At 36.0% G+C, this 72089-nt stretch overlaps 1 protein-coding gene and 3 pseudogenes across 1 annotated transcript; 1 reads left to right on the top strand and 3 right to left on the bottom strand.

Annotated features, from left to right (window-relative positions):
* The first annotated feature begins 6164 nt into the window (after window positions 1-6164).
* Window positions 6165-20212, top strand: LOC142616537 (protein STRUBBELIG-RECEPTOR FAMILY 1-like; annotated as a pseudogene).
* A 24186-nt stretch (window positions 20213-44398) lies between these two features.
* On the bottom strand, window positions 44399-49906 carry LOC142617631 (E3 ubiquitin-protein ligase NLA-like; annotated as a pseudogene).
* A 7164-nt stretch (window positions 49907-57070) lies between these two features.
* LOC142616538 (uncharacterized) lies at window positions 57071-58171 on the bottom strand. The gene is made up of 2 exons (XM_075789366.1): window positions 58100-58171; window positions 57071-57511 (listed from the first exon to the last, which is right to left on the bottom strand). Exons 1-2 carry the CDS (start codon window positions 58169-58171, stop codon window positions 57071-57073), a joined length of 513 nt encoding a protein of 170 aa, XP_075645481.1.
* Window positions 58172-67774: 9603 nt separating this feature from the next.
* LOC142616540 (SH3 domain-containing protein PJ696.02-like) lies at window positions 67775-70304 on the bottom strand (annotated as a pseudogene).
* Between the last annotated feature and the right edge of the window lie 1785 nt (window positions 70305-72089).

Consider the following 72089-nt stretch of genomic DNA (forward strand, 5'->3'; position numbering starts at 1 on the left):
CATGAGGCGACATATACTCCGTACGAGTTTCTTGGTCAAGGACTTCCTCAAGTCATGATCGGTTGGAAGACCTACTTTAAAAGTATTGATCGCCACCTCGTCAAAATCACCGTCTATCTCGTTAAATATCTCCCAGTACCTGTCGGAGTATGCTTTCAACGTCTCGCCCTTCTTCATAGCCATAGACAACAGCAAGTCTAACAGTCGAGGAACTCTGCTGCATGTAACAAACCGTGACGCGAATGCTCTAGTCAGTTCCCCGAATGAACCTACAGACCTAGATTTAAGACCGTTGAACCACCTCATAGCAACAGGTCCCAAGCTAGAAGGGAAGACTTTGCACATCAGGGTCTCATTGTGAGAAAGCACTGTCATTCTCTGGTTAAAGTGGCTCACATGTTCCACCAGGTCAGTCCGGCCGTTATAGATGGTGAAGGTGGGCTGGGTGAACCTTCTAGGGAGTCTTCCATTCTCAATCTTACGTGAGAATGGTGATTTGGAGAGTTGGTGCAACGCCCGGCTCATTGCATCGTTCCCCAAGCCCCTGAAGGGGAGCTTCCTGTGCCTATGACCTGGTGGGCCATCCTCTTCACAAGAGGATGTTTTGCTGGGGGGCGACCATGACCTTGAACTGTAACTACTTCCCCGGGATCTCCTTGAAGAAGGACTAGATAAGGATGGCAAATACCTCCGTCTGACGCGGCATAGCTTTCTCTTAAGATGATTAATCTCCTTCTGCATGGCTTGGGCACCATCTTCATGGGTGGTACTGTCTCCTCCACCGTGAGTATGACTCGCTCTAGGATACTTGGTGTGAACGCTGCCCTCTCGATCCCTCCGGCACTCAAGACGCTCGAAAAGATCCTCAGGTTGCGATCCCTGAGATTCCGCACGGTGTGAGCCTAAGCCTGCCATGGTGTTCCAGTTCCTTTAACACTAGATCCCCATAGACGGCGCCAATTGTAAGTGCACAATTGCAACTGGACCCAAAAACACACGTGGGCTCAGGCCCAATGAACCTTAAACAATTAAATTTGTAGAGTGTGGATTCACAATCTAGTTTAGTGATGTTCGAAGCTTGATGAACAGGCTGAAATGTTACAGTATTTACAAATAATAGACAAATAGGACAAAATGAACCTCCTCGGACGTAAGCCGAGGACAATTTATATATTATTTCCCTTTCTTCTTTCAATGGTTACCGTTCTTAATATTTGTCTAGCCACACCCTTTTTCTTTACTCTCTTCCCTCCTTAAATACTTCTTCTTCTTCCCTCTTTATCCACGTGTAATGCAAATCACCCTATTAGACACCTGTCCCATCCACCACCCTCTGGAAGTCTTCAAACGATAGCAAGAAGGCTGACTTCTACTATTCAGGGGTCATTTCCCCATTAATGCGGCCAGGAAGGTAGATGCAGGGTCTTTAATGTGAAAGTAGCAGCCTTTTTCTAAGATATTTCTTTCACCCCGTGGTGTCTAGAGGGTATTTAGATCCCCCTTTTAACCAACAGTTCGTCCAGAACACTGCCTTGATCTTTTTGGCGAATCCCAGAGTCATCGCGGGTCTGTCCGAGGAGAGATTCGTCCTCGGACGAATCCTCGGACTCTCGACTCATGAGCCGACTTAGGTCCTTTTAGTCCTCACACCAGCTAAATTGCTATAGTAGATTTTTGTATATAGATGATATCCCTTACTGTCTAAATATGAAAATTTCATGTTTTTGAATGGTCTATTCTCATTTGCAAGTCTTTGAATAGTTTTTTATATGAAATTTTCGTATGTATATGAAACTTAAAATCAAATAAGGTGGTCCTGCAATATGGACGACTTGGATTTCATCTTCTTCTTTTTCTTTTTTTATGAATTGATGGGATTTGCTCTTCTTACACTCTAGAAGCAAGAATTGGATTAGTCATAAAAATAAACTAATTAAGAAATTCAAAAATCAAAGTAGAAGTGGAAAAATTATTAAGCAATTGGAATCCTACAAAGGAATTGAAGGTTATTGGTAGGGGATTTGGGAAGCTCATGCTGATTTTTTTCCCAACAGTCCTCTTTGATCTTTCGTGTTTGCGTTTGAGAAGAAAAAAAAAACACAATTTTTATAAACTCCATTATGCAAGAGCTTGGAAAACCCATCAAAAATAAAAAATAAAATTTTGCCCAGACTCCTTTCATACCCAACAAAAGCTAACACACACAGAAGCCTTGGAATAACATTGCTCTCTAAGAAGCTTGGCTCACTCCATTGGACCCTAATCATGTGCAACAACCCCGCCATCAAATCACAATGAAATTTTTTAGTACCTTCAGCCTTAGAATAACGTTGCTCTCTAAGAAACTCTTAGGGTTTTGTTCTTCTCTTCCTAAAAGTAGGATTATAAGTCAGAGATAAAGTAAGAGGTTGCAAGAGATCCGCTGAATTAGTAAAGGCAATTTCTATTCCTATTATACAGAATGGAATAGAATCTGAGTGTCATTTTTTAATTATTTTATTCTTTTTTTTTATATTTTATTCTAGAAAAGTAAATGGATTAAAAAAAAAAAAAGAATAGAACCATATATTCTTGCACAATTTATGTTATGGCATACGCCTTTTTTTTTATCGAGATGTATCCATCTCATTTAAATAACTAAAAAAACGTGAAGATTGGAGAGTGGAGTCGAGATGGAGCCAGGGAGAAGAGAATGAGTCGGGTATAAATTTTTTTTTTTTTTCAGAGAATTTAGTAAGCTATAAAATAAAAATAAATAAATCAAATTAAAAAAAAATAATGATGTGGTAAGCTTTGGAGAGGTTAACAAAAAGTTAAAGGCTTCAGTTTATATATATATATATATGACTTAATATCTTCTAATATATAATTGCTCATACAATTGACTTGATAATTATATGGCTAATGTAGCTTTAAGTCAAAAAACAAATTAGAATCTAGTAAATATAGTTTTAGTTGCTTTTGAGACCAACTTTTTAACTTTTTTTATAAATGAAAACTTAAATCTAGGTAGTTTCTAGCTCAATGTCTTTTTAACATGTAAAGAAAGAATAAAAAAATAATGAATAAATAATATTTAAATGAGATAGATAAATGATAGAAAGTTTGTTGGAAATGATATTTAAAAAAGTAGTTACGTAAAAGTTAAATACAACTGTCCACTCTCCAATAATATAAAAAATTGAAGAAACTATTGGAGATACTCTCAATGTTTTTGAGTACTTCTCTTTGTATCAGCTTAGATTCATCCGTATGAAGAAGGAAAATGGGCTATGAAGCCTAATTCATACTAAAGCCCATTTTATGAAGTAAAATAATTTGCTGGACCAATTTTAAGTTGAATGGACCCGGGCCTACTTGATCAAAGTGGATTGTATGGGCTTCTTTGATAGCCCAATGAAGACCTCCTAAGAGGAAAAAAAAATTCTATCCATTTTACTTGAAATAGGTTGAGTCTAATTTACTATTTAAAATTTATTTTTTGAATTTAATATTGTATAAAAAACTATTTCAATTAAAATTTTGAATAAAATCACAGTAGAAACATCTTAAAATTTTTAATATTAATTTAAAACTTTTTGTTTGATAATTAGCACATGAAAACAAGCTTCCACTAATATAACGGTTATATTCATATTATCCTTAACAAAGCTAGAAATATTATTATGGAAAGTTATGAAAACTTTTAGAATTGATACTCTTATTTAATTACTTATTTGAATAGTAATTCATCTTTGACCATTCATGTTTTATTGACGAGTCAATAAAAGTTACAAATTAATTAATAAATATATAGTTTTTTTTTCTTTGTTGAGAAACAAACACACAAACTTAAGGAAGAGAGAAAATGGGTCTAACGTAAAGGCACATTACAATCTCCTTTCAAAAGTCAGGATAACTTTTAAGGGAGGGTGTGTCAAGTTATATTATACACAACACATTTTTTAAGTAGGGACCATTTTTTTAGAAATTAACAAACACACATCCACACACAAGAGATAGGGAAATGTGTTTTGACAAAAAAAAAAAAAAACCACAAACTCTATTCAAAAACCATGTTAGCTTTTAAGGGAGGGTGGAATAAAGGTTGAGTTAATATGTGTAATTCACTATATCGATAGACTATCAAGTTACGAGAAATTTAAGCAATAGTTTCATTCATTTACAAAATTTTAAGAAACTTTTAGTCTTGTTTAAATGATAAAAAAGATTTTTAAAGGTACTTGAACATAATGTTTGTAACTATAGCATTATAATTAAGTGATTCTATATTTGTAAATTGATAAGTCATATGTTATACATGTAATAACATAATATGGATTTATAATCCCAAATGAAAATGGCTTCGCTACTAATTATCCTAGTACAACTTAAAATAGAGGGAAATGTAAAAAGAAAAAGTAGTATTAAAATTTAAAATATCAATACAGCATATAAGATATTGAGACACAAAAATTAAAGCGATTTTTTTTTTTTGGCTAAATGATAATATCATTGAGAAGAAAACTACACAAACAAGTAAACCAACCCTTTTAATTTTTTAAAACATAAGAACATAGATTCTTAAATGAATTATTTTCATTACTTTCTAAAAGAAAATTAAATGGTTCTTCCATCAATTGGTATTTTGAAAGCACAAATAAAAATAGGGTGAAAAAAAGAGCACTGATTTTTTATTCACCAAAAAATATTTGAAAATCAATATTTTTTTTTTTAAGAAAGAAAAATCAGTATTTGTTTTTTTTGAAAACCAGCATTTCATTTTAGGTTTATATCAAAGAAAGTCACACGTGCAACGGCTAGTAATTATAATTTATAAAACGGCTAGTCTTTTCAATTTCTCTCTCTCACTTTCCTTTCTTCACTTTTCTCTCTGAAAAAATTCTCTCACTTTTTTCTCACCCTTTCCCATCTTCAAAAGCAGAAAATTTTCCCTCATGAAAAGAAAGTGGGTTTCCTTACAATTCAAGAAACGGGTCCCATTGCCTCCGTTCGTCTCTGCCGTGACATTTCGTCCCAAAAGTCCCGCCGTTACCCTCTGTTTTTTTTGTTGTTGTGTAGTGTGTGTATGCATGTTTCTTTTTCTGCTTCTTGCTTTATTTTTGGGGTTTTCTTGGTGAATGATGAAATCGGTTTGTCGTGGTTTTCTTGTTTCTCAAATGGGTTTTTAATTTTAATTTCCAAGAAAACATTTTTCTTGGAAATTCAAGAAAAGGGTTTGAAGATTTTCTCTGGTGAGGGGGTTTCCCATGCCGCCGCTGGCACGGAAGTGGAGGCCTATGTCAGAGAGGAAGACTAATGGGTTTTTTTTTTTTTTTTTTTTTTTGTGGATTCTGATTTGTTTGAATTGAGTTGCAAGTTCCTGTTGATTTGGTTCTTGTTTGTAATGAAAAACTTCTTTTTGGATTTTCTTTGGTCTCTTGCTTTTTGGAATTTCCTGGTTCTTGAATGTTATTGATTTTTATTAACTAGACTTTTGAATTTTGTATAATTTTGAATGCCTTTCTTGGTTTTTTATTTTATTTTATTCTAATTGGTGTGGAATATCCTTTCAAATGTATACGGACTTGAATTAAATTTCATGTTCCAGTTGTTTTAAAAGATTTTTCATTTATTTTCTATGTTTCTCCTCTGAAATTTTATAATTATATCCCCAACAGTGACTTCACTGTTGGGGATCTTGCCTTTTATGAGGGAATCAATTGTGTTGTTGGTGGAGATGATCTATGGGTTTAAATTGGTAGTGATGAAGATAGGTTCTAGATTTTGATATTAACATGTGGCAGTGGTAGGTCAATCCTGAAAGTATAGGGTTCTCTTCTCCCCATTATTCTTAGAGTTCCTCACTGCATATTTAACAAAGGGAAGAGGAATGGAGGTTGAAAAAAAGAAAAAGGAAGTCATATCCAAACTCCAATCCTTTCATGCACCAGACATTGAAAAGGATATATTATGTCCCTCAATATGACATCTAATTTGTCAAAAGGGGATTTGATGTATGTTGTTTTAAATTTTTCCTGAATTCACTGTATGTTATGGATTTCTCTTAAATGGTACATGTACACAGGTAAAGTTACAATCAGTCTAGAAAGCATTTGATTCTAATGCTTTTATTCTTAAGTATTGGACTTACTGGCTCATTTGTGCATTCAAATGACATTAATATGCACACATTTGAGCTGGAGGTTCTGGAGGTATGTGTGTACTTTTCCAGGGGCTGCCGTAATGCTTGCAGAGTTGGCTGTAGAGGCTGGTTTGCCTAATGGTGTCTTAAATAGAGTTCATGGCAGCAATGCAAGGCTTCTAATAATTGTTTATCAGATTTTTTCACTCCATTAATACCTTCCTTGAGCATGGGTATATGCAATTGATCTTTACATTAAAGCCATCAGTTTTTCCAATTGAATACTTTACAAAATTGTGTACTTCTCTTTGGTCTATCATATGCCTTTTGAGGAACATGGTTTTATCTTCATGGTCAACCAAACTTGTTTGATTTTGATGCTTTTATGATGCTATCTGCCTTATCACAAATAGATTTCTTTTTTTCTTTTTCTATCATCTTTTAGCTTTTCACTTTCTTGACTTGGGACAGGAAATTGTTAATGCTATTTGTGATGATGATGATGTTAAAGCTATCTCATTTGTTGGTCTGAATGTGGTAAGTTATTCCTTAGTGTTGACAATGATACAAGTTGCAATTTATCACTTCTATTTGGAGTTTTTTGTTCTTTCTTCATTGATAAAACACTATGTCATTTGATTTATGCACATCTGACAATGAGCAACATAGGTCTTTTACTTCAGATTGTTGATCAGTTATTTATTTATTGTTCAAAGGTGGGCACTTACATATATGCAAGAGCATCAGCAAAAGGGAAGCATATCCAGGTACTATTCATGCATATGCTTTGGTAACGAGCCTAAAGTTTCTCGAGCATTGTGGTTGCTGTTTTATTAATGCAGTAGTTGAAGTCAATGAAAATTGGCTGGCTGACTGTTGTCTTCAGTCCAATGTTGGAGCAAAAAATAATGCAGTTGTCATGCCTGATGCAAGCGTGGATGCTACTTTAAATGCACTAGTTGCTGCTGGTTTCAGTGCTGCAGGACAAAAGTGCATGGCACTTAGCACAGTTGTTTTAAGAAAATGTATCTGAACTGTGCTGATCATATAGATTTTAGAGATCAAAACCTTTCTTTGATAGTTTTCATGTTTGAAGATTACCCATCTGGAATTTTTGTTATATTCCATTCTGTATTGATTATATATATTATTAAATGTTTGTTTCTCCAACTGCAGTTGATAGACAAGGATCCAAGCAAGCAAGGCAATTTCCCTGTTCTGGTCTGCCATAAATGCAACTGTGATGAAATGATTGGATTAATCTGATGAGGCAATTGAGGCTATCAAATCTTTTCGTCTTCTCTGCCCTTACGATTCTCAGGAATCTCTTTGCAATATGTTAGTTAAACTCTACAAGGTAATACTAAAACCAGTTTTATCCAATAAATAGTTTCTTATATTTTACTTGCCATTCTTTGTCATTTGCCGTTTAGCTAGTTACTTATATTTCATCACCTTAGAAAGGTTAGTTGGGGGAATTGCTTGTATCAACTATTAAGGTTTAGGGATAAGATACTAGATCTTGTTGGTGTAGAGATGGGGAACATATGATTCATAACATGACGTGATTGCATGTAATTAAGCTTACTGGAAATTATAAGTTGACACCTATTTATCTCTTTTATTAAAAAAAAGTTGACACCAATTTATATAATGCTTACTATTGTTGTAACCTTTTTGGTCTTGATGATTTGTTAAAAGTAAGCAATGAATAACAAAAAATTTGAATCTTGTAGTCATTATTACTAAAAAAGAATACCAAAAATGAAAATTCCAACTGACTATGATTGTTGAACTTTATTTTATTTTTCACTTTTAATTTCAGAATTGGATACCTTAATGTCTATTGTTGGGAGTGGAATTGATCTTTAAGGCTGTGATTGGATGAAGAATTTGCGAAATTTTTAGAATTTCCAAATTGAAGGGATTTAAATTGATGGGAATTTTAATCCTGTTGATCTAAATTTCTATTGTTTAGATAAGTATAATTAAGAATTTAGAAATTAGAGTAGTATAATCTTTTCAATGATGATGTAGCCAGTGATTTGGTGATGATGGTAGTATGGTGGAGGATATTATGGCAAATGGCGGAGGTAGCAACAAGTGATGGTGGGGGCATTGGTGGTGGTGGTAGCATTGACTGTGGTGGTGATGGTATGGCATTAGCAACGGCAGTGGTAATGATGTGAAAGGCAATGGTGGGTTGTTTAAGATAATTATGGTGGTAGAAATTTGAACAATGACAGCTTCTTCCACAATTTTTTCATTTGGGGCTTTGTACATTCCTACATGGAATTTGAACTTGGGCTATGGATATTTGAAAACCAAGTTCACTCTATTGTTAAAGCAAACAAGGGAAAACAATGTTGGAAATTCCAAAATTGCAACCGAGTAAAATCCTACATAAAAATCTCTCATTATTGACATTCCAACTCTGAAAGTAACTAGACCTAAAAGAACAACCTTCAACACCACCACCATTGTTACATGTTTCAACTCACCATAGTACTATCAGCCATACCACTCTGGCCCTACTGCCTTTATCATATGTCTGTACACCACCTCTTAACTGCCACATCGATTCCCTTTTGCCACCACCTTTTAGCAGCCCAATTAGATTAGTTATGTGAATTAATTGAGTTTTAGCTAAAAATGTCTTCTCAGTCCTCACTGAAAAAAATGTCCATGTCATGGCAACAAGGGGAGCAATTTCTAGTTATATGGGCAATTCCTCAGCTTCATGATATTGATGAATTAGCAAAGAAGGTTGATCCCTCAATAAAAGGAGCATGTCCTATGAAGTTGTTATTACGTTTTGCTTATATTATTTCCTCATGTGTACAGGGGAGGTATTTCTGCACATTTAGTATACAGGGTGTTTCTGGAATTTTTATAAGTTCTATATGATGAACTATTTGGTGTGCTGTCTGTACTTTCTTCTAGCCTTCGAATTCTCCGCTGTTGTTTTTGTCTAGGAGAAACAGATAATTTTTTTTTTGGCATGAAAATTGCAATTCCCTCTAGGTGAACAAGTTAAATCAAACCCGTTCATCATAAATGTTTCTCACCTTGAGTTCCTAATAAATATTTTGCATTTAATTTAGCTGTAAATTAAAAACTTCTTTGTTTGCCTAGAGCTATGTCACCTAATATCCATTCTTTTGCAGCGAGAGCCAGAATTCAGGCCATCCATGTCTGAAATTGTCCAAAAACTCTTATGAATGATTTAGATGGAACCTTTCAAATGAGGAATTATCTTAATTAGGAAATGAGTACAACTACGATAGGTATCAGCTAAAGAGGAGCACGCAGTGGTTGCAAATTTGTTCTTGTAGTTGCTCTCTAGAGGGAAGTATCTACATAACTGAAGCCTCTTAACGTAATTTACAACTCATTACTTCTTATCGGCATGAAGTGCTAATGCAATTGTTTTATGACTATTTTGTGAATACTGCTTAGCTAGTAATTATTTATTGTGTAGAAATGTTTACGACTCAATTTTGTGTTCAATTTTATATATTATATATCTATCTGTTTGACTTTGTCCATGTTAAGCTGGCTTGAGCTATATGGCTTGTGTTCAATTTGGTGTTGATGACCAATTTGAGCTATCTGGCTTGCTTGGCTGTAATTGATAGGAATGCGCGCTAAACAATTCTGGTTTTTAAGTCCTTTGAAAGGTTTAAATGAGCTAATTTGAATGCTCCTATGAAGTTGTTATCATGTTTTGCTGATATTTTTTCCTTATGTGTACAGGTATGGTATTTCTGCACATACGGGAATGGTTCTGGATTTTTTAAAGTTATGTATGACCTATTTGGCATGCTCTGTACTTTTTCCTGGCCTTTGAATTCTCCACTATTGTTTTTTTCTAGGAGAAACAGATATATATATATATATATATGTATGTATGTATGTATGTATGTATAATTTTTTTTTGCCTCCCTCTTGGTGCACAAGTAGCATTTTTTTGTCCCATTAGATTAGATTCGCTAATGAAGAAGCATGGTTTAAAGTCAAAGCAATTGTAAAATCTTTTTCTTAAGTTGGAACTACTCTTATCTTTTTTCTTCTTTAAGGTTGTCAAATATCTTTACTTGAATTAAACCCCACTCTTGAATGTTATTGGTTCACAGTTTAATATTTCTTTATGATGCTCTAACCTATTAGATTTTATGTTTTGTTAGCCCTCTGTTGATGTTCAGTTGAGACTGGTGGAAATAACAAAGATTTCTCATTATTTATACATATGTCCACTTGCTTTGATGGTTGTCATGTTCCTAATTAGCTGTTGATTAATATTCATGCATATATATATTTATATCCTTTTTTATTTAATTTTTACATAATAGTATAATTAAGATTGATTTACACATGAAACCATTTATCCTTTTAAAATTTTTATGATGCTTTTGAGTCTAGTGTATGACAGGACTTGAAATAAATTGAAATTGTAGTGTTTATGAAAATATATTGAAACAATGCCTTAGATGGTCATTATGTTCTGAATTAGTTGTCAAATCTAATTAGTTGATTCAGATTCATGCAATGCATATTTATATTCTATCGATTCCATTTTAAATGATAGTATAGTTAAGATTGATTTACACATGATATCATTTCTCCTTTTTAAATTTATATAATCCTTATGACCTTTTCGATTCATGTGTGCATCTAATCTGCATTATGGATGACAGAATTGGTTGTTGAGACAAGATGCTGTGTGAAGTAAATGTCCACTAGGTATTGGGTTGGCACATTCTTTTGACCATAGCTGGTTTTGGTTTTGTACTTTTATTTTCACTTTCCCTTTCATTAAGAGAATTAAGATAATAATTGATCTACGGAAAATCCCAGTAAGGCAATCAGCTGTTGATATCTGTGGATGCAGTGGTTCATTTGAAGCTCACCCTTCTGTTTTAGTTTGTTGCTAGTATATATTTGGTTCTTGTACCTGCCACTTAAGCCACCGCCAGATGTCCAAGGGTTTGCTGCTCTTTGACAATAACCCTCTAATTTTAGTTTCTGAATTTTATTTGGGAATTAAGTAAAAGTTTATAAATGATGAATTTTTTTTCTTAATGAATGGGATTTTGTGGAATGATGCAGATAAGAAAGTTAATTATGCTGTGAAGGTCCATGGTATTGAGGTATCACCTTTAACATCTTGGCCTTAACTTGCAATTTCTTCTATCTTTGGTCTTTTTTTTTTTTTTTTTTTGGGTGTTATTGGCATAATTTTCTTTCTATTGGGGTGATCTTGATATAAGTAAGATTGGATTATGTAACTTTATAATGTAACACTTGTTTTGATTTGAACAATGCTCCAAAGGTGACATTATAAATCTAATGTATGACATCTAATGCCAGAACAATGCTCCATCTCAGACTCAACCGGAAATTTCTTCACTCTTTGGTCTCTTTTTTGTGTGTGAGTGTGTGTTATTGGCATAACTTTCTTTCCATTGCTCATGTTTTCTTTTAGGAAATTACTTGACTTGGGTGATTTTGATATAAGTAAGCTTGGATTATGTAACTTTATAATGTAACACTTGTTTTGATTTGAACAATGCTCCAAAGAAGGCATTATAAATCTAATGTACAATATCTAATGCCAGAAAATGCCTCTTGTTACATGTTTTGATGTTCTGAATATGATCAAACCACAGAGTTTATTTGTCCCTTTTGCCTACTGGATGTTTTGTATTTGCTGAACATTAACTAATGTATGTGCCATTTGACATATATTTTGCCATTTTTAGTGAGGTGACCTTACCCTTTGTCTTTCTTTCAGGTAAAGCCATCTCTAGTGGGAAGGCTGTCATTGAGGTTTCTTAATTTGGGGTGCATGCCCATGCAGAATAGCATGATCTTTATGAGGAGATAACTTGTCCTATTTTAGTAGGAAAGTTTGTGCTCTCTCACACCCAAACTTTACCTGGATATACATCACCTGTGAGTCTCATTTTACTAGATTTGGACTCTTTCTCAATGTATTGATATTCAAGGGGTGAACTGTTTAAACATTCTCACTGTGTGTATGCCGTCTTATACAGTGACTCGAACAATGGGTTAATAAATTTCCTATTATTTTAGGAAAGATGATAGTGGCCTGCAGGCATAAAGCTATCATACTGATAGTGGCCTCCCTGTTTAACCATATCTCCAGCAAAAAATCACCTGCATTATAGGGTTCTGAAATTCTAAATGTAGCTCAGACTTGTCTTACTGTCCCATGCGATGCATCCTGCCACTTACCTCTTTTTGTGGCAGTTTATTATTATTATTTTTTTTTGGGGGAGGGGGAGTTATTTTGATGCTCATTAATTTGTTTGCTTTGTAGTTTTTATTGAAGATATGAAAACATGGTTTTGCATGATACAGGATAAAATGCAGGCTTCTTGGAGGTACAAATGCTCAAGAAGTTAGAGCAAATGGTTCTTGATATGCAAGCAAGGTTGTTGCTGGATATGCTAGGGAGATGAATTGAATTAGCTTTGATAAATCCTTCGTCTTTAGTATCTGAGCCATGGCAGGCATCTGGTGAGATAAAATCTGGCATTGATCCTGAAATAATAAAATTATGAACTATTTTTTTCAACTTAATTTGCGTTACCTAATAAAAGAATATGATCTTTTTTTTTTTTTTTTTCAATTTATTTATAAATGTGCAGGATTAGAAGGGAACTCCTTACAAATTTGAAATAACTGGGAATGCAGTTATTCTGTCTATATTGCCACTGTGTAAACTGTTTGTTCAATCTCTGAAGGAAGCTAGAAGCTTAAGTGGTTCATTTACCATCTGAGCTACGCAGTTAGCATGAGATTTGACAAATTTTATTTTTTGGTTTCTGTTTCCTTTATTTATGAATTTCTTTACTAGTTATTTGGTTTTTTTTTTTTTAATCTTCACAGTTTTACACTTTCACTTAGCATAGAGTAACTTTTATTTTTAGAGTACTTTTCTACGACTCTAAAACCATAAAACAAATTGACACGCTTAAGCTGTGGTATGGGCCTTGTTGTACTTTCTTGTTTTAGATGATTTTAGTGCCTGTGTGGTACCAAGTAAAAGAGAATTTGGTTTAAATATTTGTCAATGCAATCACAGCTAGTTTGAATTTTCAATCTTTTCATATTTTGATCACGAAATATAGTCAAGAGATGTATTGAGGAAGAATATGCCATTATTGTACGTAGACAGAAATATTCCATAACTTTCATTTCTAGAATATTTTTGTGATTTGAATTCTTATGTACTTGATACTTCTAAAGTTTGTTCGTCTCACTCTTTCTTGATGGTCTTTTCCAGCCCTTTGATTCTGTAGTATTGACTTAGGCATTAATCAATATGTCTGTATATATCTCTATATATTGATGTTTTACAGGATCTTCTCTTGCAACTTGCAGGATCTGTACCCTTCTTTTATCCTCTTTGATTTTTCATTTTTGTTTTTAAATATTTCATAATATTGTTTCTTAGCAATATTTGTGTTCCAAAATTTGATCTTGATTCAGAATTTGCAAGGAGGAACTATGTGCTGCCTACAGCAACTCACAAATTATTGCTTGCTATGTAGGAATGTGGCGAACAATCTATTCTCTGGACCTACACCTGCAAAATTGCTGAGTATTCCAAATTTTAGGTGCTGTGGATTTTTTTTTTCTGCCTTTCATATATATATAGATGGATTGCCTTTTAACATGGATATGGTTATGTTGTGTATGCCAAATCCTGGAACTAGTTATGTTAGTGCTTCTCTCACAGTCTGTTTTTAATTAATACAGAACTCGTCCTTATTTTTGAATTTTTCCATTTCTTTTTGGATATTAAGCTATTCTGCAATGGTATTGTTTTACCTAACTTGAGACATGGAGTTTGTTAGTTGCTTATATAGAATGCTCATGTTAGGCTAGGAGGTCAGAACTTGTAGATTTCACACTTTGTGAGGAAGTCTTTTGTCATCCATGTTTAGTGAATTAGAAACTGATTTTTTTTTTCCTCTTTTTTGTGGTATATGTATTTGTATGAGATCTGTCAACCACGCTCTGTTCACCGAAATTTCAAGCCTGCGAATCTTCTCCTTAATGATAAGCTTGAATTACGTGTTTTAGACTGCGGTTTGGCTCCTCTACTATTGTTTGGTTGTGTGTGTCAGGTAATTTTGTGTGTATGATGTTTAAATCTCATTGATATAAAATGCTACAAATTACTATTTTTGACTGATGTTTGTATATGTTTATTGAGACCCTGTGTTGGCATTCAACTTTATGTTTTAAAGCTGTTTTAATTAGAAATTGACAGGATGCAATTGAACAATTTTATAAAATTTTTAAAAATTGTAAAACTTTGTGGCAAAGATGCTGAAGAATTTGAAATTGCTAGATATTGGATCTTTTAGGAATGTAACCTGGGAAATGAAACTGGAGAAAAGAAATCGTTTCCTTTTTGGGAGATTGGAGATACCAGCGTCCGGTTTTGAGGACAGGAACAAGTTGATGTTCCTTGCCCTTGGACATTTGGAGCTTTCTTTAAAGATGTATGCTTATCTCATTTGACATTTATTATTTGATCACAAATAGAAAATAAATAAATAAATAAGAAGCCCAAAATAGAAAGGGACACAAATCTAACATGGTTCACCATGGTTGCCTTTGTTCACATGTGAGAGAGAAGACCTTGCCCTTCTCTCTCTATCTGATACAAGCGTCATGGACCATGGTGACTCTAGGCCTCTGGCTTCTGAAAGAAACCTTTTTGCATTACTTGATAGAGCCAGGTCCAAAACACAAGACACCTCACAACAATCTTTCGTATTCTCAAATTCTGGCTTTTACTTTTTGTGGACCAGTCACCATAGCAATCCAAAGTTTATAGAATAAGTCAATGTTCAGTGATGTACATTTTAATTTATGGGGCTTGCTGACCTGTCGTGTCCCTCAAGAATTGGTATTCTGTAGAGCTTGGCAGCTTTCACTCCACTTTCGCTTCCACATCAGGCGTTTCTTCCTCTTTTCCTGTTTTTGCCCTGTGAGTTTTAAATCTGAACTATATTCAGTTTTACTGGAGAGGGGGCCTTCAACTTTTCAAGCCAGTTGTTTTATGTTGTTAGTTGAAAAGAATTTTCTAAGAAATTGAATATCTATATTTTTTTTGATGGTGGCAACAGGTTCAACAGTCGAATATCTGCCTCAAATGGGTCAAGTGTCAGCTTTCCCACTTGGGAATTCGATGATACTGACCTGTCCATTCAAGATGCAATACTGGTAAAATATTTTCCCAAATTGGCAGAGACGATCTCCGGTATCTGGTTGGAGATCTCACAGATCTCCAATTAGATATGACATAGATCTTGCAATCTTGGATGTTTCTGCTCTCTGTCGCCTTTTTTTGCAGGTTTCAACTAAATCTGACTACCACCCGTGGACACCCGCACGTTTGAGCTGTTGTTTCTGCTCAGTCAGTGATGGGTCTCATCCTTCACCACCCGACGACTAACATAATGTGTCTGAGTCCAAATTGACTTGACCCGACCCGTGGACACCAGATTTGAAGACCTTTTTGTTCCTTTCTAAGTGCAGAGCCTTTCATTTGAGTAATATTATTGTCCCTCCAAAAAATTTCTTTTCAAGAGCTTTTAGCAGGTGCTTCTTAACTTATTAGATTGCTTCAATCAAAAAGATTTTTCTGAAGACGTTTTCATAGGATTTTTTAGTTTCTTCCACAACTGTATAGTGCAAAGTCGTATTTTCTGATGTCTTAGCATATTGTATAATGATGAGTCTCATCCTTCACCACCCGATGACTGACATAATGTGTCTGAGTCCAAACTGACTTGGCCCGACCCGTAGACACCCCTAGATATGTAGATCATTTTGTTCCTTTCTAAATGTAGAGCCTTTCATTTGAGTAATATTATTGCCCCTCCAAAAAATTTTTTTTTCAAGAGCTTTTAGCAAGTGCTTCATAACTTATTAGATTGCTTCAATCAAAAAGATTTTTCCTGAAGATGTTTTCATAGGCTTTTTTAGTTTCTTCCGCTATTGTATAGTGCAAAGTCATATTTTCTGATGTCTTAGCATATTGTTACCTTTTTACTTATGGGCAGTTTGGGTAAATTTTTATATCATAAATGGCCACTCTACGTTTTGTTTTAAGTCATTGTTGTATTTGTTTTAAAAATCAATATAGGTGGCTTTCCTCGAAAACCAGTGCTTCCACAAGCTCAAAGTCAACTTTTGAGGAAAAGTTCCTTTCATAGCAGTCTCAAACTTCAGGTTTGTTGCTCTTTGCAATCTCTTTTAACAATGTTTGGTTTATGATGCTGCCATGGCCCATGAGACTAGGAATTTTGAGTTATGTAGCGCAATTTTTCAGATGTAACTTGTAGGTTGTGGTTGTTTGTTTGTTAGTTGCAAGCTTAAAACTAGGTGGTCAGATCTTGGAAACTTAATAAATTAGATGATTACTGGTTAATTTTGAGCTTCAATTCTCCTCTGGTTATAGTTTCTTAATGTTGTACTTGTAATTACAAGCATGAGATTCTTTGACTAGGATATAATTGTTTTTCCCCCCTGCTGATGGTTTTCATGTTTTGGCAATCAGCCTTGTTTTTGAGGGTGGTGGACCATATGCTACGAGGCATGATATCGGTACCTATAAGGCCTCTAGAGAAGCTGAAGTACAGTGAATTGTTGCCTCAGAATAATTCTCCAATGGAGAAAGGTATTTCTTTTATTATCCACTCTTATTTTTTTAAATTGTTAAAATTTCCTTATCTCTTTTATTCTGTTCTAAATGAAAATTGACTTTTGAATATCTTTAGCAGTGCCAAGAGGGAGAGTTGCGAAACCAAGAGATAGATATGTTGAAGACAATGGAAGAACAAGTGTATTTCCAAAGCTTCAGAATGAATAGGAGGTAGATGTGAAAAACACACTGGCAGTTTCACTGCCCAAGAAGAATCATGATTCAGTCATGAGCAGCATGGATATGGAGTTCTTGCCACCATGACTTCCTCCATTTTATCCTTTTGAGAAGTTCTCTGTGGAATTAATGGTACCTTTCCAAGTAACTACAAGTATACATCCTTTAAAGAGTCCGAATGCAAGTTCTGCAAAAGCCTTCACTGTTGTGTTGCTTGAGCTACTGCAAATAGCTTTTCTCATGAAAATTTTATTGGTGAAGGTATGCTTGGTAGTATTTATAGGGGTGAGCTGCCCAATGGAAAGGTAAGATTATTTTAACTTTATAAGAACTAATTTGCCAGGATGATGGCGTGGCTGTTCGATTGTGTGGCTTCTACTTTAGAATGCCTCATGTACGTTTGTATTTGTTCTCTTTTTTTCCCCTTCATCTTCTCTATCCTCATTAGGTAAATTAGTTTTGAAGTCTGAATTACATTTACCTCCACGTGTGAAAATAAATGTCTGTAAGGTAGTCCCTCCAACCCACCTTCCCAATCATCACTATTTCCGCAAGTTTCAAGTAACGTGGTGGATTCTTCTTCGTCCTCATAAGTAATTTGAGATCCTAATAGTTAATCCTCAATTTCTTAATTCTTTTATAGCGTCTGGCAATCAAGGAACTGGACACTAAAGTTTCCGGGCAGCTGAGTAATGAGGAATTTTTAGAACTACTTTATAGTGTCTCTAAACTTCGCCATGCTAATCTTTGTGGAGATGGTGGGTTACTGTGCTGAGCATGGCTAGCGGCTACCTGTATATGAGTGTTGCAGAAATGGGACACTTCATGATGCACTGCACGATCATGATATCCATAAGAAATATTCATGGAAAACACGCATTCAGGTGGCGCTCGAAGCTGCAAGATCCTTGGAGTACTCAAGTTGAAGAACTAATTCACAAATAACATAAGGAAACTAAGTTGAGATATAAAGTTCGGTAGCTGCTTATATACAATGCTCAGATGTTCATAAGAAACATTCATCAAAAACACACATCCAGGTGGCGCTTGAAGCTGCAAGATCCCTGGAGTACTCAAGTTGAACAACTAATTCAAAAATAACATAAGGAAACTAACTTGAGATATGAAGTTTGGTAGCTGCTTATTTACAATGCTCATGTTAGGCTAGGAGCTTGGAAACTGGTTTCTTTGTCATCTCTTTTATTTCTGACCTAGGAGATCACAACTTGTAGATTTCACATTATTATCAGGAAATCTTCTTTCATCCATGTTTGGTCAATTAGAAACTGATTTTCCCTCTTTTTTGTGGTATAGGTATTTGCATGAGATCTGTTAACCACCCATTGTTCACCAAAATTTCAAATCTGCCAATCTTCTCCTAGATGACAAGCTTGAATACTGTGGTTTGGCTCCTCTACTATCATCTGGTTCTGCGAATTAGGTAATTTTGTGTGTGATATTTAAATCCTGTTCATATAAAGTGCTACATATTATTGTTACTGACTGATGTTTGTAACATTTTATTGAAACCCTGTGATTCAAACTTTATGCTTTATGGCTGTGTTATTTAGAAAATTGACAGAATGCAATTGAGCAATTTTAGAAAAATTTAAAATTTGTAAAACTTTGTGGCAAAGATGCTGAAGAAATATGAAATTTCTAGATGTTGGATCCTTTTGGAATATGAAACTGGAGAAAAGAAATCATTTCCTTTGGGGGGATCGGGGATACCAATGTCTGGGCTTGAGGACAGGAACAGGTAGATGTTCCTTGTGCTTTTATGTTTGGAGCTTCTTTCAAGATGCATAGCCAATCAATTTAAGGCTCCTAAGAGGTAGGAGTGTTCAATATAATGCTTGTCCCAGTTGATCTTTGTTATTCGTGCACACCTAGGAAAAATAATAATAAATAACAAGCACATAATTGTAAGGGACACAGATCTAACTTGGTTCACCAAGAATTCGTGTTCTGCTGAGCATGGCTGCTGAGTGCTGTTTCTTCCTCTTTTCCTGTTTTTGCATGTGAGTTTTAAATCTGAACTATATTAGTTTTAACGGAGAGGGGAGATAGCCTTCAACTTCTCAAGGGTATTTGACTGATGTTAACAAGTTAGACTCTCTCTTTCATTCTATGGTTTTCAATTCTTTCTTGATGCTTCTGTAAACTGGGAAGGAAGTTGTTTTATGTTGTTAGTTGAAAATATTTTTCTAAGAAAATGAATTTCTCTATCTTTTTTATAAGTGAAAGAAAACCTAATATTTATATCTTTTTTATGATATGATGCCCCCTAATGAATGAATATGTAGATATTGTCCTGATTCTGATTTGTAGATGTGTCAATATTGTGACTTGTTATAATTATATAACGTGTACCTGATGATGGTGTATTTATTGTCAGTTGTCTGGACCACATCTCACTGCTTATGGTTAGGGTGACCCGGAATTTGATTCGGGAAGTTATACTTACCAAAGTGATGTCTATAGCTTTGGAGTTGTAATGTTAGAATTTCTCATTGCACAGAAGTCATATGACAGGTTAGCACCCCAAAAGGAGAATACATGTGTTCTGCACTTATCTTTAATAATCGCATAATACCAATCCAACAAAAGTCATTTATCACTTATTTGAATTAACCGAGTTTCAACTAAAAATGTCTTCTCTGTTCTCACTAGAAAAAAGTGTCCAGGACACAGCCTTGAGATTAGAAATTTCTGGTTAGATGGGCAGTTCCTCACTAAAAGGAGCACATCTTATGAGGTCGTTATCACATTTTGCTGATATTATTTCCTCATGTGTACAGGTGAGGTATTTCTGCACACATAGTATACCGGGGTATTTCTGGATTTCTTAAAGTTCTGTATGAGCCATTTGCGGTTCTATCTGTACTCTCTCCTGGTCTAGGAGAAACTGATTTTTTTGTTGACATGAACAATGCAATTCCCTATAGGTGCACAAGTTAAATCTAACCTTTTCATCATAAATGTTTCTAATTTACCTTGAGTATGCAATATATATTTTGCACTTCAATTTAGCTTTGAATTGAAAACTTTTTTATTTTCCTAGAGCTATAAGTCACCTAATATCCATCCCTTCGCAGCAAGAGCCAGAATTCAGTCCATCAATGTTTGAAATTGTCCAATAACTCTAACAAATGATTTGAAATGAGGAATTGTCTTAATTAGGAAATGAGTATGACTACGATAGGTATCAGCTAAAAAGGTGAGCATGCTGTGGTTGTGAATTTGTTCTGAAGCCTCTTAACATAATTTACAATTCATTACTTCTTATCAGCTTGAAGGTGCTAATGTAATTGTTTATGATTATTTTGTGAATAATGTTTGGTGTCATAATTGTTCGTAGTTCCAAAATATTTATGCCTCAATTTTGTGTTCATTTTTTTAATGTTTTTTATATTTTTTTTGATAACAAGGGTATCCAGACCTCTTTGAGTATCTGACTATTCTCAAAATGCAAATAAACAATTGAAGCCAACCTAATCTAAGTTTATATGTGTGAAACTTTTTTCTAGAGACTTGAACCCAACCCTTGCCCCCCACACCACACAAGTATTTATACTGTATATTAGTGTTTTACTTTGTCAATGGTAATCTGGCTTGAGCTATATTGGCTTGTGTTCAATTTGGTGTTGATGAGCAATTTGAGCTATCTGGCTTGCTTGGCTGAAATTGATATTCTTGTGCACTAAACAATTTTGGTTTTCTAGTCCCTTGAAAGGTTTATGTTTGCATTTGCATGCTCCCTTAAGCTAGTGGGTGAATTGAAGCATATGCATTAGGCGTATAAGCCAAGTTTTAATATTCAATTTTTTTCTTTTCTGGGGTTTCTGCTCTGGATGGTTAGACTCTTATCCATACACAGGCAGGTATAACTTAATAGTTAAATACCCATTGCTCCATTAATAATGTATTGGCCCTAGTCATGGATAAGGTAAATACTCTAGGACCACCACAAGTGTACCCAACTCTCAAGAAAAATGTGAGAATCTCATAGAGGACACAAAGGTAGGTTTGTCCCTTAAATACCCAAAACGTTGCCATCACTGGTGGCTATCCAATATTCCAATTTGTTGTGCGAAACTGCATGCCCTTTTTCCACTAGTATATCTTGTAGTAGTACCTTGTAGATTCCCAATGTACCAAGGGTTAATCAATTGCCAATTATTTTAGAAAAGATGATTTGTAAATTTAGATACAATCTTGTCTTGTAGCTTTATAGCTATCATAATGATTGTGGCTCCTGTGAAGAGAAAGAAAATCAAATAATGAGAAAAATCATTTTCTTTACATGCTTGTTTGACACACTTGAAAAGGAAATGAAAAGCCAAAATATGAACACAATGTACGTTAGCATCATTCTTAAAGCCTCAAGGAATTTGAACTTAGTTACCAATTTTCTTTTTCCTTTTCTTTTATTTGTAATTTTTCACAATGGGTTTTGAACCCATGACATTACTCTTTACCATTTTCAATGGGAAGGAGGTGCCATTTGAACTAGACCTCATTGACAAACATGGTTAGTGAATTTACAGGGTTTTGAATTCATGACATTACCCTCAACCTGTTCTTCTGTTCTTATGGGTGAGGACGTGCCATTTGAGCTAGAGCTCATTGGCAAACATTGTTAGAGAATTTACATCAGCCTAATTTGGACGAAGTGTATTTTCTTGTTCATTATAATGTTGGAAGTAGCTGGTGTTTCTTTTTATGTCATCCATTACCACCCGAATATGTTGCGATGGATGATGCATCAACATATGACAGAATCCATGCAATTTATGTTGCTCTCATGCATCATGTTTCTGTCTATTTTGCTTTTACTTTTTCCATCATTTGAAACAGAAATTTGCATCATTCACAAGGAGTCAGCTTCTGGTCCATTGAGTTGATGGTAAACAGGCTTGCCTTTCTATAACTTTGGTATTTTCTTCCATCATATTTCATGGCATCTAAGTTTAAATTGTTAACTGTCATGGTGAACATTACTTTGCAGATCTTTCTGCTACCAGATGGTGTTGAAGTTGAACCATTGGTATCATAGTTGAAAGATTATTGCAGCTGTAATACCATTTGTATCATAGTTATTTCCCTTTTTGGTATAGATCATCATATGTTGTTGAGCCGTACTTTTACCCTACATCTTTTTGCTGCAAAGACCTTTATGTCTGTTGTGGTTCAATTCCATCTTTAAAGATGAGATGTACATCCCTCACCATGCCCATGGCTGGAATCCCTTACCAGGCCCATAGCTGGAATATGAAATTTGTGTTAAACATATGAATTTTCTTCTTTTTTTTTTTGGTGTAAACCTGACGTCAACCTTTCTGCCCCCGCTCCCCCCCAATGAAATAATATCACTCTTCTTAAGGAAATATTATCAGTTTCTTGATTCTGTTGTATTGCCTTGGGCATCAATACGTCTGGGTATATGATAGATGTTTTATAGGATCTTACCTTGCCAGATCTATACCCTTCTTTCATCGTCTTTGATTTTGATTTTTAAATATTTCACAATGTTGTTTCTTATCAATATTTGTGTTCCAAAATTTGATCTTGATTCAGAGGTTGCTTGGATGAACTATGTGCTGTCAACATCAGCTCAGTAGCTCACAAATTCTTACTTTCTTGCTATCCAGGAACGTACAGAACAATCTATTCTCTGGACCTATACTTGCAAAATTGATGAGTATTCCAAAATTTCAGGTGCTGTGGGTTTTTCTGCCTTTCTTTTATATATATTGATTCTTCTTTTAACATGGATTTAATTCTGTCGTGTATGCCGAATCCTGCAACTAGTGATATTAGTGCTTCCCTTACAGCCTCTTTTAAATAAGTACAAAACTTGACATTATTGATCTTTTACCGTTAAACTTGCCTGTAGCTAGAGCGTTGTGGAATATGGTATTTTTATTATTTGGCTGATTTCCTTCATAGTTGTAATTTTTATGCACTATAGTTTTGATATTTGCTGGTTCCTTTGTACACTTTCTGTGTGCTTTGGTTCCTTGTTTTACTACTTTATTTTTCAGTGAACTTTTATTACCTATCAAAAAAATACAGAACTTGATACTTCTTTCTTTCGTTATTTTTTTTTTCCATATCTTTTTGGATATTAGGCAGTCTGGAATTTTACAAAACTAGTGCTTAGCAGTGCAGCCATAAAGGCCTACTATTCTGTTTACCTGGAGTGATTGGGAATTTTTTGATCTAGTTTCTTGTATCTCTAAACTTTGCTGTGCTAATATTGTGGAGTTTGTGCGTTACTGTGCTGAGAATGGCCAGCGGCTTCATATATATAGAGAACAATCTATTCTTTGGACCTGTACCTGCAAAATTTCTGAGTTTTTCAAATTTCAGGTTCTATGGATTTTTTTTCCTGCCTTTCTTAAAACTCTGGGATGATTTGTTTTCTTAGATATCTAGGATAGTGCAGCCCTCCCACAATCTGGTTCATCTTAATATTTAGGTTGCCTTTTTTTCTGGGCACTACACATCGTTCATATTTGTTAAATTGGAGGTCTAGAAGAAGACCTAGGTTTTCTTGGCTAGATTTCAACCTGATCTAGTTTATCTGATATCTGGGTGCTTGGTGTTTCTCCAATTGGTCTAAGATATAGTATAATCTAAGAGATGTTCTTCTAGATTCAATATATGATGATGATACCTATTCTGGATGTCTTCATCATTAAACAAAGACTAACCATTCTAGGATCTCTAGACAAGATATTTGGGACTACGTTTTCTTTTCCTTTTTCTTATGTCTGACATCATAGTCAATCTGGATTAGGAACATCTGCTAATTGATTAAACTTCTAGAAATATTATTTTTAAGATTATTAAAATTATTAACATGAGTTAGTGATTACTTAAAACGGTTTGGTTTAAGGAAAATCTCATATGTTTCTATTCCTTTTGTCACTACTAGAACTTCTAAATCTAAAGTTGGGATCTTTGTGACATCTTCTTTAATCAGCTTGACTACCTTCTGAACTTAATCTGTCCCAATTCAAGGGATAAGGTTTTTTTTTTTTTTTTTGGTTCCTTTATGCTTGTTGGTGAGTCCTGCTATTTAGAGCAGCAACATTCTATAAGAAATTGTTAGTAATATTCCAAGAAAAATTTGTAATTATTTTTTGGTTTTGATTTGATCTGGGAATTATATTGATCTCAGAATTATCATAATTTCTTTGTAGTATAATCTTAAAGTCCAATATTTCCTCTTTCAATATTTAGTCCAAGGAAAAATCTATTTTATTCTGGAAAAGTAGCATCTTTTTTTTACTGAGAATATTCGTCAATTTTCTTCAAACCTCTGGATTACATTCTCGAGGTGTTCTTCGTGTTTCTGAAGAGATTTACTTGCGATTTGGATATCATCTATGTATACTAGAAAAAATTCTTGTTATATATTAAAATTCATCTATTTTACGTTGCAACACTTGTTGTGCTTTCCATTCTACTGAATATGGGTGCATCCTAATCTGCCAAAATTCTTATTTGTAATCAAATATGCAATTCTTATTTAAACTATCTGTAATCTATGACCATTCTTTTCTTTTTTCTAAAAATTTCCACATGATTTTCTACAAAGAATGGTGGTGAGTTGTGAGGACTCTTAAATGTAGTGGCAGAGCTACAAATATTTATTTGAAATTTTAAAAATTTAGCCTACAAAAATTAGAGTTGGTCCCCCAAATATTTGAGTTAGTCCCCCAAATATTTGAGTTAGTCCAATCGTACTCTTAAAGAAGAATTGGTACTTTATATTTATCAATTTCATTTTTATTGTAAAATGTGCTCTTTGGTAGACAATTTGGTAATTTATATTGAAAATAAAAATTTTAAGAATAGTATTGATAGAAGATACCAAGTTTTTGTTTGTGTGTAAAAAATTGTGCGTGTTCATTCTAAGTTTTGATAGATGTATGCGGTTGTGCATGTGTGTGGGGTTTGTCGTTAATTTGCTTGAGGAATTCTATTGTACCCGCTTGATTGTAGGCTATCTGATTTCCTTCTATTATTTATTTGGTTCTATCAGGATAATTTCACAAATTTCTTTGCTTTTATCCCTTCTTTCTTTAGGATTTTATCCTAGGCTAGCTTTAACCTATTTCTCAATTCTTGTTTTAGCCTTTTTCTTTTCATTTTCTTGGATTTTAAAGAAATTCTCATCTATTTGTTGTTGGATTTTTAATCTTCTTATGGCATTTTTGATCTGGGCAAGTGTAGTTTTTTCTGTTGCACTCATCCGTTTTTTCCTCCTCCTTTAGTCTGATGGCTTCTTCTATAGATATAACTTTCAATTTTGTATCAAGGTGATCTTCTACACTTAAGGTAGTGTCATTCTAGTAAGACCAGCTGAATAAGTCATAAGAATATCATCACTAGAATTTTCATATTCTGCTCTGTATAACATAGAATTTTCTTGTTAGGGTTTATCACTAGAAATTCTACTGTCTTGGATTTTTCTGGACATTTCTGAATTTTTTCCCTTTAGAAACTCTTCCTTCTTTAGGTGTTTGCTAACTTTCAATTTAAAAAAAAAAAAGGGGCTTGCTAACTTTCTGCTCTGTTGTTCATAACATAGAATTTTCTTGTTAGGGCTTATCAACAAGTAATTCTACTCTTGAATTTTCTGGGCATTCATATTACTATTTGTAAATTTCTAGACTTGATCCACTCTGTACTTCATTAAATATTTAATGTGTGTATGTGTAAGTGGGTAGGCCATAATGCACCATTGTCAAGTACAATTTTTATCTCGTTTCTCATGTTTACATTTAAAATATCTGACTCCCAAGTGATGGATTGTATTTGGTCTATGTATCTGCATCTGTCCTGAAGTCTAGCAACTAATTATCTTTATCTTTTTGTGGATTTAAGAATCTTAACACTGAGTTGCCAAATTTCCTCATTTGCATCAGTATCTCTCTTCCTTACAAGACCCTTAACATTAAATACTTTGGAAGAGTTGATGCCACTGGTGGAGAAACTAGCTCCTTTGAGTGGAGAAACTAGCTCACTCGGAGGAGCTTAATTGGTGTTAGAAGCCAAGAGCATTATGGTTGAAGGAAGAGGACAACAATATTAGATTTTTCCTTTGATTGGCTAATTCACATAGAATAGGAAATTTTATTGGGGAGTTAGAGATTGATTTTTTTTTTTTTTTTATAGGTAATAAAGATATATATTCAAGAACACTACCTTATGCAGAAAAACATAAGGGAGAGAGAAAAATACAAAGGGAAAAGAAAGAGTACAAATAGAGTGCCACTGAAAGAGGCCAATAGCTGGCCATTCGAACTTTCCATGTCCTCAAACGTCCTCCTATTTCGCTCCCTCCAAAGACACCACATCAAGCATAATGGAGCTAAATTCCAAATGCTAGACAAATGCTTTCCAGGCCAATTCCACCAACCGAATAAAGTATCCGCAACCGATCTTGGCAAGACCCAAGAAAACTCAAAAGATCTAAACACCAAACTCCACAGCCGATAAGCCTTTCCACAATGTAATAACAAATGATCCACCATCTCCTCATTACTACGGCACATGATACACCAGTCGACAAAATCCAACCCTTTACCCCTCAAATGATCACCTGTAAGGATCCTATCCCATATAGCAGTCTACACAAAGAAGGAAACACGCCGAGGAGCCTTAACCTTCCAAACACCTCCAAGGAAAAATAATGGGCAAGGGGCTTCTCAGCTTATTGTAAAACGATCAAACATCAAAGTCCTTTGTCAACTTCCATCGCATACGATCTCCGTTCTCAGTAGGAGGTAGATTTGAGCCCAAGGTACGAAGAAAATCATCCACACCACCCATTTCGCAATCATTTGGTCTCCGAGTAAAATGAACATCCCAGCTTCTCTGCTCCTCTATCCCCAACCGTTCAAGAGAAGAGGCTACCGATGCCTCTTTATTGGATGCAATCCCATACACACTCGGAAAAGTCAATTGAAGTGGAGAATCCCCACACCATTGATTTGTCTAAAGCTTCACTCTATCTCCCACCCCTACCTCAAAACGAATATTCTTGCTAAAGTCCTCCCATCCCATGCGGATACTTCTCCACAAGCCACACTCATGCACCCCTCTACCTAGCTTGGAAGTCCATTCCCCCCATTCTTCCCCAAACTTGAGGGCTACAACCCTTCTCCAAAGCCTTGTCTCCTCAATCCTAAACCGCCATAGCCACTTCCCTAGCAAGGCTTTATTAAAAGTAGTTAATTTCCTTACTCCTAACCCACCATTTTTTCAAAGGTGCACACACCTTGTCCCATCTCACCAAATGTAACTTGGAGTCCCCCCACAAGAAATCCCTTTACAATCTCTCAATTTCATTGGTCACATACGTAGGGATGGTAAAAAGAGACAAATAATAAGTGGAGAGATTAGATAATGTGCTTTTAAGCAATGTAAGTCTTCCACCTTTTGACGAATACATCTTCTTCCAACCGGCCAACTTACACTCAATTTTCTCCAAGATAGGATTCCAAATTGTAGGGGACTTATGAGATGCCCCCAATGGCATACCAAGATCGGTCATAGGCAAAGACCCAATCCGGCATCCCAAAATCTTTGCCAGGACATGGACATAAGGAACCTCCCCAATGGGGACCATCTCACTTTTCAACGCATTAACCTTTAAACCTGTCAGATGAACTACGTGTGAGGAAAGAAGTGGTTTGCTTCTGTAGAGGCCCATGCATGGTATACATTCAAGGAAGACCCAAAGTGCAGAGATGCATATATCAGCAATTGATGAAGTTACTAGTAATAATCCTGTTAGGGAGTGTTTTTGGGGATAGAATAATGGTTAAATGATTAAGTCTACTATTTTCCTAGTAAACATAAGCTTTTGGGACTAGTGGTAATTTATCATAGTATCTAATGATGCACAGAAAATCAGTAGGCTGAATGCTCCGTGCTTCAATGGGTTGGTGATTGCTTGGATCGCCTGAAATGAAAAAGACAGAAGATCAAAGGAGACCAGGTTGAACCGGCCAAGAATCCTCCGATGCTTAACTTAGTTTTTTCTCTAGGACTCAAGAATTCCCACTTTTTAGGAGTAGTAGAACTTACCTTTACTTGATGTTCATGAGTCCTTATATAGTGGGTTTTCGGAGTGGTTACTTGCAAAGTAACTTCCCCAATATTTGTGGAAGTTTGAAGGTTCAGACTTAACTTTTACAACCGCTATAGAAGTTAGAATATTTAATCTTATCTTCTACAACTGCCATTGGAAGTTAAGTACTTAATAGCGATGAACAAGGGCTTGGTAGCACATGGTTTGAGTTACAGGTTCTTGTGGATAAGTCTATTTTTGGAAATATCACAAGTGTTGGGGGTCGTCCAGCCGTTTTTCCTTGGATGACCCTCATGTCTATGGACGACCTTCTTACGTACACGGATGAGCGTATCATTTTGGGCTGACCTTTGGCTCTGGACGACTCCTATGGACGAACTGGAGATAGTCCAATTTTTAGTTCCCCATCAGTATCAAAGTGGGTGGTTGTGGAGTTTAAACTTTGTTTCCATTCTACGTCCCATTTAAATATTAAAAATTTCAAGTGTTAGGCCCCATTTATTAAAGGACATCTCCGCATATGAGGGAGAGTTTTAGAATAATTGTTAAATAATTTAATTTACCATTTCCTAATAAGTTTAAGCTTTTACGGTAAGTGATAATTTATCAATAAGATAATGGCAGAGGTATTTGCTAACCGTCTCAAACATGTAATTGCCGCTTAGTTTTGAGACTTGTCATATATAAAATTTCTGTAGGTCTGGATCAGCTTATTGGAAGGGGTTGTGTCTTGCCCAACAATCCTCATGTTTTTGGAGAATGGATTATCAGTTGCATCATTGACTTAAATCCTTAAGTTTTTCTTTTCTAACCACACAGTGGCACAGGTGGGCATTTTCACTTCTAAATGCTAATTTTCGCTTTCATTGCATTATTCTTATAATTTCATGAGTGCTTTACATTCTCACTCCTCTTGCAGAATGTGGTCCTCTTGGTATACTTTTTCACTGGGCTCATTCTTATGGTTATCTCATTCATTATGGGGCTTATGAAGATAACATCAAGTCCAAATTCTTTTCTCAAGGTGGTAGAGTTTTTCCATTTTAGATGATCGATTTAGGGTGTGGAAGGCATTCATTATGACAGCGTTAACTTCAAACCTATCTATTAATCACCTACTGAGTTTTGAGATTTAAATTTTAATTTAGATAATGGTGGTACATGATCTTGAGACCTTCTATAGGATTAAATTCGCCAGCACTATTCTGTGCCCTAATGACAGTTAGTGCAACCCTTTTTCTTAATATTGTATTAGTATTTTCATTTATAAATATATGCCCATTGAGGAAGTTGATGGAATTCATTGATGGCCTTTAATTACAAAACAACCTGTTAGTCATCAACACAATTATCAAATTGAAATTTAAGTTTTAAGCCAGCCTTATTGGGTAAATGGTTATATGGAGGTTTGTAGAGGAAAGTGAGGAAGTTGTCCTCTTAGATCTCTTACAAAACAGAAATGGTAGGAGGATCAGATTCTCTCATGATGTGTGGTGTGGTGTGGTGACTGAGCCCTAAAGGAGATGTATCTGGACTTATTTTGATTGTTGTGAATAAGGATGCATCAATGCTTTCCTTTTTCTCTAAAAGGGATTAAGATTTATTGTGGTTGATTGGGAATTGCGGTGTGTGAATATTTAATTGGACTCTATAACATATTTTTTCATGGGGGGGAGTATCGTATGAGATGGAGCCTAAATAGCAATAAAGATTTTAGTGTGTAATCATATTATGATTGTTTCAGTCCTGTCAGATTAAATTATTTCGGTTGTTTTAGTTGCACACCTCTTATTAGTGGCATTTATCTATAAGAAACTCTAAATTTATATTGATCTATCAAAATTAAAATTAGAATTTCTTTCAAGTAGCTTTATTCAGTTTTTAAAAAACTGAAACAACGAAATGTGTCTTGATGGGAGCTTTGCTAATTTTTTTATATCATGTCTCAGAATGAAAGTAATCTTATGCTGTGTGATTCCATGGTAGTTGGCATGGTCATCTACCATGGAATCATACTTGATCATTTGGTTTTAATTGAGCATACTTGACAAGTATCCTTTAGTATTTATATAAAAAGATTACAATATGAAAAACATGCTTGAACTAAATGAGTGATCTAAAAATTTAGAAAAAAGCTGTGGTTTTTAGCATGCTGTTGTTGTGTGTTCTCCGCAAATGATTTGGGAAAAATTTTATTTTATTTGTAAGCTGTTCATTACCTTCAATATCTTTGGGATAATGCTAAGAATTTAATTTAGTATGCATCAAATTAGTTTTGTATATGCACAGAAGGATGCTAGGAGTTTTATGGGACTAAAAAGCATGTCATGCATAATAATGTAACTTAAACTCCTATTTATGTTGAAGGCTTTTGGTTACATATCTTGGTATCAACTAGTTGCTATGAGGCTATTTAATTCATGTATTGTTTTTCTGCTGAACATTTATGGATATTACATGCATGTATTTGCGTGTAAGCATTTCTTATATCTTACAGAGATCTAGAAGGGTTGAAGAATAGATTGAAATGCTTCAGCTCAAGCTGAAGCATATTGAAGAAGGTATAGCTTTCAGTGGAAGGAGGGCAAAGATAACTAGATCTCAAGGGAAGAAGGTTCAAATATTTGTCAAATAGAAAATATCAAGGTGGATGTTGCATCTTTTCTTTTTCTGCTTTCATACTTGTTATATATTCCAAGGCGCTTACATGTTTTTGATATTCTTATCAATGAAGAATACTTTATCAATGAAGAATACTTGGGAACTGGCCCGGCCTTACTTGCAGCAAAACAATTATAGTTCCGCCGAAGAACATTACAGATAAGTTTTTCCATTCTCTGAACTTGGCTCATTAGGCTTCTCTGATAAAAATCTAGGCATAAGTCCAACTTATGCAGTTAAGCATAGAAACAAAGTAGTCTTTAAGAACTCTACCATTATCTTAGCTTGGCTAAAGAAGTGAAAGTGTGAAACTGATTTCATAATTATATAATTGCTCATATAATTTACTTGATAATTATATGACTAATGTAGCTTTAAGTAATAAAAAAATGCATTTAGTAAATATAATTTTAGTGCTTTTGAGACCAACATTTGAACTTTTTTTTGTTTAAACTGAAAACTAAAAACAGGGTAATTTCTAGCCGAATGTCTTGTTTAACTTGTAAATGGCATGGCATTTGAGTACTTCTTTATCTAAATGTCATGGTGTCATTGAAGTTCATTAGATGATCATCAATGCTGCACATAATCTTTTTGCGAATTTTTTTTTGAAGGATTATCCTCCGTTTAAGTGAACTGCTTCCTTGAAGTTCTTTAGAAGTTCTATATACTATTTGTTTTACAGTTTTTTCATGCTTTGAGAAGCTTTCGTGTGAGGGTAATTTTGTCTCACTGAAAATTTTAATCCACGTGTGCCAATCATTGTGTGACACGTGTTTATGATTTAGAAAATAAATTAGTTTAGTCCCAGTCAGATACCACGTCAGCACTTTATCAAGCCACGTAGGACATAAGTTAATGGATATAGACAAAAGGACAAAAAGTAGAACATTTTGCAAAGTTTAGGGACGAAAAACAAACTTTTGTGAAAGTTTAGGGACGAAAATGATATTTTACCCTTCATTATTTATACACTTTTAGTAAGATTTAATATTTGGGTTTAAGTGATAGTCTATCAATAATAGCATTTTTTGTTTTTGTTTTTGTTTTTTTGTTTTGTTTTGTTTTGTTTTGTTTTTTTGTTTTGTTTTGTTTTGTTTTTTGTGTTCAATGTCTTGGGTTGAATCTTACCTCCCTCTCTACTGCTATTCACCAATTAAAAAAAAAAAAAAAATTAGTTTTGAGATTTTTACAATGTATTTATTGTGAGGTAAGTTCAAGATTTGATCATGTGTGTGTGCGCGTGCGCCTCTTCTTGCATTTCTCTATTTCTTCTTGATTTTAAAATGCATATATTTGTTGGCAACGGTAACAAACTAGATGATTGTTTTTTATTTATTTTTGGTGTAAATTACAAAGGTCCCTATAAACGAAATAATAAAAAATGATTTTTCATGCCACATCAATTGCTATGCAAAAATTGATATTTCCTCTTTCCTAAAGCCCCTTAACCCGGTAAATTGTGGTGAAAGAAATCAATCTCATACAAGCTCTTTTTTTTTTTTTTTTTTTTTTTTTTTTTTTTTTTTTTTTTAATGGAAGTTCAACTGGCCAAGTCTTGTACGGTTTGGTGGAATTTAACTGCTACTAGAAGACTTAGAACTAGACCCAGTATACACCACAAGGTAACCAACCCACCAATCCTGAATTCATGAACTTTTAAAACAGAACTACGATTAGTTTGTAAGTAATGACTAATAATACATATCGAGATCACCTGTTGAACTGTAAGAATCATATCCAAACTCCATACCTGACTTTAAATTGTTATTTTAAGTCCGTTATATCAAACAAAAAGTTATTAGGAATCATAATGGTTTAGGCTGTAAATTTATTTCATATTTTTGTAAGTTTGAGTAGTATCATGGATTGAAGAGCAACGTATCATAGCCAAACTGATTTACCAGCTTCTTGATTAACATAATGTTGGATTTCTTCTCTCCCCCACCCCCCCCCCCCCCCCAAAAAAGATCAAAATGGAGCAAAGCGGACCAAATGGACTGAAGTGCACTGAAATGACTGGTGGACCAAATGAGACCTAAATGGACCGAATGTGGATAAGTTTTAGCTTTTAGATATTATATAGATATAGATTATTAGTACATAATTACATGGAGAAAGTTGGAATCAATGTAGAAATAAAAATGAATTTTTTTTCTTACATTGCTATGCATGGTATAATCCATCAAAATCACATATATTTACAATTTTGGAGAACGAATTCTTGAGATGCTTATATTCATTGTGTCAAGCAACGAATTTGACAAAATGATGTATAGTTGAATACACTAACGCTTCTTCCTTGGGTTACTATATTCAAATGAGAAATCCTTCTCAAATTTGATTTGATATATGTCAAGCAACACCATCAAAGACATTTTCCAATAATTTAGAACATAATGTTATACATGAAAAACAGTATATACAATTTACACAAAATGAAGGTGTGGGGAGTAAAGGGACCCAAGCAAGTATTTGGGCCTTGGGCGTCATTGACGGGTTTCAGACCGTTTTTTTTGGTAAAGGCCTTTAAGATTGTAAGTCGGCCCACAGGGTGAAGGTCTGAGGATTCGTCCGAGGACTAATCTCCCCTCGGAAAGACCAGCGATGACCCTGGGTTCACCAAGAAGATTATAGGCAGTGTTCTGGACGAACTGTTGGTTAAGAGGGGGATCTAAATACCTTCTAGACGCCACGGAGTGAAAGAAATATCTCAGAAAAAAGCTGCTACCTCCACATTAAAGACCCTGCACCTACCTCCCTAGCTGCATTAATGGAGAAGTGACCCATGAACAGTAGGATGGACCTTCTGACCATTGTTTAAAGACTTCAGGAAGGTGGTGGAAAGGAGGAGAGAGGATCTAAGGGTAAGATTTGTATGACACGTGGATAAAGAGGGAAGAAGAAGAAGTATTTAAGGAGGGAAGAGAGTAAAGAAAGGGGGGGAGAGGTAGCTAGACAAGGACTAAGAATCGTAATCTTTGAAAGAAAAAGAGAAATAATATATAAATCGTCCTTGGCTTACTTCCGAGGAGGTTCATTTGCCCTACTTGTCTATTGTTTGCAGACACTGTAACATTCTAGCTTGTTCATCAAGCTTCGAACACCATCAAACTAGATTGCGAACCCACACTCTACAAATTTAATTGTTTAAGGCTCATTGGGCCTGAGCCCACGTTTGTTTTTGGGTCCAGGCGCAATTATGCATCTACAATTGGCGCCGTCTGTGGGAATCTAGTTTTGAAGGAACTCGAACACCATGGCAAGCTTAGGCTCGTACCATGCAGAATCTTAGGGATCGCAACCTGAGGATCCTTTCGAACATCTTGAACGCCGGGAGGATCGAGAGGGTAGCGTTCACACTGAATATCCTAGAGCAAGTTATTCTCACGGTGGAGGCAGGGCCACCCACGAAGATGATGCCAAGGCCATGCAGAAGGGGATTGATCACCTTAAGAAGAAGCTGCATCGCGTTAGGTGGAGGCGTGCTTCACCCTCATCTAATATCTCCGCGGGGGAATCCCGGGGAAGTAGTTACAGTTCGAGGTCATGGTCGCCCCCCAACAAGACATCCTCTTGCGAAGAGGATGACCCACCAGGTCGTAGGAACAGGAAGCTCCCCTACAGGGGCTTAGGGAACGATGCCATGAGCCGGGCGTTGCACCAACTCTCCAAATCGCCATTCTCACGCAGGATTGAGAATGGGAAGCTCCCCAGGAGGTTCACCCAGCCCACCTTCACCATTTATAACGGTCGGACTGACCCAGTGGAACATGTGAGTTACTTTAACCAGAGAATGACGGTGCATTCTCACAATGAGACCCTGATGTGCAAAGTCTTCCCCTCTAGCTTGAGACTTGTTGCTATGAGGTGGTTCAACGGTCTTAAATCAGGGTCTGTAGGTTCGTTCGAGGAACTGACTAGAGCATTCGCGTCACGGTTTATTACATGCAGCAGAGTTCCTCGATCGTTGGACTCACTGTTGTCTATGGCTATGAAGGAGGGTGAGACGTTGAAAGCATACTCCGACAGGTATTGGGAGATGTTTAATGAGATAAATGGTGATTTTGATGAGGTGGCGATCAATACCTTTAAAGTAGGCCTTCCAACTGATCATGACTTGAGGAAGTCCTTGACCAAAAGACCCGTACGAAGTGTACGTCGCCTCATGGATCGTATTGACGAATACAAAAGGGTTGAGGAAGACCAACAGCAGGGAAAAGGTAAGGCGAAGGTTATCCCGCAGGAGAGAAGGGATTTCAGGTGGGACAGATATCACAACAACAAGCCGAGAAGAGATTACTCCAGGCAGTCTGGCTCGGCAACACCTCAGACTGTTAATACTGTATTCCGAGAACCAGTGCACCAGCTACTGGAGAAGGTTCATAAGGAACCCTACTTCAGGTGGCCTAGTAAGATGGCGGGAGATCCTGCCAAGAGGAATCAGAATCTCTTTTGTCAGTACCATCAAGACGTGGGTTATACTACCGAGAACTGTCGGACTCTCTAGAACCACTTGGAGCAGCTTGTCAGCGAAGGAAAATTAAAGCAGCACCTCTACCAACCTAATGGACAAGGTAGTCAATCCGGTTCGAATAATCAGAGAAATAATTCATCTCGGCCTCCCTTGGGAACGATCAACGTTATCTTCGCTGTGCCTGGCAAGACCGGCTCATGTCCCACTAGGGTGATGGTAGTTTCGCACTCCCAAGCCGAGGAGGCGGGCTCCAAGCCGAAGAGATTGAAGCTAAATGTGCCCGTCTTGGGATTTTCAGAGGAGGATAAGGTTGGGACCATCCAACCCCATGATGACGCCCTAGTGGTCACTCTGAGGATAGGGAATTACGATGTAAAAAGGGTGATGATTGATCAAGGCAGCGGCGCGGATATTATGTATCCTGATTTATTCAAGGGGCTGAGGTTGAAATTGGAAGATCTCACTCCTTATGACTCGCCACTCATAAGCTTTGAAGGTAAAGCTGTCATACCAAAGAGCTAGATTCGGTTGCCCGTACAATCTGGCTCGAAAACGGTTGAGGTGGATTTTATTGTAGTGGACGCATATTCCCCATACACAGCCATCCTTGCCCGGCCCTGGCTGCACGCTTTGGGGGCTGTTTCCTCCACCTTGCATGTTAAGGTTAAGTTCCCTTCGGGGGAGTACATTGAAGAGATTCTCGGCAGCCAATTGGTGGCTAGGCAATGCATATCGGCCACGGTGCTGCATTAGACCGAAGCACAGTCCTCGACCTCGACTGTGAAAGACTTATAGCAATTAACGACTCTAGATGCACCCGACGTGATGACAGCAGAGGAGGCCATATGCGAAGACCTGGAGAAGTTTCTGATATTGGATGATCCTGAAAGGTTCTTTCAAGTTGGCGTATGTTTACCATGTCAAGAAAAGAGGGAGTTGCTGGAGTTTTTGAAGGATAACATCGATGTTTTTGCGTGGGATCCCTATGAGGCTCCGGGCGTAGACCCCAACTTCATTTGTCATCATTTGAACGTCAATCCTGCTATTCCTCCTAGAAGGCAGCCCCCTCGGCGTTCCTCCAATGAGCACTCTGAAACCGTTAAAGAAGAGGTGCTCAAGCTCAAGAGGGCTGAGGCTATTAAGGAAGTTTTCTACCCGGAGTGGTTGGCGCATATGGTTGTGGTCAAAAAGAAAAATGAAAAATGGCAGGTATGTGTGGACTTCACAGATTTAAACAAAGCCTACCCAAAGGACTCGTTCCCGATGCCGCGCATTGACCAGCTAGTGGACGCCACGGTCGGACATCCTCAGATGAGTTTTTTGGATACCTTCCAGGGTTATCACCAAATTCCACTGGCGGCAGAGGATCAGGAGAAAAGTGCCTTTATTACTCCAACAGGGAATTATCACTATAAAGTGATGCCGTTCAAATTGAAGAATGCTGGGGCTACTTAACAAAGGATGATGACCAGAATGTTTGAATTGCAGCTTGGAAAGACCATTGAGATATACGTGGATGACATGGTAGTGAAGAGTAAGACGATATCTGCGCACGTGAAAGATTTGGACGACACTTTTCAGGTACTTAGAAAGTACAAGTTGCGTCTTAATGCCTCGAAGTGTTCTTTTGGTGTGGGTTCTGGGAAGTTCTTGGGTTATATGGTTACTCATAGAGGGATAGAGGTGAATCTGTCACAGGTCAGAGCTATTCAAACCTTACAGCCACCTCGGAATCCAAAGGAAGTTCAGAAATTGACCGGAATGATCGCTGCTCTCAGCAGGTTCATCTCTCGGTCAGCTGACTGATGCAGGCCTTTCTTCCAACTGTTGAATAAGTGGAAGGGGCTCCAATGGTCCGAGGAGTGCGTTGTAGCCTTCCAACAACTTAAGGAATATCTTTCCCGGCCACCCATTATGTCTCGGCTTGAAGTAGATGAGGTCCTGTTTGCGTATCTGGCAGTGGCTGTCCATGCGGTCAGCCTGGTCCTCATACGGGACGACGGTGGGGTGCAAAGACCGGTCTACTACGTCAGTAAATCTTTGAATGAAGCCGAGGTGCGTTACCTACTTTTGGAGAAAGCGATTTTAGCCGTAGTTCATATCACGCGGAAGCTTCCTCATTATTTCCAGTCCCACACCGTGGTAGTTTTGACCTAACTGCCTCTCAAGTCAGTGTTGTACAGCGCTGACTACTCTGGAAGGGTGGCTAAATGGGGAACTATTATGGGAGTTTTTGATATCAAATACATGTTGCGCACCTCGATAAAGGGCCAGGTTGTTGCAGATTTGATGGCGGAGTTCGTGGAACCATTGTTGGAGGAAACTGTGAAGGAATCACACATGGATGAAAAATCAGTTGGCGTGTCCATTGATGGGGCAGTTAACCAGAAAGGGTCTGGCATCGGACTTGTCCTGGTATCCCCCGAGGGAATTGTCTTCGAAAAATCTCTGAGGTTGGCGTTCTCAGCTACTAATAATGAGGTCGAGTACGAAACAGTCTTGGTCGGTATGAACATGGTACATAGGATGGGTGGAAAGGGAGTTCACATGCTCTCGGATTCTCAGTTAGTGGTTGGCTAGGTGACGGGGACCATGGAGGCTAGGGACCCAAGAATGCAAGACTACTTGACCCAGGTCAAACGTTTACAATCTAAATTCGATTCCTTTATCCTGTCTCACGTTTCTAGAAGTGAAAATACACATGCAGACCCTTTGGCTACCTTAGCGACATCCTCGGCTCAGAGTTTGCCTAGGATTATCCTTGTCGAAGATTTGCTAGAGCCAGCTCTTACCATTGTTAGTGCAGTCCGGATCCATTTAATAAGGCCTGAACCTAGTTGGATCGACCATATGATATCTTTTCTGAAAAACGACATTCTTCTCGAGGACAAGTCTGAAGCAGACAAGATCCGTCGAAAGGCATCGCGTTTCTGGTTGTTCGAGGATCAAAAATTGTACAAATGATCCTTCTCCGGACCATATTTGTTATGCGTACACCCCGAATCAACGGAGGCGCTTTTGGAAGAACTGCATGAGGGAATTTGTGGGAGCCATACTAGGGGAAGGTCCCTAGCTTATAGGGCCCTGACTCAAGGATATTGGTGGCCCAATATGCAGAGGGAAGCTCAGGATTATGCAAGAAAATGTGACCAGTGCCAAAGGTTCGCTCCCAATATTCATCAACTTGGGGGAACCCTTAACCCTCTGTCCAGTCCTTGGCCTTTCGCTTAATGGGGATTGGACATAGTAGGTCCTGTTCCGAGGGCCGTAGGAAACAAAAGGTGGCTGCTTGTGGGGACCGACTACTTCACTAAATGGGTAGAGGCTGAGCCCTTAGCAAATATTAGGGACGTCGATTCCAAGAAGTTTATCTGGAAGAACATTATCACTAGATTTGGGGTACCACACACACTCATTTCGGACAATGGCGTTCAATTTGATAGTAGAGCTTTTAGGAAATATTGTGGTGACATGAGCATCATAAATAGATACTCTACTCCAGCTTATCCTCAGGGAAACGGGCAAGCCGAGGCCGTTAACAAGGTCATAGTTAGTGGACTCAAGAAAAGGCTGGACGATGCGAAGGGCAGATGGGTAGAAGAACTACCACATGTTCTATGGACGTATCGAACTACGCCGCGTAGATCCACTGGAGAAACGCCATTCTCTATGATATATGGAGCCGAGGCAGTGATACCTTTAGAATCTGGTTTCCCCACACTAAGGACGAGTTCATTTAGTCCAGAAAACAACGGCCTCCTGGAGAAAGGTCTGGATTTAGTTGAGGAACGGCGAGAGGCAGCTATGGTTCAAATGGCTTATTATCAGCAGAAGCTTAAACGAGGGTATGATGCCCATGTGAAGCTAAGGCCACTCGCGCCTAGGGATCTGGTGCTGAGAAAAGTTGTGGGTACTGCTAGAAACCCAACTTGGGGTAAGCTGGGACCAAACTGGGAAGGACCATATCGTATTATTTCTGTAGCAAGCATAGGGTCATACCGACTAGTTGATCTAGATGAAAAAGTTGTACAACGCCCGTGGAATGTAAATAATCTTCGAAGGTATTATTATTAATAGAAGGTACTTTTGTCGTTCGTGGTTTAAATTATGACTGTATACGGGCTTATAAATTACAACTCTCAAAGTATCAAATAGAAACTTGGTAATGCATGGTCCTCGGACCACATACCTTGTGGAAATTGATATGTTCCTAAGTATCAAATAGAAACTTGGTAATGCATGGTTCTCAGACCACATACCTTGTGGAAATTGATATGTTCCTAAGTGTCAAACAGAAGTTTGGTAATGCATGGTCCTCGGACCACATACCTTGTGGAAATTGATATGTTCCTAAGTGTCAAACAGAAACTTGGTAATGCATGGTCCTCGGACCACATACTTTGTGAAAATTGATATGTTCCTAAGTGTCAAACAGAAACTTGGTAATGCATAGTCCTCGGATCACATACCTTGTGGAAATTGATATGGTCCTCGGACCACATACCTTGTGGAAATTGATATGTTCCTAAGTATCAAACAGAAACTTGGTAATGCATGGTCCTCGGACCACATACCTTGTGAAAATTGATATGTTCCTAAGTATCAAACAGAAACTTGGTAATGCATGGTCCTCGGACCACATACATTGTGGAAATTGATATGTTCCTAAGTATCAAACACTAACTTGGTAATGTATGGTCCTCGAACCACGTACCTTGTGAGAATTGATATCTTATTATTTGTTAAACAGAACTATGGTTAAATAGCAAGAAGAGAGCTAGAAATATGGGGTCCTCGGACCCCACACTTTACTAAAATTAACGTTTCAGGTTACAAATTCTAAGTATCGCATTGATTTGCAAAGTGAGGCACTACTTACCATGTAAACCAAGCTTGTTTTTGTCAGGTTCTTGAACACTTTACTTTACAGATGTTAGCAAAAAGTTAAGTTAGCTTGTTAGGCGTTCGTTATTGTGTCATGCTTGTTACACTCCTAAGATGTAATTTGCGAGGTACAAGGCAAGTATGTGTACTGTTGTTTAAAGTTGTAATTGATCAACCACTGAAAGTGGAGTTAGTTGTTCCATTCATTCTTCGCTGTGTGCTAAGGAGAACTCTAATGGTAAACGCAAAGATAAAATAAATTGAAGACAAATGAAGATCAAACTAAACTGACTTTCATTAATTGTTTTGATATACATTACATGAAAAATCTCAATTACAAAGAAAAAAGAAGCCCTAGGTTCGGCCCTAAGCTTTTGGAGGGGGGTCTTGTTGGGAAGTGCTGGTAGCCTCAGTGTTTTTTAACTCCAACTTAAAGGAAGACAGGACTTGTTTCCCTTTGTGTGCAGTAGTTGACGGAGGGACGATGGGCTCAACACCTTGGCTTAGGTCCTTTTCAGTGCCTCCACCCACCTGGGCTCAACACTTTGGCTTAGGATCTGGAATGAGCTCTGGGATCGCAGGAGGGAGAGCAGAAGGAGCTGTCTTAAGGGCAGGTGCGACAGCAGGAGCCTCTTCTATCTCCTGTATGTCAAGGGGAAGCCCGAGAACCCCTGCTACATTTAGGGCTTCGCCCCATACTTGCTGACATTATTCTCGGCACAAGGCCGCGAACGCCTTTGTCAGTTGGTCTTCTGTCGCCACCACCCCTTCCTTATAACCAGCCTTCTTCGCGGCCTCCAGCGAATCCCTGAAGGTGCGAGCTTCCTCCCTCATCTTCGCAAGCTCTTTCTCCAAGTTAGAGCGTTCCTTCTGAGTTTTGGAGAGCTCTTCATCCTTTTGATGAAGAAGCTTGCGCTGCCCCTTCACTTGAGTTCTCATGGTTCTCAGGCTGGCCTCGGCGCCATCTCTTTCTCTTTTTAGATTGGCCAACTGAGAGGAGAGTTTCTCGTTTTCTGCAAGGGCCTGGCTTAGGGACTTCTCAGTCTCCATCCGAATCTCCTGCTCCATTCCAGCCTTCTTCCGAGAATCCTCCACGAACTTCTCTGTAGCAAAGACCTCTTGAACGGCCTGTGACAAAGTATCAGAGGGTTAGACGCAGGAAAACATTCACTAATACTCAGATATCATGAAAAACGAAATGTACATAAGGAGTAAAACTTACCAGGGCTAAGTCCCTTTTCAAAGAAAGGAACAGTTGGGACTGAGTCATCTTATCTAGGGCCTCCATGTCCCTGGGCAGCAGCAGAGGACGTTCCAAGGCCTCGGCCAGGTGGAGGGCATGGCCATGTTGGAACATCTTGATGTTGGATTGGCAGGAGATCGGTGCCCCGTCCAGCGTGAGCTCGGGAGACCAGTTAGCCGGTGCACGGCGCACTTCGGCAAGATCCCGGATCTCCCCGCTTTCTACTGAAGTGGCACGTCCCTTGCCTTTGTCCAGCTTCTGCTGCTGAGTTGGCTGTTGCTATTGTTTCAGCTTCTTCTGTTTTTCGCCACCAGCCTCCTCGGCCTCTCCCTTCCTCTTCTTCTTTGGCTCCTCGACGGGAGGCTTAAGACCGGCTGGGGGAGGGGGTGGTGTCAAGGACAGAGGAACTTGAGACCCCCTCGCTCCTTTTTTGGCGACTCTCTCGCCTCTCTTATTCAGGAGGCCTTTAAGCACGTCCATCTCTTCCTTCTCGGAACTGTCGTCAGGGCGTGCAACTATCAAACCTGCAAAGCCGGAGGCCTCGGCGGGCTCGTCCTCCTCGTCAGAGAGTACGACAAACGGGTTTCCTCAGGGTCTTTTGGCGTCCTCGAGCTGAAACTGGTCTATCTCCTCGTCTAACGAGTGCGACGAGGACACTTGCTCCTCCGGGGCGGCGGTTGTCTGGGAGTGCGCAGAGAGAGGGATCGCCGCGATGGGTCGCGTGTATAGGATGGTGTTAAGTTCGTCAGGAATGTCGTGTCGGCGAGAAAATGCGGCCTTGCTACGTTTATTCTCCTGCGTCGTCTGTCCTCCGCGATAATCGCGTTTTCTATCTCTTGGAAGTCCAAAGATAGGGGGTCGTATCCAAGTATCAAATAAGCCGCCCTTACTTGAAGGTCTTCACTCACAAAGACTTCTGAGTGGAGAACGCGGTTTAGATCGCCGACGTTGCAATGACTTAATCGCGGGCGTACGTGTTGTTTGTCTGCGAAAAAAGACATCCAAGGAGACAAACATGGTCAGATCTGCGATAAATGTGAAAAAAAATGGAAACAGTAATGTACAGTAAGAAATAGAGTATCAAACGGTACTGAGATTGAATCACGTGGTAGAAAAACTAACTCTTAAGGAGTCACACCTGGGTCCCCCCATACGACTGGGCAGTGAGGGCCGTCGTGCCAGTTGCCTGAGGCAATGAGGTAGTCGTCCTTCATGCCTTTATTGGACTTGGGCAGACAAGAAATTAACCTAACTACACTAGACCGTGATTTAATGTAATAACCTACTTTTGTAAGTTTGTGACATTCGTACATAAAAGCAACATCGTGCCATGTGAGGTTCAAGCCCATCTGCTCATTTAGAGCGTCGACACTTCCTAAGACCCTAAATACATTGGGTGCGCATTGGTCTGAGCATAACCTATGGTTGCGAAGGTATTCCCTAGTTACACTTCTCATAGGGAGGGTCATCCCACCTTCTATGAAGGCAATCATAGGGATGATAACCTTTCCCGTCTTTCTAGAACCACCTACGGCTTCCGCCGGACAGTATTTTAAGCCTACGTCACTGGGAATCTGATATTTGGCCCTAAAGCCTTCCATCCCAGCAGCGGTGTCTACCAAGCATTTAAACCTACCCATTTAGGAGGAAAGAAAAATTAAGTTTTGAGAGGGAAAGTAGTTAAGGAGGGAGCCGAGGACAGAATCTGAGAAGAAAGGAGTAAAGAAAGCAAGAACTTACAAAGTTTAGTTGTGCGAGTTTCCACGGGTTTCTGGAGAGAAAAGGCAATGATTGATACTTTGATGTGATTAAACTCTGAAGAAATGAATGAAGGTGCGGATTTCCAAGCGTCATGACGTGCGGGAGGCAGCCTCGAAATTGGATTCTTCCCGCCCAAATTTTCAGGGGGCGACATGGGCCGTTGGATGTTCATCTCACCGTTGAACATGGGGAACAGGGTGTAACTTGTGGTCATAAATGTGCGCGTTTCGAAATTCGAAGCGCCAGACGACATTTTCTGGGAAACGGAAGGATCCCCACACGCGCGATGATGTGTGAAACGTGTGGAGGGTATTCTGGTCGGATCAAAACTCCATTTTTCTCCTCGGATGGGGAAAAATAAAGTTTTGAGGGGCTATTGTGGGGAGTAAAGGGACTCGAGCAAGTATTTGGGTCTTGGGCTTCATTGACGGGTTCCAGACCGTTTTTTTTTGCTAAAGGCCTTTAAGATTGTAAGTCAGCCCACAGAGCGAAGGTTCGAGGATTCGTCCGAGGACTAATCTCCCCTCGGAAAGACCCGCGGTGACCCTGGGATTCGCCAAGAAGATTATAGGCAGTGTTCTGGACGAACTGTTGGTTAAGAGGGGGATCTAAATACCTTCTAGATGCCACAGAGTGAAAGAAATATCTCAAAAAAAGGCTGCTACCTCCACATTAAAGACCCTGCACCTACCTCCTTGGCCGCATTAATGGGGAAGTGACCCCTGAACAGTAGGATGGACCTTCTGACCATTGTTTAAAGACTTCAGGAAGGTGGTGGAAAGGAGGAGAGAGGATCTAAGGGTAAGATTTGTGTGACACGTGGATAAAGAGGGAAGAAGAAGAAGTATTTAAGGAGGGAAGAGAGTAAAGAAAGGGGGGGGAGAGGTAGCTAGACAAGGACTAAGAACTGTAATCTTTGAAAGAAAAAGAGAAATAATATATAAATCGTCCTTGGCTTACGTCCGAGGAGGTTCATTTGCCCTACTTGTCTATTGTTTGCAAATATTGTAACATTCTAGCCTGTTCATCAAGCTTCGAACACCATCAAACTAGATTGCGAACCCACACTCTACAAATTTAATTGTTTAAGGCTCATTGGGCCTGAGCCCACGTTTGTTTTTGGGTCTAGGCGCAATTGTGCACCTACAGAAGGTATCAACAAGGAACATAAAATTAATAAACTGAAATCAAAGATATGCTGCCAATGAGCTCAGATTCGAAGTCTACTTCGGCAGACTTTCCCCATTCCGTGGCAAAAAATAAAAAATAAAAAACATGCAAATTTTTCTTCTTGGATACATGAAAACATCCACTTATTTATCTAATACCAGCTTTCTATGATGAGGATGTTGCCTGGTTACGTGCACTAAATGCTAGACATTGGTTCTCCCAGTACTGCTTTGCTTGTTGAATTCTCTCTACTCTTTCTCTCTGATGTCTCTGCTCCCAGTATTCATGGCAACTATTCAAATAGGCATTGATAGGAATAAGGAACTTTAAAGGGGCCAAAAAAAAGAAGAAGAAGAGCAACATATATTTATTCATCTTTTTTATTGTTTCTAACTTTTTAGTAATTTTTTGATTTCTATGTTTTCAATTTACACTCTCACTACCACCCAACCTTGTATGGTAAAATAGATAGGAATATAGAACTTAGAGTGATATGAAGGTAAGTTTTCTCAAACAAATATAACTTGAGTAAAAATAACCCTATAGAAAAATATACCTTCGGCTTAAAAGAATATTGAGCTCATCCAAGTGTACAGCACCATCAAAGACTCCCACCTAAAATCAACACAAAAGAATTCAGAGTCAACTTTCCAATTGCAGAGGCGCATTACAACTCATCAAATCATGGCCCCATTAAACTTAAGCCTCAAACCCACCCAAAAATTTGAGGATAGCTCAGAAATTCATCCAACTCCCTAATCTGCAATATGGGACAAAGCCCATAGAACCTAAAGATATTCTTTCCCTTTTTGCTAATAATGAAAAGCTTACTGAATAATCATACAAAAATTTGATTGGTATGATTTGAATTTAATTAATACCTCCACAATCCCACCCCATCCTTTTGTTAAGTGCAGGAACAATGGGTGATAAAGAAATTAATATACCTATCGGCATAGAGGGCATTTTCCTTTTGCCTCTGCCGCCTTGAGTCCATCTATGATAGTCACTGACGCAGCTGAGCAAGCACACATGTAGCAGAATATATGGCCACAAGTGAGGGAAACTGGATCAAAGACTGTCTCCTTTTGGAAATAAAATAAAATAAACTGATTAGTGGTGTCACTTGAGCATCTTGATAAGTGAGCCTTTTCTTCTCCATAAATCCTACTTTTAGTGATCGTGGATGTTCATGAGATAGGGAAGAAGATGCTATTGGTGTTATGATGTAATCCTAAAGCACAGAACTAAATGCTTTATGTATTTATATTGATCAAATATGCTTCATAATACTATAGGCGAGAGTTGATTCTTGGCACTGATAAGGAAACGACTTCCATAAATGGGAACTTACCAAGCATATAGAACAGGTCAAGTCAATATCAAGTTTGATGATAGATTTCACAAGTGAGTGATGGTTTGCTGTCATTAAATATGAGGTTACAGCCTTCAAATGCTGGTGCCTTCTCTGACTTGACCTTGCTATCCCTTGAGTTGATGAGGAAAGCCATAAGCTCACAGAGCCAGGGACTCTGAAGAATTTCAATACGCATACTTTGGGCCTGGGACTTGAAGGTCTGTCCTTGCTTAGAGTCATGAATCTGTGATCAACATGAAGTTCAAATTATACAATGAAAATCAACCACAGCCAAAATGTGTTTCACTTTGCTAAAGTTTCCAAATAGTATGTATTGGCGTTTGGCTCATAATCTTTATTGTCAAAATTTACATTTATAATATCTTCATCTACTCCTCTCTTTCTCCCTAATTAGTTAGCAAAAAAGAAAAAAAGAAAAAAAAAAAAGGTCAAAACTCAATAGCAGGCCATGGACAGACCTTATCATATTTCTTCAGTATTTTTCGAATTGCAATGGCGTTTGTCAATGCATAAGAAACAAGGTCTTTCCCTTTTTGAATTAAGGCAGTATGGTCGCTCTGTCGGTTGCCTCTTAACCAAAGGAAGTACTTTTGAAAGCCAGAAGCAAGATGTAACTCAAGCAATTTCGGTGCTTGCTCATTGGAGGAACCTACTACTGAGGACATGTCCTTGAGAAGAGAAGGGAAGATGGTTCCATCGCACACTAGTCTCCAACAAAACCATAGAAACACTAAGTTCTTGCGCCTTATATACATTTTGTACATAAGATCTTGTAAATAAAGGTAACTATGTTTCTAGCTATCAACATTATATACTATAGTATCATTGCATTGCATTTGGTTCCGTCCTTTCAATAACATAACTTAGAAAAGAAGAAAATATGACTTTAAAAATGGGAAACTCCATGGTTACTTGGTTTTTATTTTCACTTAATATTTAAGTTATTGCATAATTCACTAAAACAATCTTATATTTCAGTTAACAACTACTTCATTCTTGTTCATGGATAGGATGTGTATTGTTTACTAATTTTTTCTTTGGGCTCTAAGGGCATCTAACTAATCCCAGGTCTGTCTCAAGGATTCAGGTATTTATTGCAGAACAAAGTTTCTCTCCGAACTAGTTTGGAGAGAAACTCTTCAAACTTCTCATATAGTTCTTTTTTGGGTGTGAATTTTGAAAATCTAACCGTTGAATTTCATGTTCCTTATGTTCTTAACATATGTATCAAATTTCGTTTAAATTGGATGTTATATACTATTTGATCAATTAACTTATTTTTTATATGCAATTTTAAATCACAAAAACTTGAAATTATAACATTTATTTGATGACATAGCAATTGATCTTTGATCTTCTTGAAATTTTGTAATCATTAAGAATGTAATAAGAACATGCAATCTAACAATTAGATTTTCAAAATTTACACTCAATATAAAGATATATGATGAGTTTGTAGGGTTTCTCTCTAAACTAGTTTAGAGAGAAACTTTGTTCTTTATTACAGATGTGTTGTACAACTAACAATCATGTCATTACCCATAAGAGATATATCATGGCTTAATCTTATTTGTAGTTCAACTATATAGCGTTAGTCTAAGATTTAGTCTATTATAAATACCAATCAGTACATTGTAAATCACATAACTTAATTGTGATGATGTAAAAATAATGGGCTTTCCCATGTTAATGTACACTTATAAGGCCTAGTTAATTCCCTTCGCTCTAACTCTTGACTTCTTTTATTTCTTTTTCATATACTTCTCATACAATTTTTCATATATTAAAGTTATGTCTTGTCTTTTCTAACATGGTATCAAAATTATGTACTATCTTTTCTAATACGTTATCAAAGCCAAGATTGTGTGGTGTTTATTAATAATCCATATCTTTAATCACTAGATCAATGTTCCTCTTTTTATCGCTATTGTCAATCATTATGTAGGCTTATCCTTATCTACTCCGTGTAGTGGACGACGTTAAGGTTCTCTCTTAACATTGTGCCAGCTAGTTTGTAGGCCCATTCTAATTTATTCCATGTTATAGACAACATCCTAACATTCTCATATGTGTCTTTCTGAGCATCCACACCAGCTCAGTTAAAAATTTGTAAAATAAAAGAAAGTACAATTTTTACACATTTTATGCAAAAAAACACCCACATCAGTGGGTGTATAAATAGCCAAAAATGTGGAAATCCATACACGAGCTACAAAGAAATTAACGCAGATACTCAGTAACAAACTTAGACATACACTTGCTCCAAAAAAAAAAAAAAAAACACACAGATACACAACACACATCCACGATGCTTTGGTCAGCGGAGCTAGGGATCGGAGTGTGGATCAGTGCTGTGGATCGGAGCTGGGATCGGTGCTTTGGTCGGCGAAGCTGCGGATCGGTGCTGTGGATCGACGGAGCTGCAGATCGGTGCTGTGGATCGGCGAAGCTGCGGATCGGAGCTGGGGATCGGAGTGTGGATCCGTGCTATGGATTGGAGCTGGGATCGGTGCTTTGGTCGGCAGAGCTGCGGATCGGTGCGTGGATCGGAGATCGCGGCTGGGATCGGTGGTGCGTGGATCGGAGATCGCGGCTGGGATCGGAGATCAGTGCTGTAGATCGGAGATCGAACCTGGAAAATGGGTAGAGAGATGGGTAGAGAGAGAGAGAGCGAGAGCGAAAGAGAAATGAAGAGAAGGAGAGAGAGAGACATGAATCAGAAATGAAGAGAAGGAGAGAGAGAGAGAGAGAGAGAGAGAGAGAGAGAGAGAGAGAGAGAGAGAGAGAGAAATTAATCAGAATTGAAGAGAGGCGCGCGGTAGTTGGAGAGAAATAATAAAAAAAAGTGAGGAAATTATTATTTAATTAATAGAGGTGGTAAGATAGATGAACTGATGTGGGTGATTTGTAAAAATGAATGTGTAAAATTTTAAAAGGAGGTTTTTTGTGTAAAATAGACGGAATTTTTACACGAGCTGATGTGATTGCTCTTACATACGGTATATTATGGCAAGAAGATCTTGGCAATTTCAATTACATTTATTGGGCATGTGCATCTTTCTTCTACACCTAGTCATTAACCTTCTTTTTTTATTATGTGTCCTCAAACATCTTGGCCGATTATCATAAATCATGTTGATTATTGATAGCCTCCTTTATCAGTTTTCTTTCTGGTCATGTGTCAAAGACCACATTACTCAAACCATTTCTCCTAATGAATAACCTTTATTGACTTTCTTTCTAGTCACACATGCTCAACCATCTTGGATAAGTCCCATGGACCATGTTGATCAGTTGTTTCCACTATCGACTCTCTTTCTAGTCATGCCTCTTTATCATTTTCAAGCTATGTTACTTGAATCATTCTTCTAATTAGTAGTATTTATTGGCTTTCTTTCTAGTCGTATATCTACATCATTTTCATGTAGGGTTCAAGCCCCCATTATCTTGCATATCTTGGTCAACTCCACATCCAATTTAGTCATCATTTCTTTCAATATCTCACTTTTTTTCTAAACTCAAGTTGTCTTCCAACTTTCACCTTGAGTAAATTGAATTTGAGGAGGGGAAAAAACTTAGGTGCTCTGGGAGCAATACTCCCTCCTCTCACATAAGGGGCGAGCCCTATGTGTGGGGCCCACTTTTCACGTGAAAGGAGGGAGCATTGCTTCTGAAACATGTAAGAATTACCCTTGAGGAGGATGTTAGAATATCAAGGGCCAATCCTAGTCAAGGCACAAGTCTATTATCTCTTTTTAATTTAAGTTTATTATATCTAATACCACTTAGAATACAAACAAAGCATTTCTAGTTAGTCTTGCTTATAGAGTTATCTAATACTACTTATCGAAGTATTTCTAGTAAGTCTAGGATTCAGACTACTATAAATACAATTGATTCATTGTGAGACACATAGCTAAGATGTAACCAAAGAGAGAAGAATAAATCAAACAAATAATATATCAACAAAAATTTGTAATTCTTTCTTAGATTTACCTGGGCAATGATCCGGGCAGGTTTGGATGTTATGGAACCCATCAATGTTTTTCTTACACCGAAAGTCTCTCCTGCACTTCTTCATAATCTTTTTCAGCTTCTTGAAGCCAAGTACAGGGAGCGTTTCCTCTTTGCCCTGCATGTACTGCCTGTATTCCTTGCAGAACTTCATCCTGACCCCCCTCCCCCCCCCCCCCCCCCCCCAAAAAAAAATGAAAAACTTCAAATCCTTCTCTAGTTTTTCTCAAGAAAGTTTCTTGTGACTCACGAAGGAAAAAAGCTTAGTTGTATATAAAGATTGACTTCGATAAGTTATATGATTAAAAAGCTTAGTTTTTCTTTAATTTTATGCATGATGCTGAGGCTTTTGTTTTTGTCTGAATGTGTCAATCTCTTAGTCTATTTATTCTCTCTGGGATGTAAACTATATTTGGACTGTTGTTAAAGATTGTGATAATTAAAGACCTAGGCCACGTTTAGTAGAGTAGTTTAATAACATGTTTTCAGTTTTTAAACAATAGTACACATATTTTCACATACTTTTTTATCCACACATATTTCAAAAAAATACAAACAACGTTATTAAAATAACATTACCAAATGACCCCTAGTTATACTAAGGACAACTCGAGAAGTTCATTGCGAGAATATACGGGTCTATTTGGGATCCGCTTAATTTGCTAAAACTGAAATTTTTTTGCTGAAAGTACTGTAGATAAAGGTAAAGGTTAGTTGAAATAGTATAGTGAGACCTATGAATAGTACCAAAAAGTGCAATAGGACCAATGAATAGTAGCAAAAATAAGCTGAATAGTAAAATAAGCTAGCAAATTTCATCCATGCCAAACGCACACTAAGTCAAATCGATTATGGAGAAAATTGTCCCCTTCTAACAAATTACATAGTTTAAACTATGCTTAAATTAAGTCTCAAATCTTTGATTTTGTAAATTAAATTGCTTCAACTGGAGTTCATATTCATTATTCATTTTTGTTATTTTGGGTAATAACAAAACGGAGTTTGTGGAAACATAAAACTTCCCCCTTGAGTTTATAATTTATATATAGTAGTAATTAAAAAAAAAAAAATATATATATATATATATAATATTCTGTAAGGAAAATCAGGTATAAACTTATTTATCATATTTATAAAAACCTGATAATGAGAGAGTATTATTTAATTTATTGCCACACTCCCTAGTAAGTTGATTTCATTTTTTTTTTTTAAAAAAAATCCTGAATCCAACTTTTACCATTTTTTTTCCTAAAAGGTAATTTTCATTTTTTTTTATTGATGCATTTTTCAATCACAAAATTACCTAAGGGTGTGATGTGATTTATATTCAAAATTATTTCACCGAAAAAATGTACAAATCATCACATCTTTAGGTATTTTTGTCATTAAAAATCTAGCAACCTTGAATTATTAAAAATGAAAATTATTACCTTGTAGGGAAAAAAAAAAAGGGAAATTAGACTTGACACAAATGTGATTAGGCAAGTTTTGATAGTCCTTCCTCCTCTTAAACAATTTCAAAAAGTAATTTTCATCATTCTATTTTTACAAATATATAATTTTATAATTTTTTATGTTTTTGATTGATATTATTATTTTATGAAATGGTCATATTCTTCTAACTATTTTTATTATGTATTATATTTTTCTAATTTCTTTTAGTAAAATTAAAATTTTTAAGTTTTAAAGTTATTATTCAAATTCTCATTCTCTTAAGAAGATTATTATGATAACCAAAACTTATCATGTAATTACAATTGATTTAACTCAAATAATTAATAGTACTCTTAACCCAAACTCGTATTTTGCCATTCTTCTGTAGGTACACTGAAAGACCGAAATGATCTGAAATGGACTAAATAGACCGAATGGACCAATGTGGGCCCAATTGGACCAAATAGATCAACATGGACTAAATTGACTGAATTGGCCAAATTGGACCAAAGTAAAACGAATGGACCAAATTGTACTGAAATTGACCGAATAGATTGAATTGGGCTAAATTGATCAAAGTAGACCAAATGGACCCAATTAAACTGAAGTGGACCAAAGTATACCGAATTGGAACGAAATTGACTGAAGTGAATGAAAGTAGACCGAACTAGACCAAATTGATGAAATTGACCGAAATAGACCGAATATCGATCTGTTCTTAGCATAGCCAAGATTGTATTTTGATATAAACTCAAATTATTACTTCCAAAATAATCAAATATTAACTCAAACCAACCAAAACTAAGAGAGAGAGAGAGAGAGAGAATACTATTTGTAATAGGGAACTAAAAAATATAATACCAAAACGTATGAACCCAAAATAGAGTTTTAAAAATCATAATGATTCATCAATATAAAGTAGAGTTGCAAGAAAGAATAAAAAATGTAGAGAAAGAGAATAACCACTTTTCAAGAGAGAATATGAGAAAGAAAAAAATTTATAGAAAAAAAATTTAAGAATAATAATAAAAATTGTAATGACTACCAAATTATCCAAGTCATGTTAGTGCATTGTTTAAAACATATTTTGGTTCCCATGGCCAATCCGGAATGGCCTCCAAAACGGAATTCCAAACTTTGGTTGCCAAAACACCATCACATAGCCGCCTAGTGCCAGGCAGCTATGTGAAGGTGTTCCAGCAAGGTATCAAACACCTTGACTTGTTCCCTCATATCAATATCAATATATATATAAAAGCAGAAACCTCATGCGGGAGTGCATGAGGTCCTGCCATGTGGCGCTCTATTAGAGCTCTATTAGTGTAATTATTGCATTTGACCTTTCACTTCACCTCCTCTTAAAAAGTTAATTCTTACATGCATTGAGAAATAGAAACAATGCAGGTTATTAATTGCTTCAGCAAAAACAGTTCATCTCTTTCTCTTTCTTAACTTTTCAATTCCTCCTTTATATTTAATGCGTTTCTTTTGAAATCAGTATCTATATCTATCTACAGCCTTTACAACTTGCAGGACACCAAGGAAAATGAATTGGTGTAACACTTCTTTGGAGAATAACCAAAATCCTATTAGATACCTCTGTCCTTTCTTCCTCCATTGATGCCAATTTGCTTCAAGTGTTATATCTCCTTTTTAGAGCTATGCTTCGGGTCCTAAATTGAATCGTAAGTTAATTCTTCCAATAAAAGATGGGTATATAATCTCTAGAATCTCTCTTAAATCTTTGCTTTATTATTTTGATCTCTTTAAGTTTTGCTTTACTATTTGGTTTGGACTCATGCAACTACATTTTTGTTACGTGCACGCAAGTTGTTTGATAAAATAGCCGAGTGTTTTGTTGTAGACAACAATTAATGTAGAAGCAATTGCTGATCCTATGAACCGCATGCCTTTAATGGCCTTGATTGCTGCTGACCTTCTTCTAGGTCTCAATAGGGAAAGGTAAAGGTTCCACTTCAATCTTTGAATTAATATTTTAATTTATTCTCAACACATTTTTTCTTTCTTTTTATTTTCTAATTTTAGTTTTAATTTATGATTATATGTAGCTTAGACAAGTAGTGGATAATGTTGGGAAATGAGTAATGTATGGTTGTTGCCTAAAAATGTCTAACGATAGACTAACAACACCATACGTATGAAATTATTGGTCTTCATGGATTATACAAATATTGTCAAAATATTGTTGTAAACCACACAAATGGGTTTGCATTTGGCCAAATACAAGTTTTGGTATGAATTTAAAAAATAATCAGCTTATATAAATTTAATTTTAAGACTGTCAACTTTCCTAGAAGTTGATGCCCACTTATGTTAATAGACTATAATTTACTTTTCAGACTTGAGGAAAATTAATCTTTAATTTCATTAATCTAGATTTTGTTGTCTTAAGTAGCATGGGCTCGATGAGGTTCTCAGAGGAATCCAAACATTTTACAAGATTCGACTCAAAGGCATTATTTAAACTTAGCTCTTTGACCATTATTACGTATGATTTGCATTTCCTATTGCATACTAAAGTTAAGGACACTATGCTTTGCATATGAGATTGACCACCTCATATGTTCCGAAAATAAAAACACAAGAACATGATTTGATTGTTATAGTTGCTTTTATTAGTTTAAATTTTAAAGATTATTCTCTTTGCTATTACTTTTTGGCTTTTATTATACTTTTATAGAAGTTATTATATTCAGCTGTAGTGACCATGCTAGCTAAATCTGGTACAAATATTTCAAATATGTGATAGAAATTATCATATACAAGGTACTTTCTCCTTTTCTTTTCTTTTCTTTTTCTTTTTATTTTTCATTTTATTTTTTAAAATTTAGTGCACATGTCAGGTCTTCATGATATTGAAAATTGCTATATATTGTCTTAGTTCATACTCTGTTAAGAGCATTCCCAACCGCTTATGCAAAAAAAAAAAAAAAAAAAGTGTTGTCTCACCAAAAGGCCATTTGATTTATATTACATTACTACTCTTGCAACAGACCTTACATCACATTCTTTATTTTACATTACACCATATTAAAATAAATTTTTACACCTAACACAGGTCATGTGTGTTTGAGTGGCAGAAAAAGAATGAAAAAGGATTATGTGTGTTTGAGAGAAATATAAAGTAAGAGAGAGAATAAAAAAAGGAAAAAAAAGAGAAAAGAATGCATAGGTTATATAGTATCATCTAAAAATACATGATACTATAACAATGTTTTAAAATTTGCTACAGGAATGCGAGACCGGTTATGTAAGGCTCCTTTTTTCTTTTTCTTTTTTTTTAATGAAAATCCTTACATACTTTGCATTTCATCCGGTTTTAAAGGACCAGATGAGAATGCTTTAATATTCTCTTTATTAAACTATTATTATGTACTGGTAAGAGTGAAATTGTCGTGTCTTGAAGATTTCATTTAAAATTCTAATCATCTATCATTCTATACCAACTCCACAAACCAATTTGGTTCAAATCAGATAGATGAAAATCAGGATGGTTATCTAGGAAAAAATAATTATTGATATGTTGAATTTTTCACTTCCTTATGGACATTTTTGAGCATGCATTATTGACATAAAATATTGCATTTATATCTTTTTATACTTACAAACATGTCAATATTTTTTTAAGGTTGAAGGATTTCCTGAAAAGCCAAATGAAGAGTATGGTACTTGGATTCTTGACTCATAGAAGTGGGGATGTTTGAGGGACTTTTGGTTCTTGATTGGGTAAGGCTTCATTGTCCATAAGATGTAACTGAAAGCATATGAGTTTAAATAGAAATAATGATTGTAAAAGGTGTGTAGAGGTTTATGCTTTTCTACGGACAAATTGATGTCTGGTTTTGCTATAGGACTTGAAGGCCTTATTTGGAACTCTTGGTTTAACTATATTTTCTTGCAAGATATTCACACAATATAAAATTTTTCATGCCTATTTCAATCAAGTGTTCTTTCTCCTTTGATTTTAACTTAGCTCTTTATCAATGTTGATTCTTTGTCGTTTTTTTGGGATATGCCTTTCATTCCAAAAAAGAAAAAAAAGATATTAATCTTTTCATTCTTGATCAGTTTTGAATGTTATTTGGATGTAGTTAAGCATCAGGGAATAAGGGGAGTAGACCTCATTTTAGTTCATGTGGTTATTAATGAACTTAGTGTAAGACAATGAGTTAAAAGGTCTAAGTTTACATATGCTGAAGAAGAAATTTATGCAATCTTCCTTAGAAGGTGGAGCATTCAAACAATGATGCTATAGTACTATAAAGATTGAAAATTTGCTTTTTTAATTAATAATAACGTATAGTTTTAAGGCAAGTACATGCTTATATTTGGCAAGTTGTTAAAGTACAAAATGTTCTATGTATGATGAAAATTTGAAAGTTTTATTGGGGGATCCAAATATATGTGTTTTGGAATCACTTTTCAACCATTGTGGATTCAATTTGTTAAATGTGCATATTGCAAAAGGCCATATTCATATTAGTTTGGGAGACTTACAAAAAAAAAAAAAAAATAGTGTTGCCAAATTTGAATTTGGCACTAACTGTAGTCCTAGAAAAATTTATTAATTTTGAGCTTTAATAGGATTTGATCAAACATTGAAATGTGGAGGACGGTGGTACTTTTTTTTAATGCTGATTTCTTTAATTTCTTAGAGATTGTAAATATATGTCTCATTACCCTTCTACAATTCATGATAAAAACACTACGCAACAAATGATACCCAACTTTGGAATAAAAAACCCTTCTACAATTCATGATAAAAACACTACACAACAAATGATACCCAACTTTGGAATAAAAAACACGGCTAGAGACTAAGGTTTAGTTTGAATTTAGTTTTACTAGCAAGCTTGGTAGATTAACTATTATGTTAAGGTTAGATGTTTTGAACTTGTGAGTTTTGTAAAGATTGTGATTAACTGTGGGTGTTTGGGATGTGTTTTTTTGTTTTAGAATTAAGAAGAAAGAGAAAGACACATTTTATATCAACCTTTATTCTACAATATTCCTCCAAAGTTGTTTTCTTATTTCTTGTTAATTATAATGAATATGTGTATGCAATGTATAATTATTGCTTCTTATGACGAACTCATTACTAACAAAATTCTATAATAATTATGTCATATAATATATGTATAGCATTCTCTAAAGCCTTCTTACATAAAACATTACAACATTATCCGTGCTTTGCATGGGCAATTTACTAGTTCCTATAAATAGACCCACCTCATTTTAGCAATTTCATGCAAAAAATCCCAAAAATTCTCCTCTCTCTCTCTCTCTCTCATGAATTTCTTTAGGAATAGTTTTTCTCCCCTTTTCTTTATAAAATCTCTCTCCAAACAAAAATTTCAGTCCTCTTTTCCACCTTTTTTACACCTCCAAAACCTTAGGCAAGTGGGTAAGTTTGTAAGAAATGGGCTAGCCCCAATAAGTTGATTTCATTTTTTTTTTTTTATCTCAAATCAAACTTTTACAATTTTTTTTTTCTAAAAGGTTTTTGTTTTTTGGATTTCTACATTTTTCAATCACAAAATTACCTAGGGGATGTGATTTATATACAAAATTATTTCATTGAAATATGCACAAATCATCACATCCATAGATAATTTTGTCATTAAAAATCTAGCAAACTTGAATTATAAAAAATGAAAATTATTACCTTGTAGGGAAAAAATGGGAAATTAGACTTAACCCAAATGTGATTAAGTTGGTTTTGATAATCCTTCCTCCTCTTAAACAATTTTTTTTTTTTTTTATTTTAAATTTATGAGAAGACTAAAAGTTTTTTTTATTAAGAAGACAATATAGAAACATCATGGATAAGAGCTTGTTCCAAGAAACAAGGACACTTCTCTATCTAAGTAGAGAAATCAGCCAAACCAAAAGCTTGTTTAGCTAACAAATAGGCAGACTTATTGCCTTGTCGCCTCACATGAGAGAACACTACATTCCTGAATTCATGACATTCTACTAGCATTTCATAAATCAATGGGGAAACGGAGGAAGGGGCATGTGACCATTCCTTGAGGGCTTGAACAATAACCAACGAATCTCCTTCCAATACAAAGTCTCTGATTCCCGTTTCCTTAGCAAAAATGATCCCAGCTTTGAATGCCTTCACTTCAGCCTCAATAGTTCCCAATGGAGCTTGGATCTTCTTACTCAAACCTGCAATAAAATTCTCCACACGATCACGAACTATAACCCCAACACCAACATTCCTTTGAGCCAAAAATATTGTAGCATCCACATTATTTTTGTATGATGGAGAGGTAGGTGGAGTCCAATTAATTTCCAGCTGAGGATATTGTTTTGGTGGGATGGAATTTGCAGCTCAGTACTCTTCCAGATAGCACTTACACGAATTGACTAACTACAGACTAGATTTTCTTTCCTTTCATTCCATGAAGAACATCATTCCTATTTATCCATAAAGCCCAAGCAATTGTAACAGCAAGACCAGTTTCCTCCATACACCACTTAGATTCCATCAAAATATTCTATAGAAAATCAAAGAAACTCTGCACAAAATTTAATGTCATTGGGTTACAAGGAGATGAATAGTCCCAGGTTTCTCGAGCTTTTGGACACACCCAAAACAAATGCAAAAAATGACTCGGGTAACTCACCACATTGATCACATACACTATCAATCGGTACCTTTCTTCGAACCAAAATTTTCCTTAGTTGGCAAAATGTCTCGGGCAGCCCTCCAAGCAAAATGTCTGATTTTTTAAGGGATTTGAATTGACCAAAATTTCTTCCAGAACCGATGCAAATTATTTTCATTAGAACAAGAGCACGCCTCCTTATCAGATTCTAATTCTAAAGCCACCTTATAAGCACTTCTTACTGAGAAAAAACCATTGGAAATTTCTGTCCATACCTGTTTGTTATCCGGTAATTTAACACTCAATGGAATTCCTGCAATTTCCTCAGCTTCAAACGGTAGAAACATTCTCTGTATTAGATTCTAATTCCAGCACCCGTTTTCAACATCAATAAAATCACAACTCTAGTGTCTAATGGAGATATACCTCTTGGTGAAATTACTTTATGTGAGGTAGAGCCAGGCACCCATTTATCTATCCAAACCCATATTTTCCTACGATTTCCCACACGCCAACAGATCCCTCTTTGTACAATTTTTTGAGCAGCCATTAAACTCCTCCAAACATATGATGGTTTCTTCCCCAAAGATGTATTCACAAAGTCACAGTTTGGAAAATATTTGGCCTTTAAAAACTGATAAACAAGGGAATTCTACCCCATTTGAAGTTGCCAACCTTGTTTTGCTAAGAGCGCCAAATCAAATTGCTTCAATTGCTTGAACCCCATTCCCCCACATGACTTAGGAACACACATTTTATCCCAACTCAACCAAGCTATTTTTCTTTCATCCTTTCTGCTTCCCCACCAAAAATTTCTTATCATAGTAGTCAATTCATCATGCAGGGAATCAGGAATTTTAAAACAACTCATAGTGTAAGTTGAAATAGCCTAAACAACTACTTTAATCACAACCTTCTTTCTAGCCTTAGATAGCAACTTTTCTTTCTAACCAGCCAACTTTTCTTTAATACTATTAAAAGTATTCTTTTTATTTCTACCAACCAAAGAAGGAAGACCCAACTATTTATCATATTGACGAATTATATGGGCACCAAATCTATTCTTGATTTCCTATTTAATGTCATCTTCAGTATTTTGACTAAAAAAGAGTGAAGTTTTAGCCCTATCCAACTGCTGACCCGAAACCTCTTCATACACTTTAAAAACACGTTGCAGTGAGTCACATTTTTCCAAACTGGCTTTACAAAATATAAGACTGTCATCTTCAAAAAATAAATGAGAAATACTAGGACCACCACGACAAGCAGCAACACCATGCATATTACCACAATGCATTGATTTTTTAATTAAGGCAGATAGACACTTAGCACAAATCAAAAATAAATACGGGGACAAAGAATCTCCATATTGTAAGCCCCTTGAAGGAACAATATAACCATAGGAGTTTCCATTAATACGAACAAAATAAGTAACATAAGAGACACACTGCATCATGAGACCACGCCACCTAGAGCTAAAACCCAGCTTCTCCATAATTTTATCCAGGAAAACTCATTCCATCCTATCATAAGTCTTGCTCATGTCTAGCTTCAACACCATCTCCCCAATTTTACCACGTTTTTTTGTTGATGTGGTGCATCATTTCAAAAGCTACCAAGACATTATCAGTTATTAATCTACCATGAACAAAAGCACTCTAACTATCTCTAATAATTGTTGGCAAAATCTTTTTCAATCTATTAGCTAGAGTTTTGGAAGCAAGTTTGTAGAAAACATTACAAAGGCTTATAGGTCAATAGTCAGTAACACACTCTGGGTTTTTTTATTTTCGGGACTAAAACAATTTGGGTATCATTAAATTTAGGTGGACAGATACCAAAATTCAGAAAATCCAACACTGTTTTAGTAACCACTCACCCAACATTAGGCCAAAAATGCTGGAAAAATAAAGGAGGCATCCTGTCTGGGCTTGGTGCTTTTAAATGATACATTTGCTTAAGGGCTTTACATACCTCAGATTCTTGGAAATCCCCTGTAAGCATCTAGTTCATGGTTGCTGAAACTTTAGGCTGAACAACGGATAGAATTTCGGTAAAATCTGTAGGATTAGATGAATGGAACAATTCAAAATAGTATTTGAGCACCACCTTCTCTATTTCTTTCCGATCCTCTACCCAGATATCATACGTGCCCATAAATCCCTCAATATAATTTTTTTTGGAACCATGTGGATGCTTTAGAATGGATAAAGCTTGTGTTTTTATCACCTGATTGAATCCAACTTAATCTAGATCTCTAGTGCCACATTGCTTCTGCATTATCTCTCTAGCAATTCAATTCCACCCTAGTCTCCCTCATAGAAGCAATAAATTCAGGCGTGACACTCTAAAGTTCCAACCATTCTAAATGTTTTTGAAGTCTAGTCAAATTATTCCCCACGTGACCAAACACAAATTTATTCCACATCTCTAATTTTATGCGACAATTATCCAAACACTTCACCATAGGAAAATCTGAACTCATGGTTGAAGTCTCCTCCCAAGCCGAATTAACAATCTGTTCACAACTAGAACCCTTTAGCCACATAGCTTCAAAACGAAAGGTCTTGCCATTACGTTTAACCTTTTTTCTCTCCTCAAGCTGTAAGACCAGAGGTCAGTGGTCTGAAACAAATGACGTACGGTGAAAGATTTTTGCTGAGGGAAATCTATCTAACCAATCCATTGTTGCAAATCCTCTGTCAAGCAATTCCATCCCTCTGTTGATAAAGCCAAGTAAATATAGGTCCAACAAAACCCAAATCTCTAAGTCCATACCAATTAACAGTATCAACAAAGTTTTTGCATTTGATTTATCATGATTTAGCTTTGAAAGTTGTTATGGAACTTTTGAGATACCCCCAATTGTTATATATATATTACCAAGAGTTTCACATTTAAGCAATTAAGATATTGTTGAAAGCATGAACTTAACTGTTACTAAAATTTTATGTCTAATTATGGTTCTTGAGATTAATTAGAATAGGAAAATGAGTTGATATGAATAATTGAGTTTTACCTTGTTAGCGCAAGGTTGGCGAAAGTTTAGTTTCAGACACATGAAGTTAAACTTGATGCTAGTGACCCTTATGACATTTTTAGTATTTTGGTTCCAAAGTTATCAGGTGGTATATCTTAATGCCTCTTGAAAGTGCAAAGTGCAAATTAGCCTCCATTCCATTGAAGAAGCATATAAAAAAAAATCAAAATCAAATATTCAAATATAGGGCTTATCAGACCCCGATGATAAATAGCAACGGCAAACAAATGTACCTCATTTTTGTTGTTTCATCTCATTTCAGTTTTCTTGCTACATTTTTTCTTCCTTAGGATTAGCTTTTGCGGTATTAATTTACTCCAATTATATAATGAAAATTTTACTTTATATAATTCCAACTGATGTACCACAATTTTTCACTGATTTCAGTTTCCTCAAGCTTGTGATGTATTACGTGTCATATTATAATTTTTGTTCTTTATTATATAATCAAATTAATGAATTATTTAAGGGTGCAATTTCTAAGCACTTCAACGCTCAAATGATTCTCTTTTTAATTTGTGTTATAAATGAATTCTAAATCTTATCTTAATTGTTAATCTTTATAATGGCTAGCATGTGCCTTACACGTGTGTCTCAAACTAGTATTTTTTAATAGTGGTTGACTCTTTCTTGTAGTTTAAGAAACAATGTAAATATAATTGAAAAGTTGGTATAAGCTATAAAATCAAATAAATAAAAAAAATTGGTGGGATGATTCACGAGAATAAGTATGAGTAAGGAGTTATTATTGAAAGATCTAAAGTTGGAAAGAAATGTATAAGGGAAAAGCAGGTCCCCTTAACTAAGACCTCTGCTCATTTTTATATAACTCTTGGGGTGTGTTTGGTAGAGTGAATTTTAGGGAGGATAGAAAAAAAAAAAAAATAAAAAAAAAAAAAAAAAAATAAAGGAGAGAAAATGAGGGAAAACTTTTTGGAGAGTGTTGGTTGGGAGAGGGAGAGGGGAAAATGATAGTGAGGCTCGGGTGTTTTCTCCCTAAGCCTACTAAATTGTTTTCTCCCCAAAATTGGAAGAAAACTTGAAGGGAAAAATCTGATGGCTGAACGACAAAAATGCTCATCTGCAACTTGCACATGGGCTTATACGTTGCACTTTTTTTTTTTTTTTTTTATTATAAATTCCAATTGAAATAAATGTTTGCTTTTTGTTCTCATTCTTTTTTTTTTTTTTCCTTTTGCTTTCCATTGGATGTTGCCTCTTCCTTCTTCTTCTTTTTTTTTTTTTCTTGGGTTGTGATCGTGATAGTGTTTGTTTGTTATTTATTTATTTAATTATTTGGTTTAGACGTGATTATTTTTTTCAAGACATGATTTTTAATTTTTAATAAATTTGGGTGATTGTATTTTTTTTTTTTGTTTGTCACTTTTTTGTTTTAATTATAACAAGGGTATATGAGTAAATTTATACAAACTCATTTTTTCATTCCTTCACTTTTTCACTCCCAACCAAACAAAAAGGAGGGAAATTAAAATATTTTCTATCCTCCCACTTTTTCACCCCTCCAACCAAACAAACCCTTAGATTTTTGGATCTCTCTCTCTCCTCCTTTTGCCCCCCTCTATTTAATTGTATATATCTTCAACTAAACGTACCATTTTGAATCAACAAAATTGTTAAGACATATGTGGAATTTGTTATGAACATATGTCATTTAGAATTGACTAATTCTTTGACAAAACACATTTTACTCGTAATTGGATAGATCTAGGATGTATTTAATATTTCAAAGAATAAGAGTTCAAGTCTAGTATTGAAGCCATGGAAATCTGTCCAAGAAACAAGTAAAGAAAGGCTGTTCATTAAAGCTGGACAAATTCTTGACAGATAGCTCGACAAATATATCTATCGAGGTCTTAACAGCTGTTGACAATTACAGTTTCTATCAAGAATTATGAAATTCAGATTTTCAGATCTGATTTTCAGCCCATGTTGACATGTATGTGTAGGGTTTCTTTTCTCATAACCCTAGACATATATAAGGCTTATTTTAAAGGCCGTCACATAGGAGAATACAAGGAGAACACTTGCAAAAAGTGACCGAGCGCCTTATTCTCTCTTAAAGAAGCTAATGCGTCTTTGTGCCTTAAGGTTTTGTAACCAAGTGCTTCTTGATCTTCATTGTTAATGAAGCGAAGAACTTTGTAGCCAACAATCTTCTTCAAGTTGGTGAGTTAGTCACGTACTGAGAACCGTGTATCTTTAGTTAGTCATATACTGGGATCCGTGCAAAAGGGTGGTGTTCATATATTAAAGAGTTCAGAGGTTCTGAAGTGGTAGAAGGTTTCTACTGTAAGTTCATCTACGGGGATTGTAGAGTCTAGAGACAAATGTTTTGTACTAGATTTGAAACTTCTCTTGGTTTTGTAACCAAGTGCTTCTTGATCTTCATTGATGATGAAGCGAAGAATTTTGCAGCCAACAATCTTCTTCAAGTTGGTGAGTTAGCCACGTACTGAGAACCGTACATCTTTAGTTAGTCATATACTGGGATCCATGCAAAAGGGTGGCATTCATATATTGAAGAGTTTAGAGGTTTTGAAGCGGTAGAAGGTTTCTACTATAAGTTCATCTACGGGGATTGTAGAGTCTAGAGACAAAGGTTTTGTACTAGATTTGAAATTTCTCTTTATTATAGTGGATTGTTTCTCAAGAAAGTTTCCCCCCAAATTTTTTACTGTGAAACTAGTTTGTTTTATTGGTTTTTCTAGGTCATCATATCTTGTCTTATTTACTTTTCCATTGTGCATAATATTGACATGATATTGATGTATGTTTGTTTTAACAAGGTTTATTCAAAATAAATCTAATTAACAACTTGGGTTTAAAACTTATTAATTATATCAACCGGAGTCTAAATTTTCCAAAAAAAATGACAAAACTTGACTAAATGAAACTACTGTAAATTGTTTGGTTTAGCCATTTTGGTAATTGAAAACTCAATTTCCATCACTCCCCCCCCCCCCCCCCCAAAATAGCTAGTATATATGTGTGTGTTGAAATTTTAAATTTTGGTCCTAATAACCCCCCCCCCCCCCCATTTAAAAAAAAAAACTGGTATACATATGTAATATGAAAAATTAAGATTTGCCCTTAAATATATATATATTTTTAGATCTCCTCTGAAATATTTAGATATTGACCCACAAGAAAAAAAAAAAAAAAATATATATATATATATATATACACACACACACACATATGGACTAAAAGTATAACATCAATAACTGACAAACTCTCCTCCAAAAAAAAAAAATAATAACCGACAAACTAAAATTAACTACAAAATAAAAAATAAATATGGACTGAAAACCTAAGTTACAATTTCCAAATTTTTACCCTAACCTCACTCTTCCTCCACTCAACCTCATCAACGCCTCCATCACTGCTAGCCTACTGCTACTGTTCTTTTCCTCAGATCAGATTCGGTGTTGTTGTTGTTGCTCCTCCTTAGATCCTTGATCACAGTCAGACACAAGTCTAGTAAATCTGAGAAGTTTCTCTCCTCTCTCAAGTTCATATTTGTGGTTTTTTTTTTTTTTTTTTTGTTGCTATATTGCTCTGCCTTTGGCCCTCTGCCCCCTGCGTTTTTTATGAACTGTGGTGTGTTGTGTGGACCATAGACTAGTTTGTGGCTTTGTATTGACTACTGTGTAATTGTGGCTGTTTTTGTGGACTGGTCACCTGTGTTTGTAACTTTTTTTTTTTTGTTTTGGTTTTATCGATAAAGACATAAAGTGGGACCACTAGGACAGTAGGATGTGAGTACTGAACTGTAACTGTGAATTTGTGAGACTAGTCTTTGGTAGTGACTGTTTTGTGAGTATTGTGATTATCAGGGCTCGTTTGATATGTGTGTTTAAATAACAGTTTTCAATTTTTTGGAAATACGTGTGGGTGAAAAAGTATGTGAAAATACGTATAATTTTGTGAGACTAGTCTTTGGTAAGTGACTTTTTGTGAGACCAAAGTCTTTGGTCTGATTGTTTTGGTTTTATCAAAAACTTTGACTTTGTCACTTTGTGTGTTGTGGCTAATAATTAGTAATATATATGAACTTGTGAACTTTGTCTTTGTCACTTTGTATGATCTGGCTAATATTAGTAATATATATATATATATATATATATATATATATAAACTTGTGCTTATCTGTTTGTGATTGTTTTGGTTTTAGATTTTTTTTTTTTTTTTAGAAGTCCCTTTTTAAAAAACACTTATTTTATATGTAGTATTTTGTTGAATATGAAATAGATGTTAGTTTTGGCCCCCCTAGGTTCGAATCCTAGTTCTGTTCTTGTCCATCACTCAATTCTCAAAATTCGTAGGCCCCACCAGAATTCAAGTTGTTTGGTTCAACTCCCATAACTCAATTTCCTTCACCCAAAACTCAAAAAATTAAGATCATGTTTGATAATAGTTTTTGTTTTCTATTTTCAAAAACTTGTTTTTGGAAATATAAAGAAAAAACAATTTTCTTGTATTTTTGAAATAAAAAAACATGTTTGATTAGTTGAAATTAAAAAAATAGTTTTTTGAAGAAAAAAAAAAAAATACTAAAATATGTTATTACTATGATTTAAAATCTAATGTTAACTCATTAAATGAGACAAATTTATTAAATTAAATACATATTTTCATTGACTTTTGAAAATTAGAAACTGAAAACAACATTTTTTGCATTTTCCTTCACAAATTGAGTTTTAAAAATAGTTTTTATTTTCCATTTTAGATTGCTAAACAAGTTTTTAGTCGAAAAAATAAAATTTCTTTTTAGAAAATAGAAAATAAGGAAAAAAACAATTACCAAATATACCCTAAGTTTGAGTGATGAAAATTGAAAACAAGTTTTGGTTGTTTTAAGATTATGGAAATTGAGTTATGGTATCATTTTTGTAATTATTAGCAAACTATGGGACCCCCCACTTCTTTGTGTTTTCTACATCAAGTTAACCTTGCATTAACTCTCCTTCAACGACTCTGTTCTCCTCTACTCATGCTCTCTCCATTCACCTCCTATTCTTAGCTTTTTCTCTTCTCTTCAAACACATACCACCAATCACTCCACACTGACCTTCAAAATCTCTAGGTCTCCTCTACAAAACACCAATCGCAACTACACAAGCCACGACCACGAACCACCGTGAGAATCATCTCACTCTCGGCCCCCTCTTTGTCTCAAGTCTTCCGGTTCAACCTCAGCCCCTCCCTATCTCAAGTCTCTTGGTTCAAGTCTCACCATTGCCACCTGTCATGCCCCGAATCCAACTATAAAGATAGACACATTACAATGGTCGCACGCTTATAAAGTAAACACCCTACAAGTGTGCAAGGCCTTCTTAGCAACTAAATTTTATCCTAAAAAAAAATCATATCAAATAAATCCAAAATATCTCAACGATTTATTTTTGAATTATTGCAATTATCAAAGATCTCCAAAGTACCAATAGATACAACAATCCAAACTTTATGATTGTTAAACAAAAGAAATACTAATATCACAAGATCATCTTGTTTCAAAAATTCCTAGTCTCCTTTCAAGTGTACACCCTTAGCAAAAGTCCCAAGACTTGCTATTCTTCACAATCTGAAATTGGAGAGGAGAAAGGGAGTGAGTTAACAACTCAACAAGTAACTAAAGTCCTAATAAGTTCTATCAAGCAAATAGCTATGTAAAATAATAAGTTGTACATAGATCAAATATTTTAATCTTACAAATATATCATAGATGGATTAGCAAATAATCAATTTTCCATACATCAAAGCTATAATTTACAATAGGTTCCAAAAACACATAAACAGTTTCAAGAACTTAAAACAATTCAAATATTCAAACATAATTTATATTTTTAACAATTTTTATGACTATGGCCACGCTATATCCCCGTGATTAGGCATCGGATATAGATGAAACTAATTTCGTGCTAATGTATATCCCCCATTAGCTAGGTCAAAAAACACGATAAGCTCGTGATGCCCCAGATAGAACTAGTTTCAGTGCCAATGAATAACCCCCATTGGTTGGGTATCAGAGTCAAAACATAGTCAGATTGTCCAAAATCATATATATCAAATCATAGTTTAAACAAAAATATATCTCATTCAAATACATATAGATATAAAATTATATATTTAGTAATTAAATATATTTGTGATAATTCTTTATTCTTTACTTTAAATCAATGTAGATAAAACAATTAAATGAAATTGTAACAATTATAAACAAATTTCAGTAGTTACAATACACAAGCATAAGCAAAATAAAACTAATTAGAATAAGGTTACTTATCTCAGCTAGCTCACCACAAAATGACTTCTTCCTAACACTTCCTCTAAAATCCTTAGATAACACCTAAACAATTTTTAGGTACCATTTACTCGATTATCAAAAAGTTTAAGAAAATCTATAACAATACCCAGCCAGAAGAGACTACTAAAAATATCCAATAATTACTCATAATTCCATAATGGTTGTCTAAAGAAAAACCACGAATTAAAATTGGAAATACTTGTCTATTAACAAATATAATTTGTTAAAATCACTTGAGACACAAATTATTGATCCTAAATACCACTCTAATCTACTGAATCAACCAACCACGATGATAGTTTAGCTAGCTACAAAAACAACCCATATTGGTAGTTTTCACTCCTTGGTAAGAGGAAAAAGAGAATTGACCTCCAATATGATTTTTATGTCTTATGCAAAAGCTAATCAATCAATCAATATATATATATATATATATATAAAAGGAGAGACTTCATTTGTGAGACTATGAGGTTTGCCAAGTGACGCTTTCCTTGAGGATTCTCTTGCAATAAAAGATACGGACTTTTTTTTTCTTTGGTTCATCGTTTCAAGACTATTCATCATCTCTCACCAAGATAATTACTCTTTGTTTACTAAATAAACACCAATTAAAAGATAATGACTCTTTATTTTCTTAGGTGCATCATTTCAAGACTTTTTTTTTCTCTCTTTAGGTTTTCACCTCTTGCACTTCTACTCCTTTATATACACCTGCTCATAGTCTTTTACACCATTCTAACTCAAATGCACATATGAGATTCTCCAAACTAAGGATGTAAATGACTTGCGGTTTTGATGAGGAGGTAATTGTGGGTTTTGTGAGGGTTGTGATTGGATATGGGTCTTTCGTTGTTTGAAATTTTTGGTGTTGGAGCTTTTGTGTTGGGTTTACAATGATGTGTGAATGGAGAACAGGTCTTCAAGTGCTGCATACAAGGGCTCAGCAGCCTTTGGTCTGCTCACCATCCCAAGAAGAATATATGATGCGGTGAGATAAGAATCACCATAAAAACGTAAATTCGTATCCGTCCTTGTTGCAACAGCATTGCCTTCCAATGACACTCCCACAAATGCGCCTGCCATAGTTTGCAAGTGTCAGCAGTTATCAACTTTCAGGTTACCGCAAAATTACTTTCAAATGCACAAAACATATTAGAATGGGGAAAAGTACAGAAAACATCCCCCCCCCCCACCCCCACCCCCACCCCCTAAATATATATATATATATATATATATATATATATAATTATTTATTTATTTACTTTATGCTGATCTCTTAAACTAAAGATTTTGGTATCTTCCTCTAGTCTCTTTGCTATTTGCATTTATTTTAGGCTTTCAATCCTTGAAAAATCCTTACACTTGCAATTCAGTTCAAAACTTTAAGGTGTTGTTGATCACTATAAAAACAAGCAAGAAGATTTAATCTTTAAAGAATCAAAGATATAAAGCAAACACAAAAACAACAAGAATAAATTAAGTAATGCTGTTATGGTCGCATAGGAGAATACAAGATAATCCACAATCTATTGAAATTAGAACTAGGATATATATCTTGCCTCCCTCACCTGAAAGATACTGTCCTAACAGAACCATGCCTTCCCCCCACCCACCCCACCACCAAATGCCAGCACAGAGACATGCGAACATCCAAATGTTGAAATTCTACCATAAAACACTGGAATAGAGGTAGATTAGTATAGACTAATGTGCTAGCATTCACTTAAGATGTTTTTCACAACAATTTGCTTTAGTTGTAAGTCCAGGAATTCATGGAGCCAATGCCCAACCTTAATCAACTGGATTAAGCCATCATACACAATAGCATGTTAAATACATGTATGATTCTAATTATTCAAGTAACCAAAAGTTACAGACACACACAAAACTTAAATCATGACACAATACCTTTGCTACAACTGTATGTATAGCACATTCCAAAACCTCTATCCCCAGCACGAAGATCTGCTTCTAGCACTCTCCCTACAGGTCCTGCTGCAGCACTATAACCAGCACCGAGAAAAAAATGCATGTGACTACAAAATGTCTTCACAGCTTTTGAATCATGAAGCACAATTATGAAGTCCGTGAGCTCTCCTCCAATCTGGGAACACATTAAGTACAATTATTAGCTGAAACATAAATTGAGGAAGTCTTGATAAACAATTACAATTTCACAAATAGTTAAAAGGAACTCTTGCCAAAATCATGCATATCCTGGATTTTTTTTTTTCAGGTACCTAAGATTGACACTTACAGACATTATAGTAGTAATAATAACAAAAAGAAATTAACACTAGAAGTAACATGACCATTTTGTTGTCACCGGAGCACCCCATCCTAAACCAACAGAGAATATGGCCGATGAGGCAGACAATGATCCATCTGACCTTCGAGAAATGACCAAGCCTGTGCCAAGTTTGTAAGCAAGTAGAACACCAGCTTTGGCTACAGTTAAAATTGCCAGGCCTTTTGCTCCTTTCAAAATTGCCAAGGGTATCTACTTGTCAGGATTCAACCTGTCAATTCCAACAAAAACTATAAAGTAAGGAAAAAAAAAGGGAAAACCACTTTACAAAGGACTGCATATTTAGAATGTTGATGCAAAGTACGAATTTCTAGAATACCATTATAGTCCAGTTGACATGCACGTGAAAAGAAGCAAAGTGTAAACACAGAAACAAAGCTCCAAAATAGAATCTATGACCTAGCAAGAACTACCTATTAGAATTTTACAATCCTATCTCTTTGACATTACAAAGCAGGAAAGAGATGTTAGTTTTACAAAGATAAAACAAGTTAACATGCAGAAGCAAGCTGAGATGCAAAATATCTCATGTTCCATAGACAAACCAAGTGGAAGATTCAACCATCCTCTTGTGCAAGTCCAATCTATCACATCATGCCTTGCTACTTGCACGACATTGCTGATGGTGTTAATACAAACACCCTGTAATGGATCAAGCCTATCATAGCAGGCATCACAGACCCTCTGGGGATCCCTCTCCCTGAACATCCTTGTAAACGCTATAATTAACCCCACTTGATCCACTGGGCTCAAGGAGTGGTGGGGCACTAGATATGTAAACGGAAGACAAGAAGGTATCGCCATTCTTTGCGGACCCAACAAATGAAACATTTGAAGTGGGGAGTAGCGACTGCTGATTTGAAATGAAACTCAGAAGTTAGTCCCAGCCAGTCAAAATGGTAAATATACCATTGAGCACATTCTGCATGTTAACCTCAGGATGATGTATACTATTCTTCTTATTATTATAAGGTTGCAACAAATTACGAGTGCTATCACTTGAATCATATCCTTGTCCATCAACAGCAAAATCATTGTCTTAAAACGCGTGATGCGGTGGAGAGGACTTTGAGTTTGAGTCTCATGGAGAGTCAGTGTAGTCATCAAAATGGTGGAATTGGGCATTATTATTGTCCTTTTCAACAACCTTAGAAAGTGAAGAATAAGAAACTCTGCTTGTATCAAAGTTTGCCACAGCCCATACTCACGCTTTTCTTTTTCTACAATTAAAGCCAACCCCACCAGGTTCTTTTAACAAAACAGAGCTCAGCAAAGGCCTAAGCAAAGCACTGAAATTTGAACATAGATGCCCCTCTCAGCAACAAAAATAAGACAATTATACAACAATCAACAATAAAACAAAGCAAGCCCATTAATTAATTAAGCCGATTATTTAGATTAGCTTGGCAACTATATTAAGTTCCTAGACTAGGATTGGAATTATAATTAAAATTTCCATAACATTGGTGCTCACCTCAGCTACAAATATAAGACAGATACAATAATAAACAAACTCCATTTAAAATCAAGCAAGCCTATTAATTCATAATAAAGCTTAATATTCAATTCAAATGAGCTAGGCAATCATATTAAGGTCCTAGAACTACTAGTATTACTATTAGGATTTGAATATTCCCAAACAATAATTAAAAGAAAAGGAAGCTGATTTGAGGAATTAAGTATAATATGAACCCCAGCAACAACAAGAACATAGAAAGTTTGGTTCGAATTAGGGTTTTGAAAATGGTAGAGACATGTTCTATAGACTGGGGTTACCTTAATTTCAAGGAAACTAAAAATATAAAAGAAAATGACAAAAAAAGAAATACGATACCTTATTATTAGGCTTCAAATCCAAGTATCTTTAGGTTATGGCCTCCTCGGCCTACAATGTTCAATGTTGAACAAAAGCCCCAAACGAAGAATGATAAGACACCAAATAAACAAGGATGAAGGAGAAGAATTTTAATATTTCGATTATGCTGACACGTTGTTACAAAAAAATCTCTATACCAGGCAACAACAAAAATAGGAGACATAAAGATGCAGTCCCTAATTCGAACCAGTCAACGAAAATTTATAAATCTCTATACCAGGCAACAACAAAAAAATGCAGTCCTCAACATTATGTTTTAGCAGGGTCACTAGCTCCATTCTAAGAAAACAAAGCATCACAAAGTCTTTAAGGTCCTACCCAATAAGGTCCTACCATCCATATCCCTACAATGACCGCTGCCATTGGCTTAGCCACTTCCCCTTGCCGCCATCCATTGGCCACCAGTTGCTAACCATCAGTACCACCAACCATTGGCCACCAGTTGTCACAAGGTCCACATGATTCCTAGCAGGTCATCATTCCATGCCCATTGCGAATCATTGGCTACCAGCCACCACTTGGCCTGTCTGATGCCATCAATTGTTGACCATGTGGAGTCCAAGTGACCTGATAGGGGTCAAATAATTTTTCTAGACACCCTAATATTAATCACTCTATTTCAATACAATTCTAGAAATGATACCAACCAAAATCGAATAATGATTGTAACACATTTGATATCATATTAAAAATATTTTGATTACCCAGACTGA

The sequence above is a fragment of the Castanea sativa genome, chromosome 11 (assembly GCF_040712315.1).
Source record: "Castanea sativa cultivar Marrone di Chiusa Pesio chromosome 11, ASM4071231v1".
Classification (NCBI taxonomy): domain Eukaryota; kingdom Viridiplantae; phylum Streptophyta; class Magnoliopsida; order Fagales; family Fagaceae; genus Castanea; species Castanea sativa.

What these genes read in the sequence shown, in the direction of transcription:
- LOC142616538 (XM_075789366.1), bottom strand. Translation starts at nt 58,171, where the DNA reads ATGTTTCTACCGTTTGAAGCTGAGGAAATTGCAGGAATTCCATTGAGT. An exon ending in AATTACCGGATAACAAACAG is followed by an intron (nt 57,512 to 58,099) that starts GTATGGACAGAA and finishes CAATATCCTCAG; the next exon opens with CTGGAAATTAATTGGACTCC.